The sequence below is a fragment of the Taudactylus pleione genome, unplaced genomic scaffold (assembly GCF_031769625.1).
Source record: "Taudactylus pleione unplaced genomic scaffold, aTauple2 ptg000270l, whole genome shotgun sequence".
Classification (NCBI taxonomy): domain Eukaryota; kingdom Metazoa; phylum Chordata; class Amphibia; order Anura; family Myobatrachidae; genus Taudactylus; species Taudactylus pleione.
This window is the reverse complement of record NW_028284672.1, coordinates 10,234,715-10,306,803: the sequence shown is the minus strand read 5'-3', so window position 1 is coordinate 10,306,803 and position 72,089 is coordinate 10,234,715. Positions and strand designations below refer to the sequence as shown.

At 43.3% G+C, this 72,089-nt stretch overlaps 1 long non-coding RNA gene across 2 annotated transcripts; it reads left to right on the top strand.

Moving 5' to 3' along the window:
* The first annotated feature begins 31,341 nt into the window (after positions 1 to 31,341).
* Positions 31,342 to 43,296, top strand: LOC148513788 (uncharacterized). 2 transcript variants are annotated; one of them, XR_015880141.1, is made up of 4 exons: positions 31,342 to 31,434; positions 39,074 to 39,123; positions 39,936 to 40,001; positions 42,547 to 43,296. It is a non-coding gene; the product is annotated as an uncharacterized LOC148513788 (long non-coding RNA). The 2 variants fall into 2 exon arrangements; XR_015880142.1 differs by having other exon boundaries at positions 42,487 to 43,296.
* Positions 43,297 to 72,089: the final 28,793 nt, after the last annotated feature.

The following is a 72,089-nucleotide window of genomic DNA, read 5'->3' as shown; positions in this document are numbered from 1 at the left end:
AGGGTGAAAAATCACTTTGATAAAGCTATAAGGTTTTTCTCATTTCAAAGGTTTTCTGCCAGTTAAAACACTGCTACCACTGGTGTTAACCCAGGGTTGCCAAAATTCCGGCTGCCCCTTCCGGGAGGGAGTAGCCAGATCAGCATGGCAGGGGGACGTGGCCGGCACAAGGGGGTGGGGGGAACAGCTTACCGGAGCAGAGCAGGGACGTGGCCACATGATTGTCGCCAAAATGACGAGATTCAGCACCAATCGCATCACCGCCCCCCACGCTGCTGTAGTTTCTCTTGTTACCATGAAGGGGGGCGGAGGGGTTGGCGGCTACCTGCCTTTCCGGGTGGGCCAGGAGCAGCACCCGTTTTTTGGGAGGCTCCTGGACGAATCAAGAGGGTAGGCAAGTATATGTTAACCCCTCATAGGCTACAAGATTGCTTTTTACATATCCCTGTGGCACTTGTACCACTGCATTTCCTGCTATGTTATCACCATCCGGAGATTGGCGATATATATTTTTCATCTATTTGTTTGCTTTTATTTTTGTTTTGTGGAACTGGAATCCCAAATCTAGAATTTAAAGGTTGCACTGCACATGCACAAGCTGGCTAGTTGGCATATGCAGGTGTCTTTCTACATTGTTCATAGGCCAGCACTGTGTTCATGTCCTCCAGACTCTACAATGTGCCAGCCAGCCTCCGGTCTGGACACACTGAGGTACTCCAAGCCTTCTACATCTATTTATTTAGAGGTTCCAAAAGACTGGATTCCTTCATTATACATTTTTATAATTTCCTGTTTATAGCCTTTTGGCTAATGTACAGTACGTGAAGCCACAGAACTGTTCTTACCGTACATTCATAACAGATTTTTTGCTTTGCAAATGTTTGGGGTAAAAATGCTGATGGGCGTCCAGGGTGTACCCAAGTGGAAACCGATTGAGAACCACTGCTGTAAATAGTCTTTTACCTCTTTGCTGGGACAAGCTCCTCTTTGAGTTGCTGTCCCAACAAGGGTTTTTGATATATAGCCTTGGAATATCATTAATTACTGCTGAAATATGCAGCTATGCCGAATGATACATCCCGGGGCCACCAAATGATAAATAGGCACCTAATAATGACACTTGTTTTTTATTTTTTATTTATCATGCTTTTATTTTCTTTTTTTCCTTTTCTTCATGTTCTCACATAGGGGTCTATTTATAACAGTGAATGGGCTTGTTACACTTGTGGGGAGTTAGAATGTTACATTTTGCGGGACCACTGTAAATTACAATTAGAAGTAACAAGTCTTTTCCACAATATTTACAACATCTGCATTATTATATTAAGAATGGGGAAGATGCACTAATGGTGCGTACACACTGGGCGATTAAAGTGGACGACTGAACGATAACGATATCGTTATCGTTCAGTCGTCCACTTTATCGTCCATTTTTAACACAAAAAAGATGAACGATGACGACGACGCGCGTTCCCGCAGGTCGTTCGTCATCATCGTTCATCGCGCTGACATGCAGGCCAACCTGACGACCTCGTCAGGTTGCTGCATGTCAGGGAATGGGTGAGAGAGCCCGGCGCTGAACGATATCGCTAATGATATCGTTCAGCGGCTGTGCTCAATGTCATGAACGACATTGAGCACAGCCTGCCGGGGACACACTAGACGATATCGCTCAGGGAGCATATCGTCTAGTGTGTATGCACCTTTAGCCTCGTAAAGAGACACAGTTGAAAGAGATAAAGTACCACCAATCAGCTACTAACTGTCATTTTTCAAACACAGCCTGTAACATGACAGTTAAGAGCTGATTGGTGGGTACTTATCTTTCTCTACTTTATCTCTCTCCAAGGCAACCCCATAATTGTACCCAATTATACGCCAACACCAATTAAATAAAATTGTTACAGAAATGTTTTATATTTTTGCAGATTAATAAAACACACTATTTTTCTAATTTTATTTTAGAATAATGTATACTGTAGCTTAAAGCTTCTTGAAGAGATGGCACAGAAGTATCCTGGAAGACGACATTACTATATGTATCATGGAACATCTGTAACTGCAGCCTATAATATCATCAAAGAGGGATTTAGAGTCTCTGACACAGGGATGCTGGGGAGAGGGGTCTATGTTAGTAGAGACCCAGATAAGGCTCAAAGGTATCCAATAAATACAACCGAGCAGAAAGTGGTTTTGAAGCTGTATGTAAGGGTGGGAAAAGTAAAGAAGATTGATTGCCAAGGTCACCCAATGCAGGATACCTGGCATGATCACGGCTATGACTGTGCATGGGTGCCGCCAAATTGTGGCATGGTTCTTAGTGGATTAGAAGAAGACTGTATATATGATCCACACAGGATCAGTGTGGTTGATCTTAATAATGCTCCTCTGGAGCACGTTGATTCTTTAAGACAATTGATCGCAATACACAGGAGATGATTTTTTTTCTACAGCATATAGGGGAAAAGATCACATGGTGCTGCTCTGTGCACACATGGGACTGTGGAGCTTAGATGAAAATTTAGCAGCATGTTGTCTTACACCAGGCAATGCACACTGCATACACAGGTATCACCTCTTTCTGTCACACTTTTATCAGCGAGGCTACCCTCGGTGACCCTGCAATGTCATCACAACAGGGCACTTTAAGGTTTACAGCCTGACAGCAGATGTGACTACTGCCTTCCTTCCCTCAGGGTTGCCTGTCCTGCTCTCTCACCTCATCGTTCACTGCTCAGCACATGGTGAGAAAGCAGAGGCAGGATCGCCCTCTACAGCCTATACTCATTGATATAATATGCACAGTACCTATGACACATGTGAATACCTCTCAAATTAATATTTATGATAGATTATAACGATCCAATAGCTACATATGTCACAATACATAGGATTGGAGAATTGTTTATGCATTCAAATTATTGATTCATGTTGGTTTTCTTTTTCCTGTTTCTATGTAAATTTTATCAGTGGGACAAATATGCATTATATAAGTTAACCATGGAGTTTTATTACTCCACTTATCTAAACTATATGAATAAAGACTCGGATACAGATGTTTTGGATAAACAAGGTCACAGCCAAATTTATTGATTGGATTTTAATTGAATATTAAAAATGGTGGCAGGAAAATGTAGGGCTATCTTGGCCACAGCCCAGTACTAATATATATTAAATAGGGCAGTAATCCACTCCACCACAAACAGAATTAGTTGGCTTAGCACTTGTCCCGCCCAGAGATGGAGACCAGGATCTCCCCAGAGGTAGTGACCCACTTCCCGATATCAAAGGGAAAATTCCACCCATGCACTCTTGTGCTAAAATAGACCACCAAGAAGCATTTCTTTCCACCAAAACAATGTTAACAGAACCACATTCCACCAACATAACAGTGACTTCCACAAAATTATTAGAATGAAAAATAAGCCCAAATGAAAAGCTTCAAATCCTCTCCCTTTAAATGGACCTCATCTGACCTATAAAAGCTAACCTACTCAAAACACAAATGGAGGTGCCGGATAACATATCCACTTAAGCTTAGGACAAAACTAGAAACTGCTGTGTTAACTGTACATCGGACCGTATCCAATACCAATCCCCCTTGTGTATCCTTCCAAAATCTATGTGGAGTTATTTCAGACCAAGGTAACACTACCAACAGTCCAAGAGCACTTTATAGCATTGATAAGCTCAATGTCCCTACAAGTGTATAGGTTATTCCCCCACTAAGTGAATCACTAAGCAATCAGGGGCTCCAAACCTCCCTTAAGCCATTCAGAGGTGGTCCAAAAGATCACCCCATCTCATTCCTTTTATCAGCATAACCTGGCCAAAAGGAGGCCCTACGAGCTACTGGCTCAAAAAATATATGAGTGACCCACAAATCACACCCAACAAGACTCCCATGTAAGCCTATAAAAAAGGTTGCGATATCAGCAATTAATTAAGAAAAACTAGAGATGTGCGCCAACCCCCGTGTTTTGGTTTTGGTTTTGGATCTGTATTAACTTCATGTTTTGTTTTAGTTTTGGCAAAACTGCCCTCACAGGTTTTGAATCTGTATTTTTTATTTTATTTTTTCAAAAAATGATAAAAACTTCTAAAATAACATAATTTGGGCCTGTTTTTTGTTCCTACAGCATTATTAACCTCACTAACATTAATTTCAGGTCATTTCCAGTCAATTTTGACCACCTCACAGCACAAAAAATTGTTTTCATTCAGTTTAAGCTAAAAGGTTGAGCTAGCTAGCTGACTAAGCTAAGCGACTGCAATGGGTGGCACAAACATGTGCAGGTCAACTTCCAACATGGCACATCTAGGAAAAAGAATGGCACTGCAGTGGAGGACAGTATGGCAGTGTAATAAACTATATTACCCCATAGAAAGAACCCAAGAATGATTTCATTAATCAAGAGCTAGATCATAAACCCAAGAGAGATGGTGTATGTATCTAGTTAAAGGCAGGGAAAGGAAAGAAGGGTTAATTAGTTCTAAATTTAGTTTAAATTTGGGATTCTGAAGCAAATTTATAGGGAGGAGGGGGGTAAGGGAAGTATGGACAGTGGGTCAGCCTCCTAAATTATTTGATATGACCTTTGTTCATGTAAGGTAGGCTAATGTGGAGTTTCCTTGCTCTGCAGTGCAACAATTAATCTTCTTGACTTCTTGTTAACCCTTCTAAAGAATCATTGGCTCTTAACAATGTTTTCTTATCTGGTTAAAAAGTGGGTGGCACAAACATGTGGCAGTTCAACATCCAACATGGCACATCTAGGAAAGAGAATGGCATTGCAGTAGCAGACAGGATGGCAGTATAACAAACTATACAACCCCATATGTATGTAGTTGATGGGAGGGAAAGGATGAAAGGGTTGCTTTGTAGTAAAAGTAATTTATGTTTTGGATTCTGAAGCACATTTATAAGGGAGGAGGGGAGGCATTAACAGAGGACATTTTCTCATTCACATCAGTCCAGTGAAGCTCTTTGATGGTTCAGAAAGTTTTTAACAAAATCAATGTAGAGACTGTCTGTGGGCAAACAAAATTCTGGACATTTTCTGCATTCATCAACTTCATGTAGAAGATTTCAATGGCTATTGTTCAACTTCAAACGTGGGACATTTAGGAAACAAAATGGCACTGCAGTGACAGGCAGGATGGCAGTTTCATAAACTGTAAATAAAGGTTTGTTGTCTGTGCAAAGAAAAGAGGTGAAAGATGGAATTGTCCTACCTTTATATTGTATATTAAACAGCACATGCACAGTTTAACAAACCAATCACTTAAGCGACAAGGACTGAAGTGATTGGTTTGTTTGGGCCCCCACAATACAAGCTATCAGTAGGCAGCTGGCAATGATCTCTATGTACAAACTGTCTCTACAGAGGGAAGATGTCATCGCCATTATCATTCTCAATTTCATCATCAGTGTGTACATCATCTTCACAAAATATTAATTCATCCCCACTGGAATCCACCATTACAGGTGCCTCTGATTTTTGACATAACTGGCGGTAAAGGTGTTCCTCATGGAATTTGTAGTTCATTTTGATGAACAGCATCTTTTCCACATTTTGAGGAAGTAAGACTCCTAAGCTGATCACTGACAAGGTTCCCGGCTGTGCTAAAAACTCTTTGAGTACACACTGAAGGGTGGGCAGCTTAGGTAAAGCAAAGTAATTTTGTGCAAGGGCCTCCAAATTGTCAGGACTTCCAAATGTAAAAAATTCCACTTTATTTACAAAAAACAGTAAAAAAAAGTTCCATGGCGACGTTTTGGTGCTGACACACAAAAGGATAAAATAATAGTCCTATAGGAGTATTATTTTATCCCTTTGTGTGTGGTCTTGACAAAGGTGCCTGTCAGTATCAAAACGTTGATAAAATAAATATAAAATAAACCTTGTTCTTGCCCTGCATTGTACTGTACTGTCACTGATTTCTTGTTCACTTTTTTATGTACTTTGTAAGGCGCTGCTGGACATTTGTGGTGTCATATAATAAAAATAATAATAATAATAATAATAATAATAATAATAATAATAATAAATAATTTGTAAGCAGCACTGAGAAATGGGAGTAGAAAAGCCTTTTATTAGTGGCTTAGTGGGGTTAGCGGGAGTCTGTATGGAAGTCCCGCTGGCTGATCTTTGCTGTTAAAATTAAAAGCAGCTTGAACTGTTGGTCTGCCTGCTGGCATGGACCACTGCACCTTTAATCCCTCCTGAGGTCGGTGTTTATACCTGCCGGTGGTTTCCGCTGTTCAGAGTACTGGCATCTCCTTCTATAAATAGACAGCACCTGCTGATGTGGATACAGAGCTGTCTTGATTGAAATGGCCGGCTTAATTAGTTGGAATGGAAATGCCGCCTGATGGCTCTGTAGGTCTTTCGTTCTTCAGTCTTGATCTGAGCTCCACAATCTCCTGGTGTAACCCTTCTATTTCGCTGTCTTTATTCTTCAGTTTGGCCACCAATTTGCTGAATTGCTTTTGTAGTTTGTTTTGCTGTTTCTTATTTGCCTTGGCCTTTGTCAGCTCCTCCTCCATAGCCTGCACCTTTTTCTCGTTGTTCTCCAGCAACTCTGATAGCCTCACAGTCTCAGCTTGTTCCTTTTTCAGTTCCTCTTTCAGATGTTCTACATCAATTCCTGATGTTAATTTGGCCTTTTCCATGGCAGCGTCCTGCTCAGAATTGTGTCTCCTCTCTAGCAATAGATTCAAATCTGCCAGCTCCCTCTGGATGTTCTGCAGGTCATAAAAAACTTTGAGATTATAACCAAAAAGTTACTTTTTTATATAGAATATAAAGTTAATTTACCTCAATTTTAAGCACAATTTACCTCCATTCCTTCATTACTAATATTCCCTCTACTGTATATATATATATATATATATATATATATATATATATATATAAAAACCATTGCCCTATTGTAGTTTACATAAATATCTTGATGTTTCTGGGCTTTTGTCCTTGTGCTTTATTACATTCACTGCCTCAGATCAAAGATAGCCATGTGATGCACCAGTGATTACTAATACAGCCCAGAGCCAGGAATTTGCAACATTCCTGTAAACACCATCTGCTTAGAGCCACAAAGTGGCCCAATACTGGCCAGAGCCATGTCGTAGCCTAGTACTGGTAATTACCACATGCCCAGAGCCATGAAGTAGCCTAGTACCAGTGATCACACTCTGCGCAGAGTCAGAAACTGTAATCACCAACTACTATGTAGACAAAAGTGATTGAACTCCCCCGCCCAAGCAAAATGGTCCCATGCATACCATTGCACACGTCTTTCAAATGTGATGTAACGTTGGGATTTGCAAGTCTATTGGGTGAGAGGGCTGGCCTAAATAATGCAAGTGATGGTAAATTTATCCAATTAGTGAAAAGGCAGCTTTCATTAGGTCAGAGATAGATTCATTAGTTGTGAGAACAAGTGATCAGGTCTCATTATACTGAAGCTGGTCATGGTCCACCCCATGCTTTGATTGAGAAATATGGATAATGCAGCTGGATCTCCAGCTACTTGACTTAATTCAGTGAATAGCAGTGGCAGATCTTGTGGATCCCTGGGGCTGTGGATTTATTAACAGACCCAAGGTGCCCCTCCCTTCCCATAGCATGGGGGGACTGGTCTTATCATGCCACTCTTTACAGTCTGTTATCTACTTTGCTGTGCCAAATGGTGGTGGCAGCAGAGAGCTCCATTCACCACTAATGTCTATGGTAAAAGGGATCTATGGGTGAGTCCTCCTTTAGGAGTGGGGTGGTGGGGGGGACTAGCTCTGGGCATTAGACATTTTACAGAGAGGGATCTGAATGATTTATTTCTGGTAATGCTTGTACAGGTGTGGTCTGATGTCTGCACATGCACATTTAGCCAGCCAGGTCCAAACCCAGAAGTGGAGTAATAGCAGCAGCTATCGCTTTCGTTTTTCCTGTTAGCAGGCTCCGGCTCTTATCACTGTCTGTGTCCATGCAAGAATTTCTCTATGTATTTCTCTGATAAATAATTTCTTACTTCTGGAATATGCAGGACAAAATAATACGATGTGATGGATTCTAACAGGTCCCACACATACAGAACAAGCCGGTGGAGGAGCAGAGGAAGTGATGTGGGGGCTGGGACAGACATGATGAATACCACATTTTATAGTATGTTTTATTCATGGTAGTGTTCTCATGCAAATAATTGTAAGCTCTTCTCAACATGATTGTCACTAAATCCACTATATGCATTATATAACATACATGCAGACATGCAACTTTAACAATGCAAAACAGCGCACAATTTATGCCATCAAACCTTAATCATTTTATTAATACATAATACTATAAACACTGCAAAATTAATTGTGTCCAAGTAGCTCCTCAAATATAATTACTAGAAAAGAGCGGTTCTGTTTAGCTGGAAAACAAAAATGCCCAAACTTTGGGGTTCTGAGCTGAACCGAGTCCCAGTTTGGACCACTTTTGGGGTTCCAAGTAGGACCAACTTCTGGCTCAGTTCTTCCTGTAAGTTCGGATCTCAGATCTAAACAACGGATCTCGGGTGTTGGATTACATGTAAGCAGGTCCAAATTACCTGATTTTAGCTGTTTTTATCAATATTAAAGGAATCCAGAACCAAAACTGAAGCAAAACACTTCAGGTTGTTTTGCCAAAACCAAAACATGGGAGTTCATGCACATCTGTAATTACCTGCATCTGCTCTGCACTGAGGGGTGAGGCATTCCCTTCTGTACCAGGGCTCCTGGGAGAGATGATCCTGCGTCTGCGGAACATCTGGCCTGCTCTCTGGAACAGAATCTGAACTATGTTCCAGAGGTGCCTCCACCCATCCCGGGTCCTGGTGTTTTGGGCATAGGGAGATGTTGATGGGTCAATCTGCAATTCAGGCACAGAGAGAAGAGGAGGGAAACCACACAAATCAGTCAATTTGGCCATACAATGAAATCAGTGGCAGAAGTGGTGGCATAGCATGCCACTGTACACTGTGCCACATCCACCACTGTATATCTATCTATATCAATACCCTCATACTGGCAATTTCACTACACTCCCCTTGAAGCAGGTTTGTTACATACGGCTTTGGTGAAATAGGTGTAACGTGATCTAGATGGAGCACCAACACCACTGACCGGAAAATTTTATATTATGCAGGTTGAGTCTCCCATATCCAAAATGCTTGGGACCAGGGGTATTTTGGATATCGGAATATTCCGTATTTTGGAATATATGCATACCATAATGAGATATCTTGAGAATGGGACCCAAATCTAAACACAGAATGCATTTATGTATCGTATACACCTTATACACACAGCCTATAGGTCATTTTATACAATATGCTTTATAATTTTGTGCATATACATGAAATTCATTTATGTTTCATATACACCTTATACACACAGCCTATAGGTTATTTTATACTGTATTTTAATAATTTTGTGCTTTAAACAAAGTTTGTGTACATTGAACCATCAGAAAGCAAAGGTTTCACTTTCTCAGTCATGCTAAAAATAATCTGTATTTCGGGAATATTTGGATATGGGAGACTCAACCTGTACTTATATCAAGCAGGATGCTTATATATTAGAATTAAAGTTATATTTAGCCTTTGATGCCTCTACGTATGTGGAAAATCACTGATTGCTTTGTCACTCCAATGTAAGTGTTGCAGCCCTTATGTACAGGGCCGGTGCTAGGGTGTTCGGTGCCCCCATGTAAAATACAAATTTGTGCCCTTTCTCTCACTGCTCAGCGGGTCCTCCTCCTAGCATTGCTGTGCACAGCTGAGGCAAATTCCTCACTGCTCCGTTTCTTGGGCATAGCACACCACACACAGAGAGCACGGGTGGTGTGATACGTACATCATGGGTGTAAACTGCCGGTCTACATACTATTGCTGGCAGTGGCTCTGCTTAAAAACAACTTAAAAAGGTGGGGGAACGAACTAGCTCCTCCCGCTCAGGGGCGGGTAATGCAATCAGTGTCTGACTGCCCTGTCCACCCCTAGACCCCCCCCCCCCCCTTAGTTTCTCCCTGCCAGGCCCACCCATGACACTGCTGCACTGGCTGCCTCAGCCTAAGTATTCCTTGATGTGGGGCTATGGGATTTTGTTATATGTGATTGATAACACGAGACAAATAAGTATGATCCTGTTGGTTATGTCATTGCTTTATCCCTGTCTTGTGGATATTATACTGGAGCACAGGGGAGGAGTAAGCCAGTTGCAGGATCATTTCTTTGATATACATTACTTTATTATTATGACTAGCTGATCCCTTATATTTACTACTTAAGTATATCATGTATGTCTGTGACTGTTGTGAGTTATGTGGGCCTTGTGATTTTGTGAGTGTTATGTGGGCCTTGTGGTTTTGTCCTTTACTACTGTCAGGTCAGCCCTGATTGGACTAATTGGACTCTAAGGGGACTATTCATCATCACTTATTTTACAAAAGCAGGTGATAATTAACATTTTCCCAAATTTTTATTTCCGGAACTTGATGGTGTTACTGAGCGCCATCCTGAGAGAGCATTCAGCTCAATAAGCTTCACAGGCTGCTGTTTACACGGCAGCCTGTGAAAATTTTATCAGACACCTGCAGGGGAAGGAGGGGGGGCCGCATCGTACACCAGCAGGGGGTGGGGGGGTCCAGATCAGATACAAGAGGATGCGAGGGGGTCTTTGTGGCAAAGACAGCAGGGACTAGAGATGGGAGAGACATACAGTAGTGAGGAAATCCTCAGCTGCAGGGGAAAAGTATTACTTTTCCGAAAAGCTGATTCCGCAAAAAGAGCAGCTTTTCGGAAGTGATGCTTTTGTTAGTGAGACATGATGAATGCCTTCAAAACATTTTTAAACTCGCAGAGAGTTGAAAACATAATTATCACTAATGATAATTATGTCATAATGAATAGGCCCCTAAGGGGTATAAAAAGGTTGTTTGTACACCAACTCATTGTATGTGTGTGATAGAGGTCTGATCATGAAAATACAATATGCTTAAACTTTATTATTTAAAGTGACATTCTTTATGTATACACATCTATCTATCTATCTATCTATCTATCTATCTATCTATCTATCTATCTATCTATCTATCTATCTATCTAGTTCCAAACATGAAAGTATTATTATTATTATCCTTTATATATGATCATTGTCCCTGAAGACAGATTCCATATCGCTGACAAATGCGGCAATAAGGATGTTACAGGCAGCACAGACGGTGTAATGGTTAGCGTTACTGCCTCACAGCAATGAGGTCATGGGTTCAATTCCCACCATGGCCCTAACTGTGTGGAGTTTGTATATTCTCCCTGTGCTTGCGTGGGTTTCCTCCGGGTACTCCGGTTTCCTCCCACACTCCAAAAATATATTGGTAGGTTAATTGGCTCCCCTCAAAATTGACCATAAGTGTGTATGTGTGTGAGCATGTGTTAGGGAATATAGATTGTAAGCTCCACTGGGGCAGGGACAGATGTGAATGGCCAAATATTCTCTCTGTAAAGCGCTGCGGAATATGTGTGCGCTATATAAATAACTGGTAATAAATAAATAAATAAATAAATAAATGTTACTTTTTGGGCATTATTGGGAGTATTGGTAAATAGGCCCCGTAGTGAAACACTGAATGGATATTGATACTGTGTGCAGGAATGGGATCATTTTCTGTATCACTGACCTGATGGTGCTTCTCAGTGACCTGTTTGATATTCCCTGCCGCCTCCTTCATTGCCCAATCCTGTTGCACAGCCATATTCTCTAGAAAAGCGTTCCTCATAGTCAGCCTAAGAAATAATGTGTAGGACAATTAGTTGCCGTAATGCGATCATAACATCTGGATGTATTACCCGGCACATGCAGGGAGACAGGCTCCGAAAGTAGTCCGTCCCTGCGATGTGACCGGAGTACACTGGGGGCTGCTGCACATGAGAGGCGCCCATTACCGGCGGAGGGTTCTGGGAGATCCCTCTACCAGCTGATATGCGGTAAGTAGCCATAGGCTACAGCGGCTAATGCTATCTTCAGATGGTGTTAGCTGCTGGGGCCAACATCGGGAATGCTTCGCATCCTGGATATTGCTACATTTGGCAGCATCGCATCCCCCATAGAAACCTATGGGGGAGGCGGCTGCCAGCAGGAATGGAGGGATCGCAGCAGGTATTGGGGATACCTGCTGCGGTCCCTCCTTGATACATCCGGGGGATACCTAATATTTGAGGTAAACCTCCGAAAACACACGTTTTTGGGGATGTTACCTCAAATATTCAATGATAAATGGGCCCCTTGGTGACTTAAAGATTACAAAGAAAAAAGGATCTCAGACTGCACACTCTGGACATATATATATATATATATATATATATATATATATATATATATAATTGGAGGTGCTACCTGTGGAGACCATTGATATATACACAAAGAAGAAATACAAGTGCACAACTACAAATTAACTGATTATATATAAATTAGGGGTGTGCACCGGCCACTTTTCGTGTTTTGTGTTTTGGTTTTGGATCTGGATCTTTCTTCGTGTTTTGGATCTGGATTGGTTTTGCCAAAACCACCCTTCCGTGTTTTGGGTTCTGGGTTTTGTGTTTTGGATCTGTATTTTTTTGAAAAAAAGCATAAAAACAGCTAAAATCACAGAATTTGTAGGTTTTTCTGCTCCTATGCTATTATTAACCTCAATAACCTTAATTTCCACTCATTTCCAGTCTATTCTGAACACCTCACACCTCACAATAGTGTTTTTATGTCCAAAAGGTTGCACCGAGGTAGCTGGATGACTATGCTAAGCGACACGAGTGGGCGGCACAAACACGTGACCCATCTAGGAGTGACACTGCAGTGGCAGGCAGGATGGCAGTTAGAAAAACTAGGCCCCAAACTGTACATAATGCAAAGAAAAAAAGAGGTGCAAGATGGAATTGTCCTTGGGCCCTCCCACCCACCCTTATGTTGTATAAACAGGACATGCACACTTTAACAAATCAATCATTTCAGCGCCAGGGTCTGCCACACAACTGTGGCTGAAATGATTGGTTCGTTTGGGCCCCCACAAAACAAGCTGGCAATTAATGTGTCCCTGCACAAACTGGCTCTACGGAGGCAAGATGTCATCCTCATCCTCCTCATCCACCGATTCCTCACCCTCTTCAGTGTGTACATCCTCATCCTCACAAAGTATTAACTCGTCCCCACTTGAATCCACCACCACAGGTCCCTCTGTACCTTCTGGAGGCTGGTCTCCCTGGAAGAGCTGATAATTCATTTTGATGAACATCATCTTCTCCACATTCTGTGGAAGCAACCTCCTACGCCTTTCGCTGACAAGGTTCCCGGCTGCACTAAACACTCTTTCGGAGTACACACTGGAGGGGGGGCAACTCAGGTAAAATAGAGCCAGTTTGTACAGGGGCCTCCAAATTGCCTCTTTTTCCTGCCAGTACAGGTATGGACTGTCTGACATGCCTACTTGGATGCTGTCACCGATGTAATCCTCCACCATTCTGTCAATGGTGACAGTATCATATGCAGTGACAGTAGACATGTCAGAAATTGTTGCCAGGTCCTTCAGTCCGGACCAGATGTCCAAACTTGGTCCTGCCTGCCCTGCATCACCGCCAGCGGGTTGCTTAGGATACCTAAGTTTTTTCCTGGCAGCCCCAGTTGCGGGAGAAAATGAAGAAGGAGCCGTTGACGTGTCACGTTCCGCTTCAGCTGACAGTGTGTTCACCAGCAGGTCTTTGCACCTCTGCAGGCTTGTGTCGGCCGGAAAGAGAGACACCACATAGGCTTTAAACCTAGGATCGAGCACGGTGGCCAAAATGTAGTGGTCTGATTTCAACAGATTGACCACCCTGGAATCCTGGCAAAGCGAATGAAGGGCTTCATCCACAAGTCCCACATGCCGAGCGGAATCGCTCCGTCTTAGCTCCTCCTTCACTTTCTCCAGCTGCTTCTGCAAAAGCCTGATGAGGGGAATGACCTGACTCAAGCTGGCAGTGTCTGAACTGACTTCACGTGTGGCAAGTTCGAAGGGCTGAAGAACCTTGCACAACACGGAAATCATTCTCCACTGCGCTTGAGTCAGGTGCATACCCCCTCCTTTGCCTATGTCATAGGTGGATGTATAGGCTTGTATGGCCTTTTGCTGCTCCTCCATCCTCTGAAGCATATAGAGGGTTGAGTTCCACCGCGTCACAACCTCTTGCTTCAGGTGATGGCGGGGCAGGTTCAAGAGTGTTTGCTGGTGCTCCAGTCTTCGGCACGCAGTCGCTGAATGGCGAAAGTGGCCAGAAATTTTTCGGGCCACCCAAAGCGTCTCCTGCACGCCCCTGTCGCTTTTCAGAAAATTCTGCACCACCAAGTTTATTGTGTGAGCAAAACATGGGACGTGCTGGAATTTGCCCAGATGTAATGCCCGCACAATATTGGTGGCGTTGTCAGATATCACAAATCCCCAGGAGAGTCTAAGTGGGGTAAGCCACTGGGCGATGATTTCCCTCAGTTTCTCTAAGAGGTTGTCGGCGGTGTGCCTCTTACTGAAACCGGTGATACACAGCGTAGCCTGCCTTGTAACGAGCTGGCGTTTCTGAGATGCTGCTACTGGTGACGCTGCTGCTGTTGCTGCGTAAGGTGATACATCTACCCAGTGGGCTGTCACAGTCATATAGTCCTTAGTCTGCCCTGTTCCACTTGTCCACATGTCCGTGGTTAAGTGGACATTGTGTACAACGGCATTTTTCAGGACACTGAGGACACTTTTTCTGACGTTTCTGTACAGTCTCGGTATCGCCTGCCTAGTGAAGTGGAATCTAGACGGGATTTGGAACCGGGGACACACTACCTCCATCAATTGTCTAAATCCCACTGCACTAATGGCGGATACCGGACGCACGTCTAACACCAACATAGCAGTCAAGGCCTCAGTTATACGTTTTGCTTCAGGATGACTGCTGTCGTACTTCATCCTCCTCGCTAAGGACTGTTGGAGGGTCAATTGTTTAGTAAAAGTAGTGGTGTTCCTACTTCCTCTCTGGGATGATGAACGACTCCCAGCAGCAGCAGCAACAGCAGCAGCGGCAGCAGTAGGCGTAGCAATGCAGGATCCTCCGGAGGAATCCCGGATAGGAGAGTCAGTCATGCCAGTGATATGGCCTGCAGGACTACTTCCGATCCTGACTAAGGAGGAAATTGACGAGGAGGGAGTTGACGGTGTGGTTTGCAGGCGCTTGGATACAACAGGACAACGGGATTTAGGTGTCCCTGGACTGCTTACGGTCTGAGCCAAAGTTTCTGAACTTGACAGTAACTTTTTATGAACGCGCTGCAGGTGCCGTATAAGGGAGGATGTTCCTAGGTGGTTGACGTCCCTACCCCTACTTATTTCACCTTTACATATGGTACATATGGCAAGACAGTTGTTGTCCGGATTTGGATAGAAATATTGCCAGACCAAAGAGGTGGAATGTTTGGTCTTCTGCCCAGGCATGACCGTGATGGGCTTTTTCATCCCACGGACAACAACTGTCTCCCCCGGAGCCTGATTTAAACAAACCACATCACCATCAGAATCCTCCTCGCCAACTTCCTCCTCAGCGCCAGCTACACCAGTATCCTCATCCTGTTGTACTTCAACAGTGACATCTTCAATTTGCATATCAGCAAGTGGACTGTGGGTGCTCCTTTCAGCACTTGCAGGGGGCGTGCAAATGGTGGAAAGAGCCACCTCTTCCCGTCCAGTGCTGGGAAGGTCAGGCATCGCAACCACCACCACACTTGGACTCTCTTTGGGGATTTGTGATATCTTCTTAGAAAGCACAGTTCTTCGCTGTGCTTTTGCCAGCTTAACTCTTTTGATTTTTTTAGTGGGAGGAGTGCTTCCATCGTCATGTGAAGCTGAACCACTAGTCATGAACATACTAGGGATCGACCTTAGCCGTTCCTTGCCACTCCGTGTCGTAAATGGCATATTGGCAAGTTTACGTTTCTCTTCAGCTGATTTAAATGTCTTTTTCAAGGTCATTTTCCTGAACTTTGCCATTTGGGATTGTATGTGCCCTCTACTATGACATTGGGCATCGGCCTTGGCAGACGACGTTGATGGCATGTTATCGTCTATGTCATGACTAGTGGCAGCAGCTTCAGCACTAGGAGGAAGTGGTTCTTGATCTTTCTCTATTTTATTTTTATCGGAGAAAGTTTGGTCCTCCATTTATGTTATATCGATTTGATATATACGTGCGGCTAAACACAGAAAATAAATTTTTTTTTGGTTCGGACTGGAGTGTACTTTGTGGGTTACAGCACCCTTTAACGGTCAAGCCAGCCGGCCCTTTACTTATGACACAGGCGCACTCTTGGCACTACTTTGTTGATGCACGTGCGGCTACTGCGCACACAATTCACAAACACAGAAAATAATTTTTTTTTGGTTTGGACTGGAGTGTACTTTGGGGGTTACAGCACCCTTTAACGGTCAAGCCAGCCGGCCCTTTACTTATGACACAGGCGCACGCTTGGCACTACTTTGTTGATGCACGTGCGGCTACTGCGCACACAATTCACAAACACAGAAAATAATTTTTTTTTGGTTTGGACTGGAGTGTACTTTCGGGGGTTACAGCACCCTTTAACGGTCAAGCCAGCCGGCCCTTTACTTATGACACAGGCGCACGCTTGGCACTACTTTGTTGATGCACGTGCGGCTACTGCGCACACAATTCACAAACACAGAAAATAATTTTTTTTTAGGTTTGGACTGGAGTGTACTTTCGGGGGTTACAGCACCCTTAACGGTCAAGCCAGCCGGCCCTTTACTTATGACACAGGCGCACGCTTGGCACTACTTTGTTGATGCACGTGCGGCTACTGCGCACACAATTCACAAACACAGAAAATAATTTTTTTTTTGGTTTGGACTGGAGTGTACTTTCGGGGGTTACAGCACCCTTAACGGTCAAGCCAGCCGGCCCTTTACTTATGACACAGGCGCACGCTTGGCACTACTTTGTTGATGCACGTGCGGCTACTGCGCACACAATTCACAAACACAGAAAATAATTTTTTTTTTGGTTTGGACTGGAGTGTACTTTCGGGAGTTACAGCACCCTTAACGGTCAAGCCAGCCGGCCCTTTACTTATGACACAGGCGCACGCTTGGCACTACTTTGTTGATGCACGTGCGGCTACTGCGCACACAATTCACAAACACAGAAAATAATTTTTTTTTGGTTTGGACTGGAGTGTACTTTCAGGGGTTACAGCACCCTTTAACGGTCAAGCCAGCCGGCCCTTTACTTATGACACAGGCGCACGCTTGGCACTACTTTGTTGATGCACGTGCGGCTACTGCGCACACAATTCACAAACACAGAAAATAATTTTTTTTTGGTTTGGACTGGAGTGTACTTTCGGGGGTTACAGCACCCTTTAACGGTCAAGCCAGCCGGCCCTTTACTTATGACACAGGCGCACTCTTGGCACTACTTTGTTGATGCACGTGCGGCTACTGCGCACACAATTCACAAACACAGAAAATAATTTTTTTTTAGGTTTGGACTGGAGTGTACTTTCGGGGGTTACAGCACCCTTAACGGTCAAGCCAGCCGGCCCTTTACTTATGACACAGGCGCACGCTTGGCACTACTTTGTTGATGCACGTGCGGCTACTGCGCACACAATTCACAAACACAGAAAATAATTTTTTTTTTGGTTTGGACTGGAGTGTACTTTCGGGGGTTACAGCACCCTTAACGGTCAAGCCAGCCGGCCCTTTACTTATGACACAGGCGAACGCTTGACACTACTTTGTTGATGCACGTGCGGCTACTGCGCACACAATTCACAAACACAGAAAATAATTTTTTTTTGGTTTGGACTGGAGTGTACTTTCAGGGGTTACAGCACCCTTTAACGGTCAAGCCAGCCGGCCCTTTACTTATGACACAGGCGCACGCTTGGCACTACTTTGTTGATGCACGTGCGGCTACTGCGCACACAATTCACAAACACAGAAAATAATTTTTTTTTGGTTTGGACTGGAGTGTACTTTCGGGGGTTACAGCACCCTTTAACGGTCAAGCCAGCCGGCCCTTTACTTATGACACAGGGGCACTCTTGGCACTACTTTGTTGATGCACGTGCGGCTACTGCGCACACAATTCACAAACACAGAAAATAATTTTTTTTTAGGTTTGGACTGGAGTGTACTTTCGGGGGTTACAGCACCCTTAACGGTCAAGCCAGCCGGCCCTTTACTTATGACACAGGCGCACGCTTGGCACTACTTTGTTGATGCACGTGCGGCTACTGCGCACACAATTAACAAACACAGAAAATATTTTTTTTTTGGTTTGGACTGGAGTGTACTTTCGGGGGTTACAGCACCCTTTAACGGTCAAGCCAGCCGGCCCTTTACTTATGACACAGGCGCACGCTTGGCACTACTTTGTTGATGCACGTGCGGCTACTGCGCACACAATTCACAAACACAGAAAATAATTTTTTTTTAGGTTTGGACTGGAGTGTACTTTCGGGGGTTACAGCACCCTTAACGGTCAAGCCAGCCGGCCCTTTACTTATGACACAGGCGCACGCTTGGCACTACTTTGTTGATGCACGTGCGGCTACTGCGCACACAATTCACAAACACAGAAAATAATTTTTTTTTTGGTTTGGACTGGAGTGTACTTTCGGGGGTTACAGCACCCTTAACGGTCAAGCCAGCCGGCCCTTTACTTATGACACAGGCGCACGCTTGGCACTACTTTGTTGATGCACGTGCGGCTACTGCGCACACAATTCACAAACACAGAAAATATATTATTTTTTTAGCACTTGGGGGGAGCACCCCTGATGGACAGAGCACCCCCTGGACAACACTACAGCACCCCTTTAGGACTGGGACACTGCACAGGACTTTGGAACTGACTGCACAACACAGTCCAGCCAGCCCCTATGGACTTTGAAGTAGTGGACACAGCCCCTATTAACAACAGCAGCACAGCACAACACAGCCAGCCCCTATGGACTTTGAAGTAGTGGACAACAGCAGCACTACACTACACTACACTACACAGCACTAACTCCCACCCTCCCTCTTCACTGTCCACAGCCGAGTGAGAAAATGGCGCCGACGCGGGTACCTTATATAGGATCCAAAACCCGCGAGACTCGGAAGGCGGGATGATGACGTTTTGCCTCGATGTCAGATCCGAGTCAGGCGGGAAAAGTCGAGCCTGACTCGGATCGGACTCGGATCGGGGGGCTCGGGGGGGTTCGGATTTCAGAAATCCGAACCCGCTCACCCCTATTTTATACCCTGCTGAACGCTGTACTTTGCTAGTGTGTTTTGCTTTGTGTTAAAGCTTACCTTTTACAAAGTGTGTGTATTTTTCTTTCTGATGGATTCCTATCACCAAAAGCTTCTGCTAGCCTATGGGTATCTGAGGCTGAAAGGTGTAGGAGCCGAGGAAAGAGGAGGATGTGGTCTTGCTGGACCAAGGAATGGCTGATGAGGAGGGAGAGTTGCTCCCATATGCCTCTGCTAATGGAGATTAGGGAGAACAACCCGGAGGATTATCGCAACTACCTGCAGATGGATGACACCACATTCGAGGAGTTGCTGCGTCTGGTGACCCCCTATATCCAGAGGCAGGACACCAACTTGAGGAGGGCCATTTCGGCTGAGGTACCTAGCTACAGGGAGGCCGCTTGAAAACCTGAAGTTTGGGACCCTCATATCCCCCCAGGCGTTGGCGCGCATCATCCCGGAGTTCTGTGATGCCATTGTCAATGTCCTGAAGTTCCACTACTTCAAAGTAAGTAAAACATTACACATTTATTTGAAAGAATTTATTTATTTTTTTAAACACAATGGGGTTTAGTAAAACAACCAACATGGCTGTGTATATATATATATTATATATATATATATATATATATATAATGTTTGTGGGTACATAAAATCCAAACCAACATGGCTGCTTTATTTTGTGTAACAAACCAACATGGTATATTTACTATCTAAAAAGTGGTATATCCACAAGTAAAACTGGCTGATAGTTCAAATGGTAAAACATTCAGTGACTTTATGCATAAAAATGCACTGAAACAAAACTGCTATATCCTCTAGTTTTATGTTTCCTAATAGTTATTCAGCTGCATAGTATACGGCGTATCAGATGCTGGATTGAACAGGCCATGAGGCACATGGCACAAGTTCAGATTGATGCTCCAGCATGCAACAATCTGTCCCTGTGCCATGCGCTTCGGGACCCTGTCTAACCCGCATCATCAACGCCGTAAACCACGCAGCACCTATTGGGAGACATAAAACTGGCTAATAGTTGAACATAATGTAAAATTAAAAATTTAGAAATGGAGGGGGGGTCCTCATCCTCTGCCAACATGGCACTATACACCACTTTAGAGGATGTGGAGGGGTTGTTTGTTTGAGGAGTAGGATAACTGGGATAGTTGTAGCCTGGTAGGATGTGGATGGGCCATAGTTAAATGGCTGTAGCGTTGTCTGGGGGACATGGTCATCCGTGAGTCTAGTAGTAGTTGCCAGCTTTTTCATTCTCCCCTGCATAACTGTATCGTACATCAGGCATTGGGCATGGATTTGCTGGTTTTTTTCCAATTCTCCGAGCATGCTAGCTATGTTCGTGCCCAGGTGGTCAGACATGTCGGGTGGTTTGTTTAAAGCCTGCCTGACCTCATTCAACAGTTCATCCAGTTGTTCCTGGGTTCTACGCTGGTATCTCCGGCGTTTAGGCACAGGTTGTGGTGTTTGGGGTTGGCTTTGGGAGTAAATTTGTGGGCTGACCACTAAATCCAGGTTAGGTGTTGAAGGCGCCCACAGCGGGTCCTTTTATTATAACTATAAAGGATTTTACAGCATAGTGCTCATGGAGGTGGTTAACGGCAATTCTGAATTTATTTTTGTGGATGTGGCCATGCTTTTGATGGGGGATTATTTAAGCAAACACTCTTTTATGAGAGACTTCGCTCCAACCGACTGAATTTACCATCTGTAACGGAAACAAAGCACGGCCTAAACTATGTTTTTGTGGCTGATGAAGCGTTTACTCTACAAGAGCATTTGCTGAAGCCATATGCGCAATGAGGCCTTACAAAAAAGTGCATTTTTAATTACTATCCATGGCTTGCCGAATAGTAAAGAACACATTCCGCATTCTATGTGACTGGTTTCGGGTTTTCCATACCTCAATTAATTTGCGTATGGAGAAAATCGATTCAGTTGCTTTGGCCTGCTGTGTCCTCCATAATTTCCTACGGAAAAAGAGTTCTACCCAGAGGACATGAGACACAGCAGTGCTGGACGACCCGGAACAAGAAACAGTCCCAATGCTCTCTGTGGCCCCACCTGCAGTCTCTTCAACAAACAGGAACTGTGCGGGCTAAAGAGGTAAGGGAGCAATATCTGGCCTACTTCAGTGGAGTGGAGGCAGTACCATGGCAGGAGGACAGTATCCGTTAATGGAGTAAAGTGGACATGTGAACTGTAAAATGTAATTATACTTACGACTTCACAAGAGGACTCTTGTTCTGCGTCTGGGTTGTCCACTCCAGGGTCCTCTGTATTCAGCACCGTTCAGGAATTTCAGCAGGTCAAAGTACCACAGAGTACTTGAATAGGTGTCAGCTGCTCCTGCTCCAGATGCCTGGGACTCTTCCTGCTTCCTTTTCTCCTTCACATATACAGTACGGAGATTTAGAACTTTGTTTTTGACTCAAACTACTGTCACATCATTATCAGGATGAAAGGTCTTGCTAAATGCAATTAGTTCCTGGATTGCAGCATTGCGCTTGATTTTATTGCGGTAGTGCTGACTTTTTAACTTGCCACAAACACTCGTGGCCATGAAAAATCTCAATGAACCTCGTCACAAACTGCCTTTTTCTGCCACTTCTCATTCCTGCTGGGGAAATATATTGAAAAAGTTAAAATTCAAAGATTTTTACATTTTCATTTCAGTTATTACCGTTTAATGAAATAAATGCAGTTTGTTTATTTGGTATGTAATATTTAACAGAAACAGGGATTTTAAGCTTGGGTATACATTGATGGCGCAGGGGTTAATAAACATAGGTGGGGCAGGGGTATGCAGTGGTGGGGCAGGGGTTAATACACATTGGTGGGCCAGGGGTATGCATTGGTGGTGCAGGGGTTAATACACATTGGTGGGGCATTGGTATGCATTGGTGGCGCAGGAGTTACACATTGGTGTGCCAGGGGTATGCATTGGTGGTGCAGGGGTTAGCACACATTGGTGGGGCAGGGATATGCATTGGTGGTGCAGGGGTTAATACACATTGGTGGGGCAGGGGTTTGTAATAGTGGTGCAGGGGTTAATACACATTGGTGATTCAGGATGTACAGTCAAACTCCACTAGATAGACGATGCTGCTTCTCTTTACTTTTCCCGTCGTCTGCCACAAAATGGAGGAGGGGAGTGTCCAGGGACATCGTACATCGCATTGCACTGCACCAAAAGTACGTTCGATGTGTGTGAAATCATACACGGTAGGTCGCAATCTTTCTGCAAAACCATCTGATCAACGATGCCGTTCCACAACGCCAGGGATGCGCATCACATTGTAATCGTGTATGAAAGCAATACTTTTCACACGATTGGTCATTACGATCAGTCGAAAATGGCCAGATCGTGTGAAAAATCGCCCATGTATGGGGAGTTTACTCTAATGCTAGCCCTAACAGTAACACTAACCTTAATAGTAACCCTAATACTACCTCTAATGCTAATCCTAACAGTAGCACTAACCTTAATAGTAACCCTAATATTAATTCTAATCCTAACCCTGAAGCTGCATACACACACAACGATTTTTTGAACGATTATCGTTAAACGATATCTTTTAACGATAATCGTTTTAAAAAATCGTTCACTTTCTGAGTCAAACGATGAACGATTATCGTTCATGCGCGTTCACGTTTGTAGTTCAGTCAGACTTGTCAGCTGAACGATTTTCATTAAGGGAATATGCAAAAATCGTTTGTAGTTCAAAAAAATCGTTCATTACACTTTAAAAAATCTGACAGATAATCTGACAGATAATTTAACAGAAAATCGTTCATAAAATCATTGGTAACAAAATCGTTGTGTGTGTATGCAACTTAACAGTAACACTAACCTTAATAGTAACCCTAACACTAACCCTAACAGTAACACTAACCTTAATAGTAACCCTAATACTACCTCTAATGCTAACCCTAACAGTAACACTAACCTTAATAGTAACCCTAATACTACCTCTAATGCTAACCCTAACAGTAACACTAACCTTAATAGTAACCCTAATATTAACTCTAATCCTAACCCTAACAGTAACACTAAGCTTAATAGTAACCCTAATACTACCTCTAATGCTAACCCTAACAGTAACACTAAGCTTAATAGTAACCCTAATACTAACTCTAATCCTAACCTTAACAGTAACACTAACCTTAATAGTAACCCTAATACTACCTCTAAAGCTAACCCTAATAGTAACACTAACCTTAATAGTAACCCTAATATTAACTCTAATCCTAACCCTAAGAGTAACACTAAGCTTAATAGTAACCCTAATACTAATTCTAATGCTACCCAAATTGGAAGAGTCTTTATTATGACAATATAGACATTTCCTTTATCCAGTCCACATTCACATATACATTTTTCAGGTGTTGACATGTTAACCTTGTCAATATGAGGAATGTCAACCTTCTGCTGTAAACATTCTGGATGTTGAAATTTTAAATGTAGATATAGGGGCTGACTCTAGGTTGGGTGGATCTCTTGGCACAGACATTGCGATTGCAGTAACCACCCTGACTTGTGGGAGTGTCATTGGAGTGCCATGGGGAAGTATGTAAAGCTCTGTGCAATTCTGAATGGTGCATACAGAGCTGCTGACGGGCCCTAGTACTAGGAGGGGACGTGGCCAACCCTGGGAGGAGTGACCAGACCCCCCTCTTTACAAAACAAAATCAATACGAGTATGTTCTTGACTGGGAAGCGGACTCACATCGCACAGGGGGCTGCTGGTGTCTGGGTGGGCGCGATAGCTCCCCGCTGCCTGTAATGCAGGGAGAGAGAGGACTACTGGTGCAGCAGCCACTCTCCCTAGCCTAGCACACAGCAACATGTGTGCTGGGCTGGGGAAAGAGGCTGCTGCGGTAGCACTCAGTCCTATCTCTCCCTATCCAAAGTATGGTATCAGGGGGGGATGTAGGCTGCAGGACCCGGGCCCCCACTGTTCCCCTCCAACAAGCCTGGGCCCGGGCAAAGAGTACCCTCTCCTCCCTTCTCTCGGTGCACCTGAGTGTGTAAAGGGAAGGGAAGCCTATCTCGTGCTAGAGGCACCTAGTATGGGGCTGGTGCAAGTACCAATACTAATGATGACAGTTGTGTCGGAGATGGTAAAATAAATGGCACAGGGTTCTGCTTGCACAGGCAAGAACCCTTCCATTAGTTGAAAGGAAACTCGTATTAGTATAAGGTAGTAAATCTGGCTCCTGTTGCTGCCCACAACTAAAGCCATTTTATGTGTGACTCAGAATCAGTCCCATAGTTACTGCATACCATGTGTAGGCTTACACACGCTCACACAGGAGGGGTAATACATTTCCCCAGCACACTGCAATAAGCCAGTAAAACACAACAATTTCAGTATCTTATCATTTTCGGACTGTATAATGGAAGTCCTACAAATTAGCCTCAGCAGCAATATGGTCATTTTTTCTTGTACTCACACTATTTTCTTAAAATCACTGCTAAAAGTGTTGCAGTAGTCCATGCTCCAATCTGTTGCAGTGTTAGGGCTCTACAATGCAGATTGTAGTGTGCAATATTACCTTCAGGCAATATCACAGGGATTTATTAAAAATCCCTTGCAGGGACAGAGATTGCGTTAAAGCTCTGTCCCTGCGAATCACCTCTGCAGGCTTATCACTGTGACAAGGTGCGGTGCATGCGCCAACCGCCTGCCGCTACGCCCTCCATGATCGCGACCCTCCCCTTAATTTGACTTACTTATGGTGATGTCCTCCGTGGCTCTGGTCAGCTTATCTCCCATCCTGCACTGTGACCCGGTCAGTGCAGGATGGGAGACCAGCTGACCGGAGCCACGATCACCGTCCCTGGACTGAGGGTAGGATTTTTATTTTTACTACTTTTTTTTTTTTTTTTTGCAGTGATCAGCGTGTGGTCTGTTTAATGATCTGAAAATGCAAGACAGGTGAGTAACAGGTTAAGGTAGATAGATATATACGGTGTATCTGTTATGTGTACAGGCTGTGCAGTGCACACGGGTCCCTGGCTCTAGGGGACCAACACCGCACACCCTGTAACCATATACTGTAAACCTTTTTGCAATCACATAAAGGGAGCAGAAAGGAACTGAAATGTTATTTGTGGTGCATTGAAGAAACAATATATTAATGTCTAACTTTTATTAACTAATAGTTAATTTCACAATGTTATTAAAGGTAAAACAGTGAAAAAAGGTTTAAAAATGAAATAAATGTGTCATGTATGGTAATATATTTCTAGTTGCAATCAGCAGACAGTTTAGCAGAGATAGGTATGTCTCAAGTGTGAGTCAGAATACAGACACTTAACCAGCAATGGGCGGATCCAACCGGGATGGTCATACAGTCATGGTTACACCTACTGTAAAGTAGGAATCCACCCATCTGTCATCCTAACCCTCTGTCCCATGCTCACTGTCTACCCCACCTGTGTCACCCCTGTCTGTCTGCCCATCCCCTCTAGAATGTAAACTCTCACGAGCAGGGCCCTCTATCCTCTTGTGCTTATCCTTTCTTTACTTTTATTATCTGCTCTATACTCAAAAGCACGTAACCCCTGACTTTTGCCATCCTGCTACTGTTGCAGTAATGTTTATATACCATGTACTTGTCTTGCATTGTCTTAAACTGTATGTCACTGATTTTTTGTTCTGCTCAACTGTTTATGTACTATTTCTGTACTGTGTTTATGTACTATGTTTATGTACTATGTTTGTGTACTATGTTTATGTACTATGTTTATGTACTATGTAAGGCGCTGCGGAACCCTTGTGGCGCCATATAAATAAAGGATTATAATAATAATAATAATGCCATGGCAGAGGGATACACAGTGTGGGGTCCCCCTTCCAAAGCAGTATCCAGTCACAAACTGGTAAGCCCAAGGTTGTCAGTACTTGGGAAGTGGGGACCCAAAAAATAAAATGGGGATCTTTCCCGCAAACCCTGTGCAGTTAATCGTGTAAAATATAGAATTAATATGGTTCTTTACAGTGGAACTACAGGTCCCAGCCATACTTGCCTACCCTCCTGATTCGGCCAGGAGCCTCCTGAAAATCGGGTACCGCTCCTGGCCCCCAGGAAAGGTAGGCAAGCCTACCGACCCTTGGCGACCCCCCCATGCAGTTCCACAATAAACCCCTGCAGCAGGGGGGCCTGTGACGTGATTTGCACTGAATCACGTCATCGTGGCCTCGCCCCTGCTTCATATTGCCGTTAATCACGGAATTGTGAAAAGGAGGTGGGGCCACGATGACGCAATCCTGCGGCCATGCCTCATGCCCTGCCCCCTTTTGCTGCAGCTGTGAAAGACCAACAGCTCCCTCCCAGAAGTAGGAAGCGAAAAGTCGGTAAGTAATGTCCCAGCATGCCTGTCTGGCCTGCAATGCACTTGGAGAACTACAAGTGCCAGCATTCCCAGAGAGTAAGGGACCGCTGACAACTATAGTTCCACTGTAAAGAAAATATTACAAAAAAAACAGGACTCACACACTAACTGATTTAGGGGTCTATTTACTAAGCAGTGTTAGGAGACAACGTGAAAGGAAATAAGGTACCAGCCAACCAGCTCTCAACTGTCATGTTTCAAACACAGCCTGTGACATGGCAGTTAGGAGCTGATTGGCTGGTACCTTATCTCATTTCACTTTGTCACCTAACTAGGGGTGTGCACCGGCCACTTTTCGTTTCTTGTGTTTTGGTTTTGGATCTGGATCTTTCTTCGTGTTTTGGACCTGGATTGGTTTCGCCAAAACCACCTTTCCGTGTTTTGGGTTCTGGGTTTTGTGTTTTGGATCTGTATTTTTTTTGAAAAAAAGAGCATAAAAACAGCTAAAGTCACAGAATTTGTGGGTTTTTCGGCTCCTATGCTATTATTAACCTCAATAACATTAATTTCCACTCATTTCCAGTCTATTCTGAACACCTCACACCCCACAATAATGTTTTTAGTCCAAATGGTTGCACCGAGGTAGCTGGATGACTATGCTAAGCGACACGAGTGGCAAAAACACGTGGCCCATCTAGGAGTGACACTGCAGTGGCAGACAGGATGGCAGTTTGAAAAACTAGGCCCCACACAGTACATAATGCAAAGAAAAAAAAGAGGTGCAAGATGGAATTGTCCTTGGGTATGTTGTATAAACAGGACATGCACACTTTAACAAACCAATCATTTCAGTACCAGGGTCTGCCACACGACTGTGGCTGAAATGATTGATTTGTTTGGGCCCCCACAAAACAAGCTGGCAATTAATCTGTCCCTGCACAAACTGGCTCTACAGAGGCAAGATGTCGTCCTCATCCTCCTCATCCACCGATTCTTCACCCTCTTCAGTGTTGTGTACATCCTCATCCTCACAGAGTATTAATTTGTCCCCGCTGGAATCCACCACCACAGGTCCCTCAGTACGTTCTGGAGGCTGGTCTCCCTGGAAGAGTTGATAATTCATTTTATGAACATCATCTTCTCCACATTTTGTGGAAGCAACCTCCTACGCCTTTCGCTGACAAGGTTCCCGGCTGCACTAAACACTCTTTCGGAGTACACACTGGAGGGGGGGTAACTCAGGTAAAATAGAGTCAGTTTGTACAGGGGCCTCCAAATTGACTCTTTTTCCTGCCAGTACAGGTACGGACTGTCTGACATCTCTACTTGGATGCTGTCACCAATGTAATCCTCCAACATTCTGTCAGTGGTGACAGTATCATATGCAGTGACAGTAGACATGTCAGAAATTGTTGGCACGTCCTTCAGTCCAGACCAGATGTCCAAACCGGCCCTTGACTTATGACACAGGCGCACGCTTGGCACTGCTACTGTGTTGATGCACGTGCGGCTACAGCGCACACAAGTCACAAACACAGAAAAAATAGTTTTTATTTTTTGGAGCACTTTGGGGGTTACACCACCCTTTAACAGACTTATGGGACACAGGCGCACGCTTGGCGCTGCTCCTTTGTTGATGCACTTGCAGCTACAGTGCACGCAATTCACAAAGACAGAAAAAAAAGAATTTTTTATTTTTTATGGAGCGCACTTTGGGGGTTACACCACCCTTTAACAGACTTATGGGACACAGGCGCACACTTGGTGCTGCTCCTTTGTTGATGCACGTGCAGCTACTGCGCATACATTTTGCACACAAACACAGCAAAAAAAGAATTGTTTATTTTTTGTGGAGCGCACTTTGGGGGTTACACCACCCTTTAACAGACTTATAGGACACAGGCGCATGCTTGGTGCTGCTCCTTTGTTGATGCACGTGCAGCTACAGTGCACACAATTCACAAAGACAGAAAAAAATAAGAATTTTTTATTTGTTGTGGAGCGCACTTTAACAGACAGACACACGCTTGGCGCTGCTGCTTTGAGGATGCACGTACAGTGCACACAATTCACAAACACAGAAGAAAATGTTTTATTTTTGTTGGAGTGCACTTTGGGAGTTACACCACCCTTTAACGGACAGACGCACGCTTGGCGCTGCTGCTTTGAGGATGCACGTACAGTGCACACAATTCACAAACACAGAAAAATATATATATTTTTTGGAGTGCACTTTGGGGGTTACAGCACCCTTAAACGGCCGAGCCAGCCGGCCCTTTACTTATGACACAGGCGCACGCTTGGCGGTACTTTGTTGATGCACGTGCGGCTACTGCGCACACAATTCACAAACACAGAAAAAATATATATATTTTTTTGCACTTGGGGGGAGCACCCCTGATGGACAGAGTACCCCCTGGACAACACTACAGCACCCCTTTAGGACTGGGACACTGCACAACACAGCCCAGCCAGCCCCTATAGATTTTGGAGTGGACACAGCCCCTATGGACAACTGACTGCACAACACAGCCCAGCCAGCCCCTATGGACAACAAACTGCACAACACAGCCCAGCCAGCCCCTATGGACTTTGGAGGAATGGACACAGGGCCTGATTCAGAGCCGGACGCAATTAGCGCTCGCTCGTACAGAAAAAGGGGGTGGCTATTCAAATTAACCGTTCGCTCTTTGCGGTCTGTTGACGCCTCCATGTCTGAATGAGCGAACAAAACTTGCGGACGTTTATTTGAAAAATACGCCCCCTGGTCGCTCGCATCATACGTCATGTCCGCTATTTATTAGATTAATCGAGTACATCGATCAGCATATGAACTGCTCGCTATTCTTGTGGTTGGTTTTTCCTACCACTATATTGCGAGCAGTTTTGACTATAAAACAACCAGGTGACGTGGTCAATGACGCTGCTGTTTTAATTATGCACACCCATTAAACGCCCGTTTTGACCTTCAAGCACGCCTGCATTCTTAATTCCACTCCCCGTTTTCAAGCACCTTCCCCTGTTACCACCCACATACGCCTCAATCTTTCACTCAAAGTAGCAGGCATTCGCTATATAGCGAACAAACGATTTTCGGCCGCACTGACTGGTTCGCGCATGCGTATTATAAACCGTACGCATGCGCAGAAGTACGAACATCGTTCGGAACGAGCGTACTGCCGCTTACGAGCGGCTCTGAATCAGGCCCACAGCCCCTATGGACAACAGCAGCACAGCGCAGCACAGCACAACACTACACTACACTACACAGCCCAGCCAGCCCTAACTCCCACCCTCCCTCTTCACTGTCCACAGCCGAGTGAGAAAATGGCGCCCACGCGGGGACCTTTTATAAAATCCAAAACCCGCGAGATCCGGAAGGCGGGATGATGACGTTTTGCCTCGATATCAGATCCGAGTCAGGCGGGAAAAGTCGAGCCTAACTCGGATACGACTCAGATGGGGGGGGTTCGGATTTCAGAAATCCGAACCCGCTCACCCCTACTCCTAAAGCTGGCCACACATCTAAAGATTATCTGTCCAACCAGCCAACTAGTTGATTGGCTGGAATGAAAATCTGGTAAGGTATGAAAGCAAATGACAATCAGCAATTTGCTCCCAGACGCCGGAAAATGGACAAAAACTGTTTTTTGAACAAATTGTTTAGCTCAAACATTTAACAAACTTGTCTGACGACCATTTTCATCTGTTTTCTGGCATTTAGGAGCAAATTGCTGATCATCATTTATTCCTATTCCTTACCAGATTTTCATTCCAACCAATCAACTAGTTGGCTGGTTGGACAGATAATCTTTAGATGTGTGGCCAGCTTAACACTGCTTAGTAAATAGACCCCTTAATCCTTTAATTATTCTCAATCACATTGATAATCACACATGTGGTTACAGTATTAGTATATTTTTGCAAAGCAGCTGTGTATGGTATTGCAGTGTATATTAGTGCAGAGGTCCTCAAGGCCCCACAACAGTTCATGTTTTAGAGCCATGCGACATCTCTGAATTAGACCCACATTGCATAGTTACCTTCTTTATTTTCTGCAAATGGGGTGATTTTGGTTTATTTGGCAATCGCCTAGCTGTCCTAGTAGTATGTGTCATCTTTCACTAGCTTTCATGATGCTCAATAAACCCAATCATTTCATTCCCATTTCTAAGTAATATTTGAACTTGTATTTAATACCCTATGAATTATCATTTATTCTCCACCACTGTACTAGTTCTGCATTAACTCACATTTAATAAAGTTTACTCTGAATTATTTAATCATTCCATTAAGCTGCATACACACCTAAAGATTTTCTGTCCAACCAGTCAACTAGTTGATTGGTTGGAATGAAAATCTGGTAAGGGATGAAAGCAAATGACAATCAGCAATTTGCTCCCAAATGCTGGAAAATGGAAAAAAAACTGTTGTTTGAACAAATAGTTTAGATCAAACATTTAACAAACTTGTTTGACGACCATTTTCATCTGTTTTCTGGCATTTAGGAGCAAATTACTGATCATCATTTACTCCCATATGTTACCAGATTTTCATTCCAGCCAATAAACTAGTTGGATGGTTGGACAGATAATCTTTAGATGTGTGGCCAGCTTTAGCCTTTATATTTGATGACTTTTTTTATTTCCCCATTATATTTGTTTACCTTTAACTGATTGAGGAAGCAGCCAGGTGCTGGTGCTGGGAAATCTCTCCAATACACACCTAGAAGTGAGTTATTTTATGCTTTATTTTTTTGGATTATATTGATTTTATGTCTGATGTTATTTTACTGATGCTGGTTTTTTTTTTAAATATTTCTTATTTTATCAATTTACTGCTAGTGAAAACATTTTATATGTTTTAATATTATGTTTGCCCATATCAGAAATTGTTTTGTATTTTTAATGCTACTTCTATATATAGAATGTGTTCTGAACCTAAAGGGATCTCCTCCATTATTAAATTAAATATTTTATTAATGGTTCTAAGGTGTAACCCAGTTGTAGAATAGCTATGATAATTAATTTGGACTCTTCTAACCTACAGATTAGCTCCCCCTTATATGGGTGAGTAAGATCTAACCACAGTATATGGTCAAAGGGCCTGATTCAGAGCAAAGTGAGTAACAGACTGTCAGTGTTTGGGGGGGTGGTCAGAAAAAACCCAGGCGTGCCTGACTCTTCAATGCCGTTATATGGGCGTGCATAAATTAGCCACTGCGAGGAGTGACTCCCCTCCCCGTGGTGACACTTGGTGTGGGGAGGACTGGGGTGCGTGCTGCGGAGCTGCTCGCCAACTAAAAGGGGCGTGGCCTCACAGGCATGAGAGCCCTCTGCGTGAGAGGAGAGCTCCCGAGTCTGCAGCTGGTCAGATGTGCATCAATGGTCCCGATATTTACGCAGGTATGTGACGTCACACGCAGGTAAAAAGGCAGCAGTGGGAGTCTTTATGCTCTGGTGCTCTTTGCAGTCATTTGCATATTTTTGCAGCTGCGTTACGTATGAAAATGCAGCAGCAATCGCATTAGTGTCCATATCTGGATCAGACCTATAGACTCAACTCATTAGTTAAAAGTTAATAATTTGTATCTTACCCCCTTCCTGTGCCGGAGTATCCTCCTTTTTTCTTTTTAGGCTGCCATCACAGAGTAACCTCTGGTGCTGCCCATACCTTTTTGATTTCACAGTCGAAATGTAAGACACACAGTAGCCAGAGAGGCAAATTGCCATGCTATATCAGGTTTTAGTTCTTTATAAAGAATTCAAATGTTACCCATCATACAATCCTATTTGATCTGTTTGTAAACCAAAGAGCAGCAATCCCATGAATAAATATAACACCGCGGCAGGCCACAAGAAGCAGCCTGACTACCAGAGCCAGCACTAGGCATAGACAAACTAAGCAAATGCCTTGGGGCATCCAAGCCCGCATATGGCTGGTCGAGGTTTGGTGCAGGCACGGCCTGGGCACCTGCTGCTATCTGGGTTGAGACTCTGGCAGCGGCCACTGCACAGCGTCCACGATCGGAGCTCTGCTGTCAGCTCTGATCGAACCTGGCAGCAGCAAACAGTGAGCAGACAGCGGCAGAACAGCTGGCCGCAGTTTACGGGGGTGCGGCACCTGGATGGCGGCTAATGGTGAGTATCTGCCGGCTCTGAGGTGTCACACAATCAGAATGAGCTTCTGGGCAGGGGCTCATTCAGGACTTTAGTGGTCATATGGGATAAGGGGGTACTGGGTGAGGGCCACTTCCATGAGGCCACACCCCTTTTCAGGATCCCACGGGGAGGGGGGCACCACCCAAAAGCTTGCCTAGGGCACTTATTTGGCAAGGACCGGCTCTGCTGACTATTATCCCATGCCTCTGGTCCTCAGGCTACCACTAATGACCCACAGCTCCTTGAACCATCCAGAAACCTATAGACTGCTGCAGACTCATTTCAAACATATGGGGAAAAATATAGATACAGTAATGCCAAAAACCTAACCATTTTTCTGAAGTTTTACAGCAAATAAACTTTAGGCCTTAATGTCCTATACACAGGGTGGGACATAAAGATCTCTATCATTTGGTGGTGGCACTTTGCGGGTTGTAGTAGAGGCAGGTCAGTTCTCATTCTGTAGGTTAGGCTCTATCAGTTTCAGTATCCATCATGATTTGGACCGGTGAACATTGTATTATGAAAACAACCGTTCTGTGATAGCGATGCAGAGAGCGTTCCATACACTCTTCTCGCTCGGTCCAACTGCATCTGTACCAGATCGGGAAAACTGTTTTGCTTTGGATTTCCAAACTTCTGGCAACTGGATCCATACTATAAAGAAAATCGCCTGGCACACTTAGAACCGTTAGAACTCCTGAAAATGTGGCAGCAGTAAGAGCACCCATTCTGCAATCGCCAAAGCATTCTACACGTAAGCATGCTATAGAACTAGAGATATAAAGTCTGAGTTTGAGGAGGATTCTGCATGCCAATTTAAAGCTGCAAAAAAAATGGCTCAAGAATTAACTGAGAGAGATCATGCCAACAGTGTGCAAATTCTTGAACAGCTTCCCGCTGCAGCAGTTCTTCTTCTGAGTACTGATGAGGCTCATTTCCATATGAATGGAGCCGTAAACAAGCAGAATTTCCACTACTGGGCCGAACATAACCCTCATGAGCTCCACGAACGACGGCTCCACTCTCCTCGCGTAACTGTTTGGTGTGCAGTTGCCGACTTTAATTAGCCCATATATTTTTTTTTTTATTTTTTTTTTAGGAAGGTGGTGTAACAGTAACTGTGACCTCAGACCGGTATGTTGAAGTGTTGGAGTCACCATTTTTCTGATATTTTTAATACCCGTTTAAAAAAAAAAAAAAAACCTTATGCACTTTTTAGAAATAAAATCAGTTTTTTCCTAGATGGCTTTGTTCATATTTTTATTTATTTATTTTTTTTGCCCCTTCAAAATGTGGGAGATCTTTATGCCCCACCCTGTATATTATGGCTAACTGCCAAGACAGGCAATTAAACAGACTTGTACTGTAAGTATATTTACTAAGTGGTGCATTTGAAATCCTGGCAGTTGTGAAGCTGTTTACCAGCGGGATTGCATATTCAAGATTTACTATACTCAAACCTGCCATAAAACCACTGAAAAATCATTTAGTGGAATAGAAGAGAAGAACAATCAATGTTAGAATAGAAAACACAGATTTACTAAGGCAAAAGTTTAGAAACCACTGCAATCCCACTGAAACTACTTGCCCCTTGAACATGGTATTGTAAGCGCTGCACAGATTTCTAAGATCCTTGCAGGCTTGAATAGTACAGAAAATAGTGTAACTGTTTAAAAATCCCCCCCACCCTTCATAGCCAGCCCTGCATTATTTAATCTAGGCTAATAGTAAAAATAGAAATTGTCATGTCCCCCTTATTTTTCATTAACCAGCACCAGGCTGAAACAGCCAGGGTAGGTAAAACAGAAATTTTACTATGAGGCCCCCAAAGGTCTAGCTAGGCCCCTAGGTGTCTGACTGCCATAATGTCAACCAGCCCTGGACTGGAATCCCTAGGGTAGTGGGGACCACCTTGGGTGCGGAGGTAATAGAGTAGTATTAACATTGCTCTTAACAGGTGGACTACCAGTCCTAGTAAGGCCCCGGGGCATGATAAAACCTGGGCATCAATGGTTCACTGGCACCTGTAGTCCTCCTGTGTTTAAAAAAAGTACAAAATAGTACACACCAAATATTGTAATTTTTATTATATAAAAATACCCCCATCCACCTCTCTCCAATTTATTGCTAACAAATCAAATGAATCATGTCTTTGTCCTATGTAGGCCCCCACTGGTTTCAGCAGCACAAAAAAAAAACTCTACTGTAACCTAAGTTATTTTCCAGGACCCCATCAGCTATTTTAGCAAAACCTGACCCTTTATACAAACATATTACACACACTCAGGGGCGCCGAGAGGGGGAGCGGTACAGTTTACGCTCTGGGCTTCCAGAGGGGCCTGGTGCCACCCCCCCCACCTCTATCCCTCGCAGCACCTGTGTGCCGGGATGCAGTGGGGCTCTGCTCGTGGCTGAGCAGCCACAGCAATCTCCTATGCCTGAGGGGAAGAGCGATCGCGGCCCCAAAAGTTTTTTGTTTTTTTTAATTTATTTTCCTTCTTCTCAAGGGGGCCTGACCACGCCTCTCGTGACTAGGTCATGCCCCCTCTTTACCTGGGCCTGGCGGCGCTCTCTACGGCCCTGCACACACTCTGAAGTGTCAAAATGCATGGGATAGATGCCTAGTATTGTTTATGACCCCCCTCTAGCCCAGTGAAGTGCAGCAACTCAACGTGGCATTGATTCCACAAGTGGACAGCATACTTCTGGAGAGCTGCTGAGTCATGCCATCTCGATAGCTTCCCACAGCTCCCTGATGTGTAGGTGCAGTATCTTGGATGCGAATGAACCGCTCCACCACATCCCATAAATGCTCAATTGGGTTCATGTCGGGCAAATGTGGTGGTCACGCTATTCGTCGGAACTCTCCAGAATGCTCCTCGAACCAATTCTGGACCGATCAGACAGTGCGTTATCCTGCTACAATATTACATCATTATGGGGATACATGAAGTCCATGAAGGGCTGTGAATGGTCATCAAGCAATGCAATGTTGGGGATACAGTCAATGACCTGTTCAGGTGGACCATACCCATGCCATGTGAACACTCCCAACACCGTTATGGAACCACCACCACAGTGTCTTGTTGACAAGTGGGGACCGTGACCTCATGGGATCTGTACCACACCCGAACACTACAATCTGCCTCAAACAGCTGAAACCATGACTTATCAGATCATGCCCCATGTTGCCAGTCCTCCAGGGTTCAATTAGCGATGTCGCAAGCCCAAGTAAGGAGCTGTCTCTGATGTTGTAGTGTTAACAGGGGCACTCTGGTGAGTCTTCTGCTTCCATATCCCATGGAATCTAAAGAATGATGCACTGACAAGCTGGATACGCGTCTGGTACCGCCTGTATTGAATATAGATGTGATATGAGCCAGTGTCGCTTGTCTGTTACCACAGCCAATTCTGGCCAGATTCCACTGGTCACTAAACACCCGTGGTTGGCCACTGTGCTTTCCATGGTGGGTGGGAAAGCCTTCCATGAGGTATTCCCAGTACACACATGACACAGTAAACCGAGGAATGTTGAGTGTCCGCACAACTTCGAAAATGGAATGTCCCATTAGTCAGAGAAACCTAGCTTGTTTTCATACTGACTCATGAGATGTTAGATTACAAATGATGCAGGTCTGAGCATTTTCAAGATGTTGCAGCATGGTGATGTCACCTACCCTTACATACTGCTATTCCATTACTTTTGGTACTTCAGTGTATGTGTGGAGATGTGTAAATTATTTTATTTATTTTTATTTCAGCTTGGTAGTATACTATCCACTTAATGTAGGGGCATATCTATAATTGGTGCAGGGTGTGCAGTGCACGCGGACCCCTAGGTCCAGGGGGGCCCACCCTGCACCCATTTACTCTTTATACTTACCTTTCCTAAGTGCTGCGCTGCAGAGCAACAAAAAATTACTGGGAAAATGGCGGAGGCCGTTTCCCAGGAACTGCCGCAGTACTGCTGTCCCCAGAAAAACTGTGCATGCATTTTCCTGAAGACCCGCGCATGTACAGTAGATTCTGGTACTAAGGGCCGTATTCAATTTGGAGCGAAAAGGAGTTTTTGGCGATTGACGTAATTTTTCGCCGATTTTCATTTATCCCCGTATTCAATCTCAATGTCTTTTCGCCGGCACGATAATGCAATGTAATAGGCAAAAAAGTTTCGCCTATGAACACCCGGCGGAAAAAAGTGCAGAATTGGGATTTTGGGGTGAAACGTTGCTGGAACCACTCTGCACCCTTTGGACACCCCCCTGACGCTAACTGCATAAAAAAACCCCACAAAGGACACCCCAAAAAAGCACTTTGAAAAAAAGGGGCGAAAAAATCAAAGTGGGGGTACAAATTCAAAAACTAGCATTTGGGGAGTCTGCAAGTATGGGGGAGGTGTATTTTTGATTGCAGGTGTTTGCTGAAGGTGCGTTTTTTTGCGCTTTTTAATGCTTTACTTTTAGCAACTTTAAAATATGCTTGCACCCATTTTCATGTACCCCAAATTTGATGGGAATACTTATTTTCCCAGAAAGAGTTGCAAAATGCTGTTCTTTACCACTTGCTGGAAGACGCAAAATTGCGCCTATTGAGACCATTTTAAAAACCCAAAATCCCTTCAGCAGGGCTATTTGGGGGTACCCATAGTGATCCCCCATGTTAGAGCATCTTTTGGGGGGTGTCGGGCTGATTTCCTCAAACGACAGGACTTTTTGCCTGTTTGACTTTCAGCGCGTCCCGTTTTCGGCGATTTGGAATTGGATACGCGAGGAGACGCGATACTTTTTCATGCAGAGAAGCGGCAAAGATGGCGCAGAAGTCCTGCAACGGACTTTTCGCTCCAAACTGAATATGTGCCTAAGCCGGAATCTACTGCCAATGCATCACCGCGGGACTGCTGCGGAGAGGAGAGCCCGCACTGAGTCTGCACACAGGCCCCTCCTCTCTTGAAACGCCCCTGACTTAATGGTTTAATTAAAAGTTAAAACTATCCATGAATGGTTAATTTCTTATTTAAAAATAGTTAGATCTTTTAATATGTCGGTCCAATAACAGTTCAGATCCTTTAGCTGACAGAAGTGATGTATTGTATGACAGCTGTCGTAGTATTCCTAAGGTAATATTAGAAACAGCTGTAATGACTGAAACCTCCTTTCACTTTCCCTTTATAGGTTACACACAGAGCATTAGTTGTTTACAATAACCACAGTTGAGTAAGACTAATTATATAGTAGAGATATAGACATCTGTATCTAGATGGATTTATTTTTCTCCTGCAGGTAGTGTAGGCAATCGTTAATCTCCTTCACAGCCTGGTAAGTATTAGTCTGGCTATATAAAGGTGCATGCATTTTCTATACTAGAAATCTGCTGGGATTTGAAGGGGAACAGATGTTATAGTTCTAAACCGTTTGTATTATATTATCCCTAAAGGAGCCAGAGGAATATTAGTCTGTTTAGAAATCATTGTTGCTAGCTATGCTATCTTGTCTGTAGGTGACTCTCCAGATGGTAAAAATCAGTAGTCCACAATGATTGCCTCAATATGTGAATATTAGCTGTAGTTTGTAGCTGTAATGTCACATAGCGGTGTCCTCATATTGTATATTTCTATGTACCTTTTAACATTCTATGGCTGTTTTTATAGATCTAATACAGTCCCTTTTCAATATGGATGGAGGAGAGTTGCAGACGGGGTTTTTTATGCACTGTGGGGTTTGTCATAGGGTGGATCTGGTGCCAACGCGGGAGCTCCTATGTCTTCCTGTATTTTTAAAGCGGCTATCATTGTAAAGGCTGGGGGTTCAATCGGAGAATTGTAAACCAATAACTGACTCTACTCCAAAAACTGATGGGCATTGCCGGCAGATTTCAAATGACGGCCAAAACCGATTCTTTTTAAATGCTGTTTTCATGTCCCAAACAGCGGACGAAGCCCATCAATTTGTAATTGAAGCCTAAACCGACATTTAGTAAATTTTACTCCATAGTATTCAAAGATCCATTAGAGCTAGAATCCTGGTTTCAAAGCTCTAGTCTCACTCAGGGTTTCCCAGTGTTGGGTGTACTGTACATAGCACCTGATGTGACATTGACAATATGAATTAGTTAGTGGTGTGGGTTCTAGGGAGACCTTCACAATAAAGCTGCCATTTGTTTATTCTTATAGTAATTGTGGTTTTGTTGTTTTGTTTTTTGTTAAGCAGGGATTCCAATAGTCTGGAAGGAAGTAATGCTACAACAACATATAAAAGAGGTTAGTTGAGAGGTCTGTAAAGGAATTACAAAGTATCAGATTCTCAGTCAATTGGAAAAATATGTTTTATGTTTACTTTAGTTTACAATCATTGCTCTCAACCTGGGTTATGCGTAACTTTAGGGGTAAACTCTGTAACATTCAGGGGGATGAGAATAGAATTTCGGTAATGTTAGGTGGGTCCTGGCAGACATTCACAGTGGACATGCTTGATGCTCCATGAGCAGAAGTGGTTTCCCCACCAGCCTAGCTTGTATAGTAGCAGAGACTGTCACCTCTTCCTCCCAATTTTGCAGGCTTCGCCTTTGGTCACCTTGCAGTTGCTGCCTTTTGACTGGGCCAACGTGCATTCTGTGCTGTTAATCAGATCATCCATCCAGCAGACTTGCCACACTTCCTGTGCCTGGACTAGGGGCCGGCTGTACTGTGTGGCAGAAGGGCATGTGCTTTCTATGATCCAATATTGGCTGATTTGAGCCAGCACCTACCAAATATTATTGGCATTTGGGGCAGGTAACTAGGGGTTGCAGCAAGCAACGCAGACCTGTTGCAGCTGTTTAGGGGAGTGTCTCATACTGCAACTGCGAGCCCCCCCTCCTACCCCCAATCTACTTATGTGCTTCTTTCTGCTAGAGCCACTCAATTGTTTGACTGCATCAAAATAAATTGTACCTGTCTTTTTCTCACTCATTCTGTCTTCCATCACCTTCCTCCTTTCATCTTCCCTTATTACCACCCACATTCGCCTTGCACCAGACCCTCTCCCCTCTTAATGCCTTTCTTTTCTCTTTCTGCCGATGACTGCCTAACAGAAGTGACATGGACAAACAGAGGCACAACTGTGCCCAGCACCATACAACTGAACCAGAGCATAACAGGTGAGCACAATTCTATGATCTACAAAATGTTCTTATTCATCAAGCTTACAACCCCACTAGTGCTTATACTAATATACTCTGAGAATTGATGGTCGAGGACTAATCAATGAAGATTTTGCTTTCACGAAGGGACTAATTTATTAAAGGGTGAAAAGTCATTTTGATAAACTCACTTCAAAGGTATAATGCCAGTGATAACACTGCTATTGTTAACCCACCTCTGGCTGCAAGATTGCCTTTTATATATTGCTGTGGTACTTTTACCACAGCAGTTCTTGTTGGTTTATAGCCATCCTGAGATGTCAGACAACAGGGAAAAAATATTTTATTATTTTTATTTATTTACTTTTGTGGTACTGGAAGCCTAAATCTTGTATTTCAGTTCCACAGCACATGCTCAAACTGGATAGCTGACTTATGCAGGTGCCTAGCTATACTGTTCATAACAAGCACTGTATGCTGGTAGGGTAGATTATTTGGACAGTCAAAATGTAGACACCATAATGTCAACAGGTACAATATTATACAACCAAAATGCAGACATAGACTGTATGACAACAATCAATATGTAGAGTCAAAGGGGTATATTTACTAAAGTGAGAGTTTTTAGAAGTGGAGATGTTGCCCATAGCAACCAATCAGATTCTAGATATTATCTTCTAGACGGTGCTAGTTAAATTTTAAGTAGAATCTGGTTGCTTTGGGCAATGTCTCTTCTAAACTCTCTCTAGTAAATATACCCCAAAATGTCAACACTTAAAATGTAGACGCTCAAAATGTTGACATTTAAATACATATACACACCAAAATGTCGACAGGACCGAAATGTTGACAGTCCAAATAAACACCGCTACTGCTAAAAGCTGCCTGTGAGAGCCACCAGGCTAGGAGCAGCAAAACAGTTAAATAAGTGTCACCCCCCCCCAGATCATAACAAGGCCCACACCTCTGTCTGGGCTGGTATTGGAAAAAATGGCATGTGGTCCCCCCTACTTTCAGCGGGATAATGCTATACCAGGGAGACACACAGCATGAGGTCCCCCTGTCATATTGTTAACCAGCCCCAAACCGGACAGCTCAGGAAAATCGTGACCCTCAAGGGACAGCCAGTCACCCTTTGCTAGTGGGTTGCTGGGGTAATTGTAAAGAAAGTGTTTATAATATTCTTTACAGGAAGCCTACAAGTTCCAGCAAGCCTGCTTCAGCATGATAGCACTTGTGGAAGCATTAAGGACCCGCTGGCACCTGTAGTCCGCCTGTAAAGAAAATATTTCAAGAAAGACTGGACTCACATTGAATATTTTATAGCTTTATTGAAAATACACCTTCCAAACCCCCCACCCCAACACAAATTCATACTCACAATATCCTTGGATCCCAATCTCTTCAATTATAGGACATTTAAATAAAATATTATAAATATCATCTTTGTAGTGTTTTCATAAATTTAATTAATTTTTATAGTCAAAACTCTAGTAGGTGAGTCACTGCCTCCTTATCTACGCTTTCTGCATACCCCTGATCAAAACACACCAAATTTCAAGCACTATAGTGTATATACTTCTGCACCTTTGTATAACGCCACATGAACCCTTGAGTTCATATATGTATCTGTAAATCTGGCTCTAATACTAGCCATGTAGGCATCCATGGGTCTTGAAAAAATAATAAACAGACTTGCCTTGTGAAGGCAGTGTGACTGAGTAATTCAAGGACACTCCATAGAAATAAATGAGGAAGCGCTGATTGGCTCAGAGCGCCACTCCCAAACTCTCAGCCAAACTGCCAATTCTATGAAGTGACAGCGAGTGACCTGGTCACACTGTGGCACAGCCCTTTTACAGGGCCAATAATTGTTGTTTTGTAAAACCTGTGGATGTTGCATGAAACTAGGAGGACCTGCTTGATGGATTTTGTCAATGTGTGTTATATTATCGTTACAGGCAAACTATAGGTACCAGCAGGCCCTTAATATCTGGGCATGCTGGCACTTCTGGTTCTACAAGTGCCATCATATCAGGGCAGGCTTGCTGCGACTTGCAGGCTGCCATTAAAGAACAATATTTTAATTATTTATTGATCATCCCCAAAGCCCAGGGGTGTGGGGTGAGGTTGTCCCTCAGGAGTAGTGACCCCATTTTTTGGGGGGATCACAACTTTTACGAGGGATTCCAGCCCTGGGCTGACCAGTTTGGCAGGGAGACCGCATGCTATAGCATTCATTTTTCCTTTCTTCCTAATCTCATATAGGGGCATATTTATCGCAGTGAATGGCCCTGTTAGTGACGAGTTACAAACTTAGAATTTGCGGTGACCCTCTAAAATGTAATTAATAGGTCCCAATAATAACAAGTCTCTTCCACAATATTTACATCTAAATGACTTCTAGTAGGATACATTATCTTAAATATTATGATTTTAACCTATTATACGCCACCACCAATTAAACTGAATTGTTTCAAAAATGGTTTTATATTTTTTGCAGATTAACAAAACAAACTTTATTTCTACATTTTTATTTTGGAATATTTACTGTATCTTAAAGCTTCTTGAAGAGATGGCACAGAAGTATCCTGGAAGACGACATTACTATATGTATCATGGGACAACTGTAACTGCAGCCTATAATATCATCAAAGAGGGATTCCAAGTCTCTGACACAGGGATGCTGGGGAGAGGCGTCTATGTTAGTAGAGATCCAGATAAGGCTCAAAGGTATCCAATAAATACAACTGAGCAGAAAGTGGTTTTGAAGCTCTATGTAAAGGTGGGAAAAGTAAAGAAGATTGATTGCCAAGGTCACCCATTGCAGTTTACTTGGCATGATGACGGCTATGACTGTGCGTGGGTGCCGCCAAATTGTGGCATGGTTGATAGTGGATTAGAAGAAGATTGTATATATGACCCACGCAGGATCAGTGTGGTCGATGTTATTAATGCTCCTCTAGAGCACATTGATGCTTTAAGGCAACTAATTGCAAAACATAGCAAATGATTGTTTTGAAAAGATCTTACTCCACAACTGTATGATGATGATGAAAAACACTTATAGTAAGTAATGCTACAAATCTACTGTGCTCAGTAGAACAAAGGTGCTCAAAGATGATATGTATAACTGGAGCTGTTGGATCTTGATCATTCATTAAGTGCTAATGTAACACGCATTATAGTGATAGAGTGTATATTTTTGATTTGTGAATCATGTTTTTGTTTTCTTTAGTTTGGAATGACAACATATACTAACAGTATAAAATGAGCAAGAAAATGTTCAATAAATCAACAAAGTATAACCATGTCAATTTGAATATATATATATTTTTTTTTTTATACTAGTACAGTATAAACTGATAAGGTAATTAGGAAAAGGGGGGCATGAGAAAGCTAAAATGGAAAGGTGGAAATAAAGGGGAAAGTAGTGTTTTGCACTTTCTGTTGCCATTTAAGTATGTCATACCTAATTGTTCATAGTATAAACTTCATGATGGATTTACCCTTGTAATGTAGTAGAACATATAATGGTGTTATCATTGTTAGAAAGTGAATTGGGTATGGGGAGGAAAAGAGCAGACCATGGGGGGAAAAAGTTAAACTTAATAACCAATATCTGGGCAAACCTATCATGTACTGTATTACCATCTATACATTTGATATCTTGGGCCATTACCACCAAATATAGGAAGAGTAAGATGGATGTGTCTTATGGAATCTAGGTAACGCAGGATAAACTTGTCATGAATTTAAACATAGAAGCTGTCATCTGTATAATGTCTTGTTTCCATAATACCTCGGCATTAGGTATACTGTATGTAGCAGATTTTAAAGCACTAAAATAATGACTTTATGCCAGGATTCTAATACAAATACACTTGAATGCAGGGGCGTATCTTCCTATTGGCCTGGATGGCCCTTGCCAGGGGCGCCAGCAAAGGGGGGGGGCTCTCATTTCAGCCCGACATCACTAGCACATTATCTCCTGTCTCCTCTGCTCTTAGTAATGTCCTGCAGTCAGCTGCTGCAAAGCAAAGATCCCTGGTCTCCTTTTGTCTCCCCTGCTCTTACCAGTGTTCTCCATTGATTGCTAGCATGTATTAGCCTTCTTATATGTCCCTTTTATATCAGAAACATTTAAAATTAGGGAGAGTAAATTTTTGTTATTTTTATCCCTAATATATCTCTTCCCCCACAATACCCAGCACATACCAATCACCACTCACTGATTCCAATATGTCAACTGTGCAGGAAAAGAGTGCAAGCACGACATCAATCACAAGACTCTATTCGCAAGGTAATTTGCATATATGCAAATTATCTTGCCCACAATGCATCTTGTTTGTTATTGATGCCCTCTTTTCCTGTGTTGTTGACATATAGAAATTAATAAACAGTGCTTTTCATGTAGTAAGTGTAATAACTGGAAAAAAAAAAAATTATATATATATATATATAATCTCCCTATTACTACAGGCATGTAAATTGAACTACCCCCAGTATAAGTGTAACAAATTTATCTTTTCCTCAGTTTGGTGGACTGGCTATGATCTTTGTAGGTTGTGGTTATTCCATGTTGGGAATAAGACATGATCCATATGGACTGTCTTCGTTCTTATGTGGGATAATATAAAAGCTTCATGCGAGTTATCATCCCAGTAAATTAATGGTGGAGTGTAAGTATCAGTTGTTAAAAAGTGTATTGCAGTATAAATAGCCCAATTTGAATATATGTAAATTGTTACCCATAATGCATTTTGTTTGTTTTTGATTCAATCTTTTCCTGTGTTTTTTTGCATAAATAAATTTTATATATAGTGGTTTCTAATAGAGTAAGTTCTATAAAAGATATATATATTAAAAAGAGAAATAAAAATTATACTCTCCCTATTTCTTCACGTGTGTGAATTAAACTACCCCCAGTGTGTTTGTTTGTTTGTTTTTTTTAAATAGAAGCAGTCATTGGAGAGGGGCACCAGTCCCTTAGTTTGGCAGGGGCGCTCGGACCCATAGATACACCCCTGCTTGAATGGCATAAGGTTTGGAAGATCTTGCATTTCTCCAGAAGAGAACAAATAGATTTTCATTTTGCCCTCTAGATAAAGTAAATTATTAGCTTCTTACCTGTTATTAATTCCTTACTAGAGGAATAACAAAGAGCCAGGGGGGAAATATGGATCATCCCAGGTTGGTCTTATTGGAGAAAGGGGTAAATCACTAAATTCCTATCAGCTGCAATAGGTAAGGGATGCTAACTATAACAGATACAGAATAGGATTGGGTATTACTTTATTAGAAAAAAAAAGGTGCCCTACCAGAATGATCAGAAGTAGTCTAGTAAAACACTGACTTAATGATAAGGAGGCAGTTGAAAATAAAGGTTAAATGTGATCTAGAGTTTTCATTTTGAAAAAGAATAGGTGATAGAGGTCTAATTAATAAGAATAGTATGTTTGCGGTCGTTGTCCAGCTGCCTAATAAATTTGGAGCCAATTGGATGCCTCCCTGATAATATTGCATGATAAGTACCTGCGTGTATTTCTCAGTATTGAGAACACCAATAATCCTGACCAAGGGTGGGATGCAGTAAACAAAAAATGCGGTAAAATCCCTGTTTACCGCATTTTCCATATGCATCACTCTTCTGGCCGCCGGGCTCCAAAACCTGGCGTTATTCTATAGAAGCGTGTGGGCTTCTACCACATTGAGCTGCTATGAGGGATCCCTCCCAGCATGCCCTGCGCACACCACATCACACTGCGCATGCACAGATGGACTCCGGGGTCATAAACCCGGAAGTCCACGAGGCGGCACAGATCGCAAAGGACAGCTCTTATCGGAAGAGCTGTCCTTTGCTGTACTGATCGCATATGTCATTGGTACAAATGCGATGTCCGGCATTGTGTTACTGCATCCTGCCCCAAATCCCCAACTCCATTTGCTGAAATGCAGCCTCAAACTTGCAAGGAGCCTCCACCATGTTTCACTGTTGCCTGCAGACACTCATTATTGTACCGCTCTCCAGCCCTTTGCTGAACAATCTGCCTTCTGTTACAGCCAAATTTTTGACTCCTCAGTCCAGAGCATCTGCTGCCATTTTTCTGCACCCCAGTTACTTTGTCTTCATGCATAGTTGAGTCGCTTGGCCTTGTTTCCATGTTGAAGGTATGGCTTTTTAGCCGCAATTCTTACATGAAGACCATTTCTGTCCAGACTCCTCTGGCAGTAGATGGGTGTACCTGTGTCCCACTGGTTTCCATTAGTTCTGAGATGATGGCATTGCTGGACATCCAATTTAGATGGGAAGTAAGCATGATGTGTCTTTCATCTGATGCTTTAGTTAACCCGGGTTAAAATAAGAAATGTACTTATAAATCTATGTAATATTTATAAATGTACAATTTGAGGAGATTATATATATATATATATATATATATATAGTCACAATTCATGATTAATGTATTAACATATCAATTTATGTGGTACTTTTTTATCTCTGGTGAAGATGTGCTACAGTGTGTTGGATGTACTGGAGGAAAATGGGCGGAGTAATATAGGTGGGAGTGAATTGGTTCCTCTCAGGAAAAGCGGATCCGGTGAGAGGGAGGATATATAACAGCTGTTAGCAGCAGCTGACAGGCAGTCTCCTGATCCCTCCCTCCAGTGCCTGCTCTCCTGTGACCCGGGCAGCGATGAGCTGCAGGGGGGCAGAGCCAGAGAGGGAGCCCAGCCGGAGCTGGGGAAGAAGGTGAGACAGCGGTACTCACCCTGTCTAGCAGGAGAGGCGGCGTCGCTGCAGGCGGTCCCGGAAGAGGAGCGGAGGGACCCGCACCGGTGGGAGCGTTCCCTGCCGGAGGAGGCGGTAGTGCTATTGCCTGGTGGCGCTTGTTGCGAGGTGAGCCGGCGCACAGCTATGCACAGCGGCTGCAGGGCCATCAATGACTGCTGCTATATGCCGCTGATTGGGAGCCGGTCCGGCGTGCAGCCAATGAGAGGTGAGGCAGCTCCAGTGTTAGATGGACGGCACCAGCAGTGCTGGTCGGGCTGTGAGTAATTAATACCTGGCACTCACACAGACACAGATATCCCTAGTGGCAGCAAAGAGGCTCTATAGGGACAGGAGCTTATATCCCAGGATCATAAGGAGCACTAGAGGATTTATCTACTAGTGGTGCTACCACAGCTGTATAATTACATAGACATTTGTCTAAGAGGAGCAATTAACAAACTTCCTACCAGAGAAACTATAGATATATACCTTTTAGACTATATCAGAGGAAACCTCTAATTACATTCTGTAGAGTTAATCCAGGGTCTAAAACAGTACCTGAACACAGTGTAACTTGAGCCAGAGGAATCTCAGAGACAGTTGCACTATAACTACGTATTGAGTATTACTACAGTATATTGGGAACAGCAAAAGCTACAGTGTAACAAGTGGATATTTAGGAGAGTAATTGCTCATTACTTTAGCAGACTATAACAAAGTTTCCAAGAAAATTCTACAGCCACAAGAGGAGTTCAAATCTTATACAGGCACACTGCCTTGTTCTACGGCTTTTACATGAATAATCCCACAGGATATTATATACTGACATTGTAAAAGTTTATTTTTATGCCAGGCATCAGCATAGATACTTGCATGAACTTTACTCTAATTTAACCTGGAATATACAAATACTAATTTGTGGTACAACCATAACTTCACTTACATCAAGAGGAAGTCTCATAACTAGGTTAAAGGACCATTGGACTAATACCAGGGACAGTATCTGTGATTTATGAACTTTTTTCTTTTCAAATTTTTTTTATTGAATCAGAGACATATAGACAAATGATTCAAGTCAACATTAAGTCGGAAAGAAGACAAATTTGTGGATATAGATTGACAGACATTTTCAATTTGATGCAATCAAAATATCAGAACATATACGATATAATACATAAATAACAGTATATTGAAAATAAAATGACTTTTTTGAAACATTGTAAATAATATAAGTGAAGGGTGCGTCGTGTGGGATATCATTATGGAACCACTGGAGGATCACTGTCAAGCAGACGTAAGAGGTACCACGAAGAAGAAGAAAAACATTTAATGAGAAGTTGTTGAGTGATTACGGGAGTGCAGAGATATAGCTCTCCCATATTTCAAAAAAATTTCCACCCTAGACTCTTTGTCCAAAGAAGCCTCCACCCAATCCATTTGAAATAAATAATATAACTTCTCTTTAAATAGTGAAAAGGGAGGTGTACCTGGCTGATTCCACACCTGTAAAATGGTTTTCTTAGCTGCCGCGCTAACCGCCAACAGTAGTTTGCGACAACCTTTTGTTATGTGTTGATCTTGGGGAAAAATACCCAATACTGCCCATAAGGGGTCAAATGGCACAAAGTTAACTAAATTATCCATAGTATATTTGCGAACTCTCAGCCAAAATATTCTAATCAAAGAGCAAGACCACAGACAATGAAAAATATCCGCATTGTCCTCTCCACAACGTCGACATGCATGTGAAGTCGAGGATCCCATCAGGAAGCTGCGATGTGGGCTAATATACGTTCTGTGGTAGACATTTAAAAATTATTCTTGATAAGAGCTAGCAGAGATAATTCAACAAGAGTCATATAAATTTTTAAGTAAAATATCAGGTGTTAGTTGGGGGAATTGACACAACCATAAGGGCAAACCAGTTTGAAGAGTGTTGTAATCTAAGCTATCTCTCAAAAATAAGTAATGGTGGGATATCGCTTTACATGAAGGTGGAGGAACTGATAGTAGGGCATCTAAATTATTGACCCAATCTTTTTTTGAGAAGTATTTAATTACTTGCTTTATATAATGTTGTGTTTGGTAATAAGCAAAGGGAAAACAAGATAAAAACTCAAATTTCTCTACCGCCCTATGGAACGTGAGAGGACCTCTAAGATCGGAATCCACCAGGCAGCGCACAGACCTAATAACCCGGACAGCCCACATTGAAAAGGGAAATGTAGCACTTCCATGCTGAAAATCTGGGTTTCGATGTAGGGAGACAAAAAGAGTTTTATGGAAATTTAATCCCTGTTTATGCCTTATTATATGCCATATCCTGCGTGTGGTCCATAAGAGAGGGTTAGATTTTTGGTCTAAGGTAACCTCACAGTCATGAAGATGTAAAAATGAGATCGGAAGATAATTTCTTAACATATTATAATCTAGAGTTAAATCAGTGTATATAGATGTGCCATTCAACCAATCTCGTAAATGGCGCAATAAAGCAGAATGGTTGTAATGGACGATATTTGGGAAATTAATTCCCCTGTTAGATTTACATTGTTGGAGCCGAATCAGACCAATTCTACTTCGCTTATTATTCCAGATAAACTTAACAAATGATGCGTTAAGTTTTTTAACGTCCTCTTGAGACAGCAGTAGCGGTAATGATTGGAACAGGTATAGTAAACGAGGAATCGCTACCATTTTAAGCAAGCTAGCCCGTCCCAGGTAAGAGAGCCGAAGATGCCCCCAACCATTTAGAACCCCAAGCAGAGTTTTAATAGCCCTTGATATATTAGTATAATATAGGGATGAGGGATTTTTAGTTATTTGAACTCCCAGGTATGTAAAACAACCCCTCGCCCAGTTAAAAGGTACAGTAGCATGCCACCGTGGGCGAATGAACCCCGGCCGTAGATATAAAGCTATAGATTTTTCCGAGTTTACCCAAAGTCCAGAAATATCCCCGAATTCTCTAAGTAAAGATAATAGATAAGTTATAGAATTTTTGGGTTGAGACAGATATAGGAGCACATCGTCTGCGAACGCTGTCACCTTTAGTTCATTAGTACCTATCCTATTACCCTTAATAGAAGAATCCTGCTGAATAAGACGAAGTAGGGGGTCTAATGATAAATTAAACAGAAGAGGGGACATTGGAGACCCCTGTCTAGTGCCTCTATGTAATCTCATCACACCTCCCAGTAAGCCATTAATTAAAAAATTGGTCTGTGGGGAGTTATAGAAGTAATATATTAAATTAATAAAATCCTTTCCAAAGGCTCTACGTGCCAAAATTGCGAATAAATGGGGCCAAAGAACGGTGTCAAAGGCCTTGTGTGTATCAAGACTTAGCAACAGATTGGAGGAAGATATATCTTGAGAAGAAATAACAGTAGCCGCTATTGCTGACCGAATGCCCTTGACTGAGTGTCTACCTTTTACAAAACCAAGTTGGTGTGACGTCAATAAATTAGGAAGAATAGATTGTAATCTATTAGCCATAATCTTTGCCAGAATTTTGAAATCAACATTGAGCAGGGATATAGGTCGATAGGAGGCCACCAACTGGGGGTCTTTATCGGGTTTGGGCAAACAAATAGTATGGTAGGAGTTAAATGATGGGTATGGAGGGGATTGTCTATGTATTAAACGATATAAATCCAACAAAATGGGGGACACTTCCTGGCGCAGCATCTTATAGTACTCACCACTAAAACCGTCAGGACCTGGAGCTTTATGAGAGCCCAGACCTGAAATGGTTTCCAAAAGTTCCTCCATCGATATATCCTCCTCCAAACAATCCACCTGGTCCTGGGACAATTTAGGAAGACAAGTACTATTCAGTAAACAATCTTGCCTAGCAATATCTACACTTTCAGAACTGTATAGTTGTTCATAATAAGAGTAAAAATGTGAGGTAATGTCTGTGAGACGAGCAAAGTAGGATCCTGTTGATTGATCTCTAAGAGAGTGAATAAAAGTTTTTCTTTGTTTAGGCCTGGCCATATTTGCGAGTAATTTATTCGGCTTGTTTCCCCACCTAAAATATTTGTTTTTAACAAAGTCTAACTTAGACTTGGATTGGGACAAAAGATAAGACTCTAAGAGACGGCGGGCTTGTTTATATGATGAGAACGTTTCATCACTAGGCCCATCCACATACGCCTGAAAAGCCGAGGCCATAGTTCTCTGCAAAGAAGCATAGCGAGCTCTTTCTTCTCGTCGTTTTTTAGCAAGGTAGCTGATAATATGGCCCCGCATCACTACTTTGGACGCTCCCAAAACAGAATTGGGGTATCCCAGTGACCAATATTGTCGTCTAAATAGTTGTTCCACTTACAGGTGAGGTAGTTTCTAAAATCTTCTGAGTTTGATAGGTAAGAAGGGAATTTCCAAAGGGGTGAGGACAACATGGGGGAGGGGTAACATAAAGATATGCTTATAGGGGCATGGTCTGAAATTACGATATCATCTATAGTCGCATTTTGTACATAAGAGAATAAGGATTTTCCTATTAATATACAGTCAATCCGCGATAGGGAGCAATGGACCGCAGAGAGGTGGGTGTAAGAATGATCGGTGGGATTAAGGATACGCCAAGGATCGACCAAGTCACACGATAACATAAATCTAGTTAAATGTTGCCAGGCAGAGCTTCGCAAAGAGGTAGGGGGCGGAGATTTATCAAGTAGTGGATCAGTCACCGTATTAAAGTCACCCCCCACCACCAGACCTGGGGTGTCTCGCTGAGCTAAAAATTGGGACAGATCTAGCAAAAATTCAGCAGGATTATTGGGAGCATAAACATTCAATAAAGTATATTTAACCCCATAGATAAGTATATCTAAAAGGATAAATCTACCCTCCGAGTCTAAAAATCGGTCTAATATTTGGTATTGTAATGAACGACTTAATAATATTGCAACTCCCCTAGCTTTGGTGCGAAAGGGGGCAGAAATACATTCCTGGATCCATCCATCCCTCAGAGCGGAGTCATCTCCAGCCCTCCAGTGAGTTTCCTGCAAAAATACTATCTGTGCCTTATATCGCTTTAAATGTGTGGCAATTTTTTCCTTTTAATAGGTGAATTGAGTCCTCCCAAGTTCCACAAGACTATATCAAGGCCCGAGCTCTGAGGCAAAGATGACGGGTCCCGCTCCAAAGAACAGGAAGTCATCCTATACCTTGAGAGGGGAAATAGCTATCAAAGATTAATAATGTACAGTAAGGCCTCTCCCCGTCCCAGCCTGCGAGGAGATTCAGCCATCACATAGAGCCCACACAACGCTTCACCTTCATAACATTAAAATTCCATAGAAAAAAATCGAACAATAATACCATATGTTGAATCCACAAAATATATACTACATAAGCAATAAAATGGACATGTCTCTGAAAAAAGCAATTTTCTATTTTTCCAACCCAAAAAAAAATTGAAGTGTCTCTTTCAAGTATGAAGAAAGAAACGAAAATTAACAATGATAATAACAAGAAAGCATTACATTTACGAAGTATTGACACACTAGTTAAAACCAGTGTATAGAACATGAAGTGGGAACACTCCAGGTCCCCAACCTCCAGAGATCTAATACAAGTATAATCACAAATCAATATATGTTATCATACTGAGTAATAGTAAACCAGGTTAAACTTCAGGGCGATGAGCAGGTGACCGCGGGGGGGTAGGATGACGCAAAAAGTGAGCCTTAGCTCTATCTGGATCTGTAAAAAACCTTGTTTGACCATCTATGTCAACTCGAAGTCTTGCCGGGAAAAGAAGAGCGAATCGAAGTATATTGTCCACTAAGTGACGACAAACTGGAGAAAAGGCCTTCCTTTTCTGTGCCACCAAAGCCGAGAAATCCTGCAAGATTAACACACGGTGGTCTTCTATTATTATTTGGGGGGGTTTTCTGGCAGCTACCAAAATTTTTTCTTTAACCCTAAAATCTAAGAACCTGGCTATTACAGGACGGTGGGCGGTCATTGACTCCATCTCTCTCCGGGCCTAAACGGTGTGCTCTTTCAATTTTAGGTGAGATGGGGTCTGTAGATATGTTTAGAGCACGCGGTAGTTTAGTACTGAGATAATCAATTAAGTGTGGGTTGTTTACTGATTCGGGGATTCCAATAAAACGCAAATTATTTCTTCGATTCCTATTTTCAAGATCGTCTAATTTTTCAGACTTCGAGTTTTGGGATTGGGTTTGGGCTTCAATAGTGGCTTGTAAAGAGTGTATAGCATCCTCCGCATCACTCAAACGTTGTTCAAGACCAGAAATACGGGAGGTATTAGAGTCTACTTTGGTCATAGCCACATCTAATGAGGCTTGCATAGTTTCGAATTGTTTGTTGATTTGGGGAAGAAAAGCCTTGGTCATCGCCTCTACCATCTCAGCGATTGACGCAGGAGCCACAACAACTCCCTGTTCTGAGTGGGCAGTATCTGAGGTATTCGAGGAACCTGAAGCCCCTTGTGAGGATGAGGCTTTGTTGTTTGTACCTCTGTTTCTGCCCATTTTTGATGGAGTTTCCTGTGATATATCACCGGGGTTTGTTAACTTATCAAAGTATTTATCCATTCCACACTGAGCGACCAATAAGAGAGGAAAAAATATTGCAGTCACCTGCTATATTTTGAAATACAGAAAATTTATGGCATGACAAGTATGATAGTAGACCTGGAGTGGGGCTCCCACATTTAAATTTAAAAAATCACTTCATATATTGCACAAGCAAAACACAGTAAAAGAGAAAAGAGAGACAGACAGATGAGAAAAAAAATACAGTAATTGTTATGGCTCGTATGGTTTAAAGAATTCAGTATGTAGAAAGGATAACATACGCAATAATTCACAGATACCACAAGAGGGCAACCTTGGCTGAGTAATATTGGGTATACAGTATGCAGCAACATACATTAGAGAAAAAAAAAAAAATCCTTTCTCTTTTCCCTCTGTCTTCTTCCCTCCGAATTTCCCACCCCTAATCCTCCGGCCTCTGCCTCAACCGCAAGTTACCATATAAAATAGGAAATAACAGAAATTAGATATTAGGTCATACAAGCCTGTAATGAAGTGTTAGCCAGTACTGGAAAGCGGACTTCTGTGCGGAAATGAGAGTCCCTTGAGAGTCCAGAACCAATAAGAGACAAAAGTCCCAGGCAATAGGTAACACAAAATGATAGAAGATCCGTCTCACAGTCCCTTGGAAATTAAATCTCTTGTATTCCTTTCCCTTCCAGGCAACACGATATTTGGTCGTCAGTGGTGTCGACAGAAAGAAAAAAGGAGACCAAGGGGGGAGTAGAAAGGGGGACAGAGGGACAAAGATCAGGGTATGGAAGGAGACACTAGGGAAGTAAAATAAAAGTAATAAAAAAGGAATAGAGGGGTTAAAGAACTAAAATGACAAACCGGGGAGGGAGAGACAAGCGGCTATTTTCAAGCAGATATCCTCCGACCGTCACAGCCAAGTGGGGAGCAGCACACCTCCAGGCAGTCAGACCACTTCTCTCAGGTGCAGGAAAAGGGATTTCCAGGAAGAGATCCTCATCACCCGTGCAAATCCAGGGACATCAGCAGACCCTCCGAACACGGAGCAGTCATCAGGAGATCACCGGCCAGTATCAGCAGCCACATCCGGGGAAACACCGCCCGAGGAGTAGCAGCAGCTAAGATGACAGGCTGCGCAACTCGCGGCAGAGGTAGCCAGACAGAAGCCCCGAACGGCCGGCAGGCACGCAGCTCCCGTCCAAGCAGAGGACCAGATTGATACAGCTCCCGTCCGTCACAGCTGGGGAGACACCACCTCAGGGACAGCAGTGAAGGGAGGGTGTCAAGCCGCGCAGCTTGTAGCAGGGGTGTCCGGAGGGACGGTCCGGCCAGCAGCCGAGTATGCAGCAGAACTCCAGCCGGCGTCTAGCAGGTAAGTCCCGTCTAGTAGAAGAAGCGTGCAGGCTATGGTGTAGTAGCAGAAGGGGTCGAAGATCTCCACCGCCAGTGACCAGAGGAGAGGCCCCAGATCCGCAGCACACGGCCCGAGTACCCTCACCGCCGATCAGAGAGAGCGGCCACAGGTATAACACTACTGTATATTATCCACTGCAGGCCACGACTTCAGCAGCAAGACAATTATCCCGGGTAGGTATAGTCATCAAAGGGGTTAGGAATCCCCGCAATGCAACCCCAGAGCAGGCAGGGATGGCCGCTATGGCAGGAGCAGGGAAGTCCCCTCTCAGCTCTTCGCGCCCAAGATGGCGGGGGCGGTCATGTACGCCAGAATTTTTCAGGCTGGATTCCGGTGAAAGTATTCTGGCTCCAGACCCAATAATTGAAACAAGCCACTCTGTATTACAGTGGCATTGCAGTAAGCAGCTTTTGGTTAAGATATTCGGGTGAAGAAGCCCAAATCTGGGTCAATTATATCATATAAGGCTGGAGCCCAAGTAAAATGCGGCCACTCCAGGAGCCCCGCCCACCGGAAGTCGTGATTTATGAACTTGAAATATTTATATCCTTAGGATTGTAATACTTTATTGCTTAGAAGTTTAGGATATTAGGTGCCAAATTCAAGGTAGTAGTATAAACATTGTAAATTGTAGTAATATTGTTACTGCATTGTCATTAATGTTATCTCAAATGTAAAGTTAATGCCTATGTATGGGAACAACTTTTCCTTTAAGTTCTTCATAAAAGTAATATGACAAGCCAACTATCTGTATGTTGACTTACCTGGAGTGATTACAGTGGGAGATCCATTACTGTGGAATTTATGGAAGGAAAAGCCATTGGCGGTAAATGTGAAGTGAAATGATACAGTATTGTATTGTGATTACACATTATCTATACACCACACTACATATTTTAACCATTGGGTTTTCCAAAGTAGACTCACATAAACCATAAGTACTTGGGTGGAGGCACTGACGTTGGGGATGTACACCACTTAGAGGAATGCTAAGCGTGGGTACATTAGGAGTAACAAAGGTGTTAGTAACCTAGTAACCCTAGATCCCTTATAGAAAGTAAGGGGGTTTACATTTAAGTTTCCTTAGCCAACCACTGCGTCTACAGACCTCGACGTTGCCCATTTTCTTTGTGCTTCTTCAAAAGAGCTTGAGCAGCCCATCTTGAAACCCCAGACTGCTTTGAAATCTTTGCCTAGGAGAGACCTTGCTGATGCAGTATAACTACCCTGTGTCTTGTTGCTGTGCTCAGTCTGGCCATGGTTTGTGACATGAAACAGTCTTCCAAAACCTCACCTTTGTAGCACAGTTTGGATTTTTCTCACCCAGTTGTAAGCCTCCTACACAACTGTTTGTTTATGACTGTTTCAACCTACATATAAAAATGATTATCATTATCACCTGTTTGGTATAATTGGTTAATCATACATGACTATAATCCTACAAAATCCCTGACTGTGCAAGTGTACCTAGAAGAATTGATGCTGTTTTAAAGGCAAAGGGTGGTCACACCAAATATTGATTTGGATTTTTCTTCTGCACATTCATTTTGCATTTTGTTAATTGATGAAAATAAACTTTTACTTCTATTTTTTAAAGCATTCTTGCTTTGCAGAATTTTTTTTCCACACCTGCCTAAAACTTTTGCACAGTATTGTGTGTGGGTGTGTGTGTATATATTTTAGTTTCACAACATATACTTTCCTATTCTGGCAGCTGCCCTGGCTTGTTGTCGCTGACTCCTATGGTATGACTCCTGTCGATCCCACAGTGCATCCAGAGTACAGAGTCAGCACCCATCCCTCCGCTCTCCTACCAACATTCAGAAATGTGTCTGCCAGCAGATACAGAGTTTGACAGCTGCTGCACCGACTTGAAAGATCACTCCCCCTCTCTATCGCATGGGCCAAGTCTGTTATAGACCGTGGTGGAAGGTGTACAGTGAGGCAGTCTAACTCACTGTAATGCTGCTGGCCCTTACATTGCACCAGGGCACAACGCAATGAATCGGCTGCACTGCTGCTAGTTCCACCCCTGCTCTGCTTGTCTGCCACCAGACCTGACCTTGGACTTTAGTTTTGGCAATGTTTGTCTGCTGCCAGCCCTGATTTTTGACTGTATACTCTCTAGTCTTTTTGCTGTTAGCCTTTAAATCTTCTGCTCACTTCATCTGCTATACTACCTGCTGTCCTCAGCTCAGTTGCATTCTACACCTTACATGCCCACAGCCTCACATGGTTTGCTTTCAGTGTTTAATCTGTCGAAGCTGAATAATTGGCTGAGACAAGTTCAGTTTAAAATTTAATCGCAGCGACGCCATCTTGCGAATGGCCGCAAGACTCCATTTTAGAAATAAGATCGCAAGACACCATTTTGCGAATGGCCGCCTAAGTGCCATTTTAGGTAAACTCACATTTTAGTACATGTGGCGATATTTATATTAGCACTATGCGATCGCTTCTTTCATCATTTTTTATACACACAATAATACTCACAAGAGCGCTATTAACTAGTCGCATATTAGCGAATGCATGAGACTTTGTATGAAACCGCTGTTTTATTAGCTTTATGCGGACGCATCTGCCCCAAGTTAACTAGCGTCCTTATATCAAACCCTGAATACCCACACATTTTATATTCACACATAAGGTTCAATAAGTATCAAAATGTATGAGTTAAGTTGGTTAAGTTAGTTTAAATGCTGAGAAATAAAGGTTTTTGATAACTAAGGTATTATACATGATAAGCAAGGAGTATTTGGTCTTGTTCTGATGCGTACGCTTTGTACAGTATTCCGGTGCTATCGGTGGAGAGATCGCATCATGCAAACTCAAGTTATGGATCGCAGAACTTACAAGCACCAAAATGTTTAACTGTTGGAATGTACAGAAGGCGTTACTAGAAAGATTCCCCTGCTGTTAGAGGCAGGAAGAGTCTATTTGAACCAGCCTGTTAAATGTGCTGTAACATATGCTTCTCCTCTGGGAACCAATGACATCAGCAAGAAACTTCCCCATTGTCCTGTTTTAGTCTGAGGGGGATAAATACATGTGTCCGAATACTGGTTTTTTAGTCCATGCTGAATGCTGTATGAACTGAGGGTCTCTATTCTGAGGCCTATCTTTGTGTCCTGAGGCGCTGCGTATGTATACTGTACTTGGGTCTGTATTATTTCCTTTTATGCCTAAATTGTGTATGTATCAATTGCGTGTAACTGACTGTACTTTTACCTGAATAATATTTGTGCTTTGCTTTGTCTTTATTTGTGGTCAGACTGCGTACGCAAAGTAGCGTTATTCTTAGAAGTTTATAGGAAGGATTTTAGAAGGTATAGGCAGGGGTATATAGAGGTTCTGATCCAGTTTCATTAGTTGGGGGCTCGTAAAGAAGTCACTTACCTGCTCACACAGTACATACGGTCATCGATATTTCAGCAAAGGGTGGAGTGGCCACATGCAGGGTTTGCCTGCAACCGCTTTGTGCTGAAAGATCGCTATCCGTCTCCATGTGAATTAAGGAAGCTGACTAGAATCCAGGGACAAGAGAGGAAAAACTTGTTTTCCTCTGTTGATAGAACCTTGCATTTTTAGAGGGGTGCCGCAGTATTGCGTACGCGGCTAAAACGCATTTTTCCGTACGCAGTTAAAAAGTCATTATACGGTTGTGTGGTAGTCGCATTAATGTGTATGCGGATGGTCGCACAATAGTGTATACGCACTTCCGGTTCTGCTGCCACGTGTTTGAACAAAGCCATTGAGGTTTACATTTTTTTTCTATTACCAATATCTGGGTTAAACGTGTATTTTTCTGTGCAGGAAAAAAGTGTGTAACAGTGAATACTTGTTGAACAAAGTTAAGTGTATCGTATGATCCTTAAGGGCTAGGTGCAAGGGTTAGCCTAGTCGCACGGTAAGCAGCTTTACCGTTCTATACACAGTAGCAGGTGTACATGTTGTCTTTGTTGTATAGAGGTGCGTGAGAGTAGCCGACATATAAACGCTCATAGCTCTGGAAGTTACCTTACTAAAACTTATCCGGGTGTGGAAGTTGCCTGTTTCAAATCTTATCTAGGTGTGGAAGTTGCCTTACTAAATCTTATCCAGGTGTGTGGGTGCCGCTGACTTAAATCGTCCACAGGTAAGTGAAAGTATCTTGATTGTCTTTCAAAAGTTTAAATTTTTATTGAAAAGCGTAGGAATTGTCTCAGAATGGGAGCCACGCAAACAGTAGAGATGTTAGGCAATGATGTGCTGCTGATGGAGGCTCCGATTGGATCGGCCCGTCGTATTATGCATACAAAGTGCGGTGCTTACGCAATAAGGTATTGTGATTTATGGTTTAATATGACGAGGAAGAGTGTTAGACCGTTTCCCAGAATTGGTAGTTTTGACAAAAATGTGTTAGACAATGTCCAGTATCACATCAGTATGGTGCGATCCGAGAGAAAAAGATTAAGTATTTTGAATGTTTAAAACCATGGCAGCATGAAGGGGATGCGTGGCTTAAAAATGTGCAAACGACGCGAACTAGCATTGCGAACGCATTGCCAGAAAATACATTCACGACGCTGAGTTGCAATACGGGCGAGCCGCAAATTGGCGCGCATGTGCGGCAAGGTAGCATCGTGGAGAGTATTGCCAGCAGTTCACACTCACCGCCCCCACCTTATGTGGATGGAGGTGCAAGTACAGTTACCAAATATACCCATAAAAATGTAACAAGCAATTTGTACCCCCTCTTAAGTAACCATAAAGAAAATGTTTATGATGTAGATGATGAGCCTATTGTAATGTCTGCCATTTCCCATGCTGTGCAAATGATAGATGCTGCATCACCACAATCAAGGGTGGTGCCGCCATCTCCATCGGTAACATCAAGGGAAGTGTTAACACACTCTGCACCCATTGAGGAAATTGTTAATACCATACGTAGCAGCAGCAGATTAAACCCCCAGCCAGGTAACCAGGTCAGAGGTAGCAACGCTGCCGGTCTGCATCCCATTCGGACAATAACTGTTCCGAATGGAAATGCGGATGCAAACGGTGTAGTGCCCATGAGGGAAGTAGTAATGTATTGTCCATGGACAAGAGCAGAACTAAATTCCATCATAAATGATCTAAAAAAGGAATTAGCCAAATGTCAAAGATTTTTGAGAAATTTGGGTAGTTCTTATGAGCCCACTAATAAAGATTGGCGTGTGGTGTTAAGGGCCTGTCTACCACGCAATACCGATGTGACAAAATTTATCACGGATTGTGTATTAGATGGCGACGTTCCCTTAACAGACCAAGTAAACCAAGGTAACATTTCCCGCATTGTGACGCAATTGGGTGTATATTTTCCAGTAGTAGTTAACTGGAACAAAATCTTCACAATCAAACAAAAGGAGAGCGAAACTGCAGAAAACTATTGCGACCGGGCTCTGCAGGCTATCACCCAGTACACTGGGATAGAAGATATTAAAGATAGCATTCACCACAGGGGAATGATAGTCACGATATTGATGGACAGTTTAAAAGAGAATTTAAAAACTCGGGTTCAGACCTCACAGTCTGGCTGGAGGGGACTTACAATAGATAACCTCATAGAGTCTGCCATAGAACATGACAAAAACATCTCAAAAAAAGAGGGAGACCCAGAGCAAAAAATTAATGGCTGTCAGTAAACAAGCTCTGGAGGGAATGACGGTAACATCACAGCCAACAGACACGCTTGCACTTGCACACACACTCATGTCAGAACAAGTTGCTCTCACTAACCCCACTCAACAACAAACACAACTCTATCCCACTAACCCAATGCAACCACAGGTCCCAGGATAACCACCTACTTCTTACCCCCCACAATACCCTTACCCTCCCTATCCTTACCCATGTCCACCACCTTTACCCTCTGCTCAAACTTCACAACAACACATGCTTTCACCTGAATCACGGACATGTTTTAATTGTAAACAAACAGGACACTTAAGTAGAAACTGTACAGTAAAAAGAGTATGGATCCCACATCAAGGGAAACCTGGATACCCCCATAAGGGATATGCACAGAGACCAGCAAATGTTCAGCAAACACCAGCTTCAATTGTAGCCGTAAATGCTTTATTGGAGAATGGTAGCCAACGCTAGGGGTCAGGTCATACCTGTGGTCTACAGATAGTCAGGTTAACGGGAAGTACTAGGGAAGAACCGGTCTTGATGGTTGATGTAGCTGGTACTGAATATCCTTTTCTTGTAGACACAGGGGCGACCAAGTCAGTGATGAAATCTCCCGTTAATTTACAGGTGACCAACGAGACAATACCAACAATGGGTGTGACAGGTAAAGTGGAACGTTATCCTTTAACAAAGTCCGAAGAGGTTAGTATTGGGCCGTTGCATACCAGACATTCTTTTCTACTGGCTGCCGCGGCTCCTACTAACCTGCTGGGCACAGACTTGTTATGTAAAATGGGATGTGTTATATACTGCACCCCTGATGGTGTATATTTAGATATCCCAGAGAGAATGGTATACGAGGTGCGGGATATGTTAGACACTCCTCAAAGGATAATGTATCACTCTACCGTTTTAAAAGAAAATCCATCATAAGTAGATGAAATGTTGTCCCAAATTCCAGATTCCCTTTGGACAAAAGATGGACAGGACACTGGATTAATGGCAAACGTAAGCCCAGTAATGGTAAACTTAAAAGGCGGTAGGCAAGCTCCAAAAATTCCCCAGTACCCACTAAAACAGGAAGTAGAACTAGGGGTGTTTCCACTAATTGAGCGATTATTGCAACAGGGAATTTTAGTTCGTACAGCTAGTGTAGCCAACAGTCCCATCTTTCCAGTAAAGATGAGTGGTGGGAGGGGTTATAGGCTGGTGCAAAACCTTAGAGGTGTTCATAAGGTAGTAGAGAGCCAATTCCCTGTAGTGCCAAATCCAGCTGTCATCCTGATGCAGATCCCACCAAATGCAACCCATTTCACTGTCATTGACCTCTGTTCTGCTTTCTTCTCTGTGCCTCTCCACCCTGACTGTCAGTACCTATTCGCATTCACATACAGAGGTGGGATACATGGACACGATTGCCCCAGGGTTTCATAGACAGCCCCAGTATTTTCTCCCAGGCATTGCATGACTGTTTACAAGCTTTTCAACCTGCCAATGGATCAGTTCTAATTCAATATGTGGACGATTTATTGCTATGTTCTGACTCGTTTATGTCATGTGTGAATGATACTAAACTTTTGTTACTTCATCTCTCCCATACAGGACACAAAGTGGCTAAGGACAAGTTACAGCCGTGCCAATCCAGAGTAAAATATTTGGGACACTGCCTAACCCAGGGGTTACGACATCTTACAAATGATAGAATCCAGGCCATACAAAACATGACACTGCCGCAGAATCAACAGCAAATTCGTACCTTCTTGGGAATGTGTGGATACTGCCGAATGTGGATCCCAGGTTTTTCTATTTTGGCCTTGCCTTTACAGGAACTAGTCTCTTCCTCAAAGCCCGATCGCGTCATACACACTGAGGAATCAGAACAGGCTTTTCTTAATCTTAAGGATAGTCTGACAAAAGCTCCTGCATTGGGAATACCCGATTATGAAAAACCATTTGATTTATATTGTACGGAAGCCGATGGTTGTGCTGCAGGTGTCCTTACACAAAAACATGGTGATGCCAGTAGGCTCATAGCATACTACAGTGTCCAATTGGACACGGTAGCAAGATCACTCCCCACCTGTTTGAGAAGTGTAGCAGCTACCGCTTTATTGGTGAGTAAAAGTGAGGACGTAGTATTGGGCCATGATATGATTGTCTACACTCCCCATGCTGTATCTGCTCTGTTGAACTCAGCTCAAACCAGACACGTCTCCTCGGCTAGGTTCACCAAATGGGAACTAGCTCTAATCGCTCCTGCAAATATTTTGGTCAAACGTTGTAGTACACTGAATCCAGCAACATACCTACCATATGTACAACATGATGTACAAAGGGTGGAAGGAGAGGAGTTGCTGGCAGGAGGTGAGTTCGGCAGACATGATGATACTGACTATTGTATGACATATCTGAATCAGACCTTTACTGCTAGACCTGACATACATGACACACCTTTAGAGAATGTGGATGTAACTTTCTATACGGATGGGAGTTGTCATAGACAAACAGACACAGGTGAATTATGTACAGGTTATGCTGTTGTAAATGACACAGACATCATGGAAGCTAAACTTCTCGGTCCTCCTCACTCAGCCCAGGTGGCAGAGTTAGTAGCACTGACTAGAGCATGTGAACTGGCAGCAGGCAAATCTGCTAACATTTACACTGACTCGAGGTACGCGTTCGGGGTGGTGCACGATTTTGGGGCACTATGGCGTCTGAGAAATTTTATGACAGCAGCAGACACACCAGTTGCACATTCCCGACACATAAAACATCTTTTAGAAGCAATCCAACTGCCCAAAGCAGTGGCAGTAATTAAATGCAAAGCCCACACATGTGAGGATGACCCGGTGTCACTGGGCAACAACAGAGCTGATGAAGCTGCAAAATGGGCAGCAGGGTTAAAAATGTTCTTCCCCAATTGAAACAACTATGTCATTCCAAACCATTGATATGCTGAAATTAATTGAGATGCAAAGTTTGTGTTCAATTCAGGAAAAATCCATTTGGAAGTCCAAGGGATGTGGGCCAGAGTCCTCTGGGCTCTGGAGGGACGTACATGGTAAGCCAGTAGCCCCAAGGCATATTACCCCAGCCTGGCTGAGGCAGCACACGGTCTAACTCACCTAGGTAAACAGGGTATGTGCAAGTTGGTGAGGGCATACTGGTGCGCACCAGGTTTTTCTTCACAAGCAGAGAAGATGGCAATGTCCTGTCTGACCTGCTTGAGAAAGAACATAGGGAAAGCGATCCCTACCGAACCGTCCCACATTCCACCTACTAATGGACCTTTTCCAGGTGATACAAATTGATTTCATCAAATTACCGCCCTGCAGGAACCTTAAGTATGTACTAGTGTGCACAGACGTATTTTCCAACTGGGTTGAGGCCTACCCAGCGGCCACTAATACTGCTGCGTTTACTGCCAAGAAAATAGTCCAGGAATTTGTATGCAGGTACGGTATCCCTAAGATCATCGAGAGTGACAGGGGTACTCATTTCACAGGTGATGTGTTCCAAAATATGTGTAAGCTGATGGGTATTAATAGCCGACTTCATACCCCCTACCGACCGCAAGCCAGTGCCAAGGTGGAGAGAATGAATGGGACTATTAAAAATAAATTAAGTAAAATTATGACAGAAACTGGACTAGGATGGCCAGAAGCGTTACCTTTGGTCCTACATAGCATAAGGACCACTCCTAGACTTCCTCTGAATCTGTCCCCATTTGAAATACTATTCGGAAGACAACCTCATTTGATTATAAGTCCCCAGGAAGACTTGAAGGGTAACAACGAGGTAACTGTAAAGTATCTTATATCAATGAGTAGGCAGTTAAAGCAACAGCAGCAGAAACTGAAATTGTTGTCTAATGATATGCCTGAAACTAACTGTCATGATGTTGAACCAGGAGAATATGTAATGATTAGAAATTTCTTGCGTTCAGGTTGTTTGACTGATCGGTGGGAAGGTCCATACCAGGTGCTGCTGACGAGTACTACATCTTTGAAGGTGGCCTAGAGAGATACCTGGGTCCATTCCACTCACTGCAAAAAGGTCAATCAACCGGTGGAGAAACAAGGCGGAGACAAGGCTGATAGTGTGGACCTGTCACTCGCGAGCTTGTTCCGGGAGGATTGAAAAGGTCGTAGTGAGATACCTGAACCAAGAGAAATTTTGCAGGACTTGTTGTAAAAATGGATGGGCCTGCTGTGTTCATTCTCATATTCTCTTTTAGAGTGTTCACCATCCTGGTCAGTTCGGGAATATCCAGTGTCTGTGATGGGGGACCGATTGAGGAAACGGGAGCTGATGGCAGTGCTGATGGAGTGGAGAAAGGAGGAGTGCAATGCCAATCAGGGGAGTGTCTGACCAATCTTAGTACTGTTATTGTTAAGAGAGCTGTCATTCCGGATACTCGGGGAAGGTGTGGAGGTTTATCGTCTGAAGATTCCTGTATTTGTGAGTTTTGTGGGTCCCTAGTTGATGAGAACTGTATCCAACAGTGCCAACCTAAATATAACCCATACTGGGGCGGGTATCCTTTAGAGGATTATCACAGCATGGTAGGCAAAGTGTTAAATCGAACTGATTGCTGGGTGTGTTCACATGTGCCACAGGGACAGCATAATGTAGGGTTGGTGCCATTTCCGCTGAATATCACGGAAATTTTAGAATTACAAAAAGGGAAAACATTGGATGGAAAATTCCTCTCATCCAAACCACCTCATTTCAAACTCTATCAATTCCAAGTAGATAGATCACTTTTGTGTTTAAACATAACCAACCCCAATAAACTCGGAGGTTGGGAAGTGACGGGGAATAATCAGACGATGACCTTCTCACAAAGAGCTGATAATGAGTCCATAAACTATGATCTGTTACGCTCAATTAAATCAAGTGGGAAACATTTTAGGTACCGATATACATTGAGTTCCACCAAAGAGATGATTGGTAAAGTACCAGATGGTTATTGTGCTAAAATAATACAACCAGAAACTTGCATATACCAGATGGAAGAGCCTGAGATAGGATTGTTTGCATGAGAAATGTGTTTAATGATAATGATGCATACCATTCCTTATGTTCTCCCTGATAATGTATATTTTGTATGTGGAAGAAAAGCGTATAAATGGCTCTCCCCGAGTTCCGAAGGTTTGTGTTACCTGGGAAGAGTAGTCCCAGAAGTTATGACCCTCACACATGTTGAAATGCTGGGAATACATAAAAACACACCGCCACCATATCTTCACACACAATATGAACACAGAGGCAAGAGAAATATGATACCTGGTGATATGCATAAAGCCGCTCAGTTAATCAGTGAGACAACTGGCTTCCAAGTTTTAGTCGCCCTGGATCCCACCAGGATTGCTAGGGGTTCATTAAATTTTAGATATATCCAGGAACTTGCTAAATTAATAGATAATATCACCGAGATGTACGATGACACATTCAGGTACACGGGGAGAGAATTGCAAGCATACAAGAAAGAACTAGTGCAACACAGGCTAGTGTTGAATTATTTAACTGCTGTTACTGGAGGGTACTGCGTAACATTAGCCACCCAATTTGGAGTAAAATGTTGCACTTATGTCACCAATGATACCAGCGACCCTAAGGAGGTGATAGACCAGAAGATGGATGAGATTCTGCAGCTAAAGTGGGAATTTCGCAAGAACCATAACGCATCAGTGGCTGAAGCAGGGGAAAAGATAGAAGGATGGGTGTCATGGCTGAACCCAGTGAAATGGTTCTCGGGTCTAGGGGAATGGGTCCAGGAAGTGATCGCCAGCATAGGCAAATTCTTGATCCTTATACTGATTGTCATCATAATAATTGTCATATGCATCCGGTGTGTTCCTATTGTGTTGAAGTGTGGAAAATGTAAAAACAGAGTGAAACGAAAGAATGAAACTATGATGGTGGTCAGAAATGATAATATGTATACCGAGGTAGATACAGAACTGCATTACAACCCTGAGCTAGGAAGTACCATCATTTAAATGTATAATATTTAGACATGCATAGAAGATATTATTGAAATGTTATTTATAGAACACCTCAGACACTGTAAAGTCTCAAATTCCCCTTCAAGACTGCTGTTATAAGACTGGTGCATTCCCACACCTGTCACATGATCTTCCAAGATCTGCGGTGTGCGTATAATAGTAGTTTTATGTCCCCACCCAGAGACACATTATTGATGGATTAAGAACCACCTTGTGCCATCCCATAATAACACTAAATAATATGTAAATGTAAGCCTAAAATAAATTTTAATAGCAGATTGTGATAGCATGTTGTTTGCTATCAAAGGGTGGACTGTCGAAGCTGAATAATTGGCTGAGACAAGTTCAGTTTAAAATTTAATCGCAGCGATGCCATCTTGTGAATGGCCGCAAGACTCCATTTTAGAAATAAGATCGCAAGACACCATTTTGCGAATGGCCGCCTAAGGGCCATTTTAGGTAAACTCACATTTTAGTACATGTGGCAATATTTATATTAGCACTATGCGATCGCTTCTTTCATCATTTTTTATACACACAATAATACTCACAAGAGCGCTATTAACTAGTCGCATATTAGCGAATGCATAAGACTTTGTATGAAACCGCTGTTTTATTAGCTTTATGCGCATGCATCTGCCCCAAGTTAACTAGCATCCTTATATCAAACCCTGAATACCCACACATTTTATATTCACACATAAGGTTCAATAAGTATCAAAATGTATGAGTTAAGTTAGTTTAAATGCTGAGAAATAAAGGTTTTTGATAACTAAGGTATTATACATGATAAGCAAGTTGTGTTTGGTCTTGTTCTGATGCGTACGCTTTTTACAGTATTCCGGTGTTATCGGTGGAGAGATCGCATCATGCAAACTCAAGTTATGGATCGCAGAACTTACAAGCACCAAAATGTTTAACTGTTGGAATGTACAGAAGGCCAAAGATTCCCCTGTACTGTACTTGGGTCTGTATTATTTCCTTTTACGCCTAAATTGTGTATGTATCAATTGCGTGTAACTGACTGTACTTTTACCTGAATAATACTTGTGCTTTGGAACCATAGATTCCACCCCTGTCTTTATTTGCGGTCAGACTGCGTACGCAAATTAGCTTTATTCTTAGAGGTTTATAGGAAGGATTTTAGAAGGTATAGGCTGGGGTATATAGAGGTTCTGATCCAGTTTCGTTAAATCTGTTATAAAACTCACCAATCAGTACCCTGTGGATTGGACCCTAATAGCCCTGCACATCTCTCTGTTGATACATTCTTTGAAGCTCTGCTAAGATTTCCCCAAAAGGGGTGACTTAATACTGACCAGCTCTTAGCTATGACCCACTAGGTACATATAGAAGTGGGAAAGCTACAAATGCTAGCATGATGTATTAGTAGTAATTATTTATAACTATTAGCTATAAACTTGTGGCGGTAGGGGTCACAGTAAGCACATTATTGTCATCCCTCTCCCTACTGTTTGAAGCCTTGATTCGTAGCTTTGTACAAAAGGGTGGAGCCACAATGATGCAATTCAATGAAAATCACATCCCCGGAAATCCCACTTAATTCAGGAAGCAGGTGGCATGCCAAAGAGTGGCCCAATCTCTCAGGAGTCTGGGAGAACCTCTTGAAATTTTTTATCTCCTACCATTCCTGGAAGAGTAGGTAGCATGGCTTCAATTTGCATCATTGAGTTGGCTTTCAGTCGTGGTCAGCTATGATGCTGCTTCTGAAGGACTAATAGGAACCTCCTGAGTGGATTGCACCAAGCTGCATGAGATTCTTGGACACCAAGGGATACCACCTGTGGAAGGGCTTTGAAAGATACTACTGGACACAGTGAGCAGCATATTACCTACCTGCAGGTTAGGTCACAAAACTAGTCATTTCTATGATCTTCCTCATATTAAGTTAAACTCCAAGAAATATGTAAAATTTATATTCTATTTGGACTCGTTTGAGACTTTCTTCATTTTATATACAGATTTTTACATATCCATGGTTTCTTATAAGTGAGACCTATGTTTTATATGTACCTCTCTACAATCATTCAAATGAGCTCTTAAGACCCACTACTTCATTAAAGCCTTCCAGCTCTCATCCTACCTTGCTGCTACATCTTCCTTCCTCCCCGCCTACCCCATCTCTGTCACTCCTGTTTGTTTGTCTGCCCCTCCCTTTTAGAATGTAAGCTCTTTCGAGCAGGGCCCTCTACCCTCTTGTGCTATGCCCTACTGTATTTTCATTTATCTCTTACTCCCCACTAGGGCAACTAACACTTGGCTGCTTATGTGGGTGTAAAGGTCGTTAATATATAGCTGTTTATTATCCATGTCCGTGTCCTGCATTGTATTGTATTGTATTGTATTGTGTCACTGGTTACTTATTTGTTTATGTACTTTGTAAGGCGATGTGGAACACTTATGGCGCCATATTAATAAATGATGATGATAACAATAATAATATGTTATATTAATCCACCTTTATTTACATCTACCATTGTGCTAGAATTATATATTCATATTGTATTACTATGAATTATGTTTATTTCACCTACTGTTTTATTGTGCTACTTTCTCGCATCATTCTAGACTTTGTCATTGTGCTGCACTTCTAACTTAGAAGTGTTGTGTATCTCTCCATAGTCCAACTGCTGTATTAAGGTGAAGTCAGTAACTTTATATAGAAAAGATCTCCTGTGATTGGCTGATAACACATAATAGCAATTCCAGATAAGACCTCTAACTGGATGCTGTACACCATCTCCTCTCATAGTGGTCTGTCACACCAGTGGGCCCTATCCTGCAGTTAGGCTACAGACATAAGGAGAAACTCTCAAAGAAATGAACTATAGTTTTTATTTTTAAAAGGAGCATTTATAAAGTCACATAGAGGTTTAAAGATATTTCCAAAAGGCAGAGGAAGCAATTCAGTCAAAATAACACAATAAGAGTAATATCCAATAAACAGTTTACACTATTTTTTAATGTAGGTGTATTAAACATGCGGCTCTCCAGCTGCTGTAGAACTACACATCCCAGGATGCCTTACTGCAGTTATACTATTAGGACATGCAAAACTGGGGCAGGGCATGCTGGGCTATGTAGTTTCATAGCAGCTGAAGGGCCACATGTTGAATATTCCTGCTGTAATGCATCCAGGTAAATAAAGTGGGCAATAATCAGCAAAGCATGTTTTCAAATTATATTATAAAATACTGTGTGGTCAAAATCAATCATTTAAAAAAAAAATGTATTAAGGTAAATGTGTTTAAAATATTTCTATACACATTCTTGGTCTGATTTAGAGTTGTGCACATGTCCATTTTTCACACTCTGCATACATCCAAACTGACCATAGGGGCTAATTCAGCATTTCACGTAACTGTAATGTTGAACGCAGATTTTAGATTATCGGGAATCTGCACGTGTGCAGGACCCTTTCTGCACATGATCGCACGCAGTCCCTTCCAGGGCTGGCATCAGGGGGGACTGCTGGGCCTCCAGTCCCGGGCCGAGTGGCAGCGGCGAGGATGAGCATCGGCGCTGCTGCATTTGAGCTATGAAGCTGGCCATGAGCCAATCGCAGCTCGTGGAATGGCAACCAATCGGCAGCGGGCACTCCTGATTGGCTTCTGTTCTGTGAGCTGTGATTAGCTCGCGGCTGGCTCCATAGTTCAAATGCTGCAGCGCCGATGCTCTTTCTCCCTGCCTGCCGTCTGGTGCATTCTTCGTCGCTGCCACCCGGGCCACTCTCGCTCACGTATGTTGACCCTGCCTTGTCCTCCAGTCCAGCCAGCCTTCCCTGCACAGGTCCAGTCCAGCCAACCAGCCTACCTTCCCTGCCCAACCTCCCCCACCCCCAAGTCCAGCCAGCCAGCCTTCCTTCCTTGCCCACCCCCCAGTCCAGCCAGCCTTCCTTCCCTGCCCACCCCCCCAGTCCAGCCAGCCTTCCTTCACTGCCCTGCACCTCCCCCAGTCCAGTCAGCCTTCCCTATTAGGCCAGCCAGCCTGTCTTCCCTGCCCCCAGTCCAGCCAGTCTTCCCTGCGGCACCCCCATGTCAGTAAGCCTGCCTGCCTTCTCTGCCCAGCCTCTACTCTAGTCCAGCTGGCCTTCCCTGCCCAGTGCCCTTGCTTGTCCAGCCTTCCCTGCCCTGTGCTCCCCCCCTCCACCATGTCTAGCTCTCCCTGATTTACACACCAATTGAAGCACCACCCTGAAGTGGCTCCACCCACATTATCCACAGCTCCACCCAAGTCTGCCCTATATCCTGGTGGGGCCCTGCCTATTTTGTCAGTACTGGGCCCCACAATTTCTGATGGCAGCCATGGCCCCTGCTATGTCTCTGCCTGATTGACAGGCAGAGGCATTTACGGGGTAGGAATAGCCGGCGTTCCCAGAAACGGGGACGTGTTGCCCCCCGTTTTCCAATAGTGGACCAGCCAGCCTGTTTAAGCTGAGGCTTACACAGCTGGCTGACGCCGTCCACCATCACGACCGATGGTTATCCCAGTCTGCAACCGCAAATGCAGCAGGGGGTGTCAGACACCTCCTGCTGTATTTGTATATCAGAAACATTGAGGGCAGCGCTGTTGAACTCATTGCTTTGGTCGAATGCCATGTTTGAAACAGTTAGTAGATCTGTTTCTGTGTGGGAAACAGCTGCAGCTATTAAGAAGCGCTTCACTTGGAGTTTTCAAAAGGATTTTTAGCTCAGACTTTGCTGCTGAGTGGGTGTAACTGGGTGATCACATGTAGGCCCAGTTTTCTTAGAATGTGTCGTGGGCATGTAGTCAGAACTACTACGGACTGTTCAGAGGCAGGGCCGGATTAAAGGCAGGGCGACAGGGGCGGTTGTCTTCGGGCCCCAACACACTGTCCCCAGGCACATCCAGATGAACCGTTTATTTATAATAATTTTTAATGGAGCCGCCTGCGGAGACTCGCGATTGAGCCCCACCCCTCCCTGCATTTGGCTTTGCCCCTTTTAAAAAGACCTGCGAATTGCGCTGGCCTGACTGCTGCCTCTGAAACTAGGAGAGGTAAGCAGGTATGTGTGTGTCTGTCTGTGTGCCTGTGTGTAGAATGTTGATTACAACAGCAGCATTTACTTACCAGGTAACATGGACCTGCAAGTGTCATGGCCCCCAGGACTTGGGTCAGCCCCAGGGAGGGAGGGATCTGCAGCCAGTGGCAAACGCAGGATTTGCGAAGGAGGGTTTCCAAATACTGGGTTACACAATCAATGACAAAAAAAAAAATCTAAAAGACTGCAGACACACACACACTCACACACTCACACAGACACACACACTGACACAGACTACAGACACACACACTGACACAGACACATACACTGCAGAGTTGCCTACCTTTAATATTCTCTTCCCGGGAGAAGCCCGGGTAAGAGAAGCAGCAGGGGGCCGACGGGGGCGGGGCTTGACGATTCGCGTCATTAAGCACCACCCCCTCGCGGTAAAATTGTCGCGATTGTGCACAATTTACATAGGGGGCGGGGCCAAATGCTGTGATTCATGCAGAATCACATCTTAAGCCCCGCCCCCTTCACGGAGACCCGCGATTGCCGCGGGTATTCTCCTAATTCTGCCCACTTCACTAGGAAGTGGGCAGAATGCAGGAGAAATGCCTACCCTTCCGGGGGTGCGGGGGGTTACCCGAAAAATCGGGAGCCTCCCGCGAAAACC